Source organism: Impatiens glandulifera, unplaced genomic scaffold (genome assembly GCF_907164915.1).
Source record: "Impatiens glandulifera unplaced genomic scaffold, dImpGla2.1, whole genome shotgun sequence".
Classification (NCBI taxonomy): domain Eukaryota; kingdom Viridiplantae; phylum Streptophyta; class Magnoliopsida; order Ericales; family Balsaminaceae; genus Impatiens; species Impatiens glandulifera.
In genome coordinates, this window is record NW_025919685.1 from 4,037 (window position 1) to 76,125 (window position 72,089).

At 31.2% G+C, this 72,089-nt stretch overlaps 1 protein-coding gene and 2 long non-coding RNA genes across 3 annotated transcripts; 2 read left to right on the forward strand and 1 right to left on the reverse strand.

The window, feature by feature from the left end:
- Positions 1-2,621: 2,621 nt before the first annotated feature.
- Positions 2,622-3,604, reverse strand: LOC124918348. The gene is made up of 3 exons (XR_007097375.1): positions 3,586-3,604; positions 3,397-3,466; positions 2,622-2,713 (listed from the first exon to the last, which is right to left on the reverse strand). It is a non-coding gene; the product is annotated as an uncharacterized LOC124918348 (long non-coding RNA).
- Positions 3,605-9,119: 5,515 nt separating this feature from the next.
- On the forward strand, positions 9,120-9,985 carry LOC124918345. The gene is made up of 3 exons (XR_007097374.1): positions 9,120-9,369; positions 9,446-9,665; positions 9,744-9,985. It is a non-coding gene; the product is annotated as an uncharacterized LOC124918345 (long non-coding RNA).
- Positions 9,986-15,625: 5,640 nt separating this feature from the next.
- Positions 15,626-17,197, forward strand: LOC124918347 (allene oxide synthase 3-like). The gene has a single exon (XM_047458524.1). It carries the CDS (start codon positions 15,702-15,704, stop codon positions 17,157-17,159), a length of 1,458 nt encoding a protein of 485 aa, XP_047314480.1. The 5' UTR covers positions 15,626-15,701; the 3' UTR covers positions 17,160-17,197.
- Positions 17,198-72,089: the final 54,892 nt, after the last annotated feature.

Genomic DNA, 72,089 nt, shown 5'->3' on the forward strand with positions numbered 1-72,089 from the left:
CACTTACTTATAATATTCTTCATCTTTGCAACAATTTTTTAAGATATACGAATAAGCATGCCGACGATGTCCCGATTGGTATGTGTAGGTCGTGCCATTAGATAGATCTTCCATAACAAAGAATATGGACAATGTTGTACTAGTTTGTATCAAGGCATCTCGTGACTCTTGATCCTTCAAATATCAGGCACACGTTCATACTCTCATTCACAAGGTAGCCCTCGCTAGTTGAACCTTCTAGAAAGTTCATGGTCCTAAGATATTTCTTTATTGTGCTCATGTATTGTTCAACTGGATAAATCTATCGATACTGGACATGCCCTCCAAGCTAAGACTCAAAAGATAAATGAATTGTCAAGTATATAAGTATTTGTAAATTTCTGTAATGACATTCACATAGAACCGTTATAGATACTCTTTTTCGGGAAAACGAATCGGTAGACGTGGTATATGTAACAGTTCTATGTGAATGTCGTTACATCTACTTATAGACTATCTGTAAATGTATACACATAAAATCGTTACAAATACCCCCTTTTGGAAAGCGAATCGACAGACCTGGGATCTGTAACGACTTTTCAATGACGTTACAGATAGTCTATAAGTGTCTGTAACGACATTCACATAGAACCGTTACAGATAATATTTTTTGAAAAATAAAACGAAAGACATGATATATATAACGATATTTCAAATAACCGTAACAAATAGTCTATACGTATCTGTAACGACTTTCACATAGAGTCGTTACAGATACCCTCATAGACATGATATTTGTAACGATACTATGAAGAACAATTACTGATATAATAAAAAATATTAAATAAATGATATTTCAAATTTAATCTATAATCTGTATTTTGAAAAAATAAATTAAATAAAAAATTATATATATAATTATAAAATCTATTATTTTTATGAAATAAAATAAAAGATTCTAATATAATTTAGTAATAATATATACCTAATTTAATTTATACTAACATTATGAATTGTTTTTTTATAAATTTGTTTTATTATATTACTATTATAAGTTTTTTTTATTTGAATAAAAAAACAATTATATTTTACTAATAATAAACATTAACTACACATCTCTAATTATAAAGAGAAACATTAACTAATTGTTAGACAATACAATTATGCAAGAGTGTTGTCGAATATTATAGATATTTTAATTAGAAATAGAAGAATATTTTTGAACATTTCAAAATCAAGTGTTACTAATACGTATGCACCTCACAATCTTTAATTATTTGTTTTGGAATCATAATTAAACACTTCATGATAGACGACTTGAATAGATAATAGACAATCCGTCACTCTTGGGAATTAATCTCCATCTTCAATTTCATTCTAATTGAAGATAGATATTTCCCAGAAGAGATTGATGATTATTGAGAAAATTCTTTAAGGAGAAGCAAGAAATCAGTAGCTAAGTTACTGCAGGATTTGATTTCTCCTTGTGATCTTCAATTACAATTGTGCTTATAACCAATATGCAATCGAGTTCTTCTTAGATATCTTCAATTTCTTTAATAAATTGAAGATATAAATATCTTAGATAAACCCGGATTGCATATTGATTTGAAGAAATCAGAAGTTTAGGATAATTTATCTCAAATTCCCTATGGAGAGAAAAGAAAGCGTTCTATTTATAGGCCTTGGAAATTATTTGAAAAAAACTATCAATAACGACATTTGTCAGTGGGTCACTGATAGTAAAAATAAAGAAGTATCTGTAACGATATTCAAAAGAATCGTTTCTGATTGTTTCTAGGTATCACTAGTTCCGAACCTGGGTTTTAGGCTGCCCCGGCCTGAAAGTAGAGAAACGTGAAAAATAAATTGGCACTCCTATTTTAATAAAAAAATATTTTTGGTGAGATTTGACACTAGTAAAAAAAAGCTCAATAACGACGGTAAAATTCGTCGGTATTTGCATATAAATCGTCGGTATAAATAATTAGGGAAGGTGAAAAAGTGGTCGTCAGTTGTCGGCATTGCACTTGTCGTTATTGCTCAAAGACACATATAATGACCATTTTAGTACCGTCGCCATGGAGGACTCTATAACGACCACTTTTATTGTCGCCAAAGAAGACTCTATAACGACCACTATCACCGTCGCCATAGAGGATTCTTTAATGACTACTCTTACCGTCGCCATAAAGGACACTATAACGACCACTTTTACTGTCGCCATAAAACACTCTATAACGACCACTCTCACCGTCGCCATAGAAGACTCTATAACGACCATTCTCACCGTCGTCATAGATGACTCTATAACGACCACTCTTACCGTCGCCATAAAATGCTCTATAACGACAACTCTTACTGTCGCCATAGAATGTTATATAGCGACCACTCTTACCCTCAACATTGAGTAACCTCTGTTTGTAATGTCATTTTTTATAAAATATTAAAACTAAATAAATTATATTCTTAAAACATATACCAAACATCAAATATTATAAAATATTTAATTTCAAATTTTTATTAAACTGTTTTCTAACTTACCATTAAACAGTATTTATGTCATAAATATTTCTTTACAACAAAAATAAATTGAAATTGTTTAACAGTTTTAACAAAATGACCAATTTCAGGCAAATAAAGTGAGAAACTTTCAAGAGAAAATTTATCGGTTCCACTTCCCAGTTCAAATGAATTCTCCTTAAAACACACCAACATGATCTACTTCGTCCACCTAAACAAAAAAAAGTGGATTATGCACAAATCTTACACAACTATTGGATCATTCTATTTGCTCGATTCTGAACTACAAAGATCAACTATATACCGAGCAATTAAAATTCGTGATGCAGAAAATAGCTAAAAGCCAAACAATTAAAATTCGCAACTTGTAGCTAACAACATAGATTAGAATGTTAACAACTATAAAATGATATAATGATAGTAGTAATTGTCTAGTGTGCAATTGCTCTTACTTTCCAGTTTATAGCTACAAATTATTGGGATTCCTGAAAATGAAAGATATATGGTATTACATTTGAACCTTTCAACCAAAAATGTGTTTGATAACACTGAAAACTTAGTGTGAATGAATTGTAAGTGTTGAATCTGTTACGTCTCTAAACAATAAATGTTGTCTAAACTCTAAGTACTCGAAAAATACTAAAAGTCTATTTACTCTTTTAATTTGTCTTTTGGACGCTCTAAATAGAGTCCAAACTTAATTTATTTATAACATAAGAAATAAATAAGATTTTTTAGCTTAATTTGAACTAATTCTAAATAATTAGGTGATTTTAAACATTTGTTATCAAATGATCTTCATTAAAACGAATAAAGAAAGAACAAAGATTGTAATCATATATAGCGCTCCTATTAAGAAAAGCAGGGTCAGGGAAAAATGTGTAATAAACATACTTTTATCTTCATCTTTTTAAGCATGTCTTTCAATTCATGTTCATTGGGCACCAAGATTCTCCGATTGCCTCTACAATAAGAAGGGAGAGTAGTCAAAAATGTAAGAAATAGTCAAAATGGAGAATGACTATTCAATACAGGAAAAACAAAAGTAAAATGCCAAATATAATTTTAATTGTTAGCACTCACCAAATAAGAAGGTCGCATTTAACAACTTACAATAAATGAAACTCATATGTTTAATTTGGATAATTGCTACTTGTAAAAATAACAAGATCCCTGAGTCAAATGAATCATAATTGGTTTTATTGCTATATTTGTATAGAAGTAACAAGCTGCAATTATTATGAGTTTCCTAACTTATAAGTTCGGAGGAAGTTAAACTCTAGAACATGAATTCTAAGTTTATGAAGGACGATTCAGCAAAACTACAAGGTTGATAAATTATATTAGGAAACTAGTGATGGTATCAATAGATCTTCATGGCACTTCTCATTTACTCCATCCATCATTACTATCAAATGAATGTCCAAATTAGAAAAATATTAATACTGCATTTTGTGCACTAAAAATATGGAGTAAATTGAACTTACTAAGTTTTACTTTAAGGCCCAATCACAGCATCTTTATTTGCATCTAGTCACATAATGGGTCTCGACAATATAGGAAGGGCAGATTCAATCTGAAAACATCAATTTAAACATGTTAGTATTAAGTTTTAAGACCAACGTTTTTTTTCTTAGAGAAGGCTAGCATAACATCACACTGATGAAATTGAAGAAAGTGAGACTGTAAAATATAAATACTTACTGGATGCTTGTTAAGGTAAATTATCTCTAACTGATCGCTCCATGCAGACATCACTTTCTGAAGCTTGCTTCAAATTTCTAGCAAATCTATTTAGTCTGTCAAGCAAGTTCTTGGTAAGTGTACTTGACTTAGGCCTAGTATTAGTAAAACAAGACAAAAAAAAACACTTTGTAGCATAGGAAATCATACCTTCTCCATCTACATGAATGCTTCCATCTTCAAGAATGATAGAGTGTTAATTTAGGAACTTATTCAACATCCAGAATCTAAAACAAAGAAAATGGATGAAAAATCAACAAAATAATTGAAGAATGAAAGAACATGTAACTGAATTGTATACTTTCACAAGATCAAAACTTCACTGACCTTACTTGCCAAAATATTGTCAAAACTCCAATCTATATATCAACCTTCAGCAACTCTTAATCATCCAAAAAAAATTGAAAATGAAAATATCATAACTAAACAACGAAATATATAATAAACAATATACATATCTTAAACAAGCAATAAGAAGAGCATTAATGACCCAAATAACTTGAAAAAATGAATTTGTGATAAAAACAGATAGCTATAGTGCCTCTCTGATCCAATTAACAGGACAAAACTTATTACTAAATGATGAAGCACCTATTTAACCTTGCCGATTATATTTACTAAATAAGAAACAAATTGATAAACAAAATTCCAGATCACATCTTTCTTATCCTATTCACTAATGTACTACTTACATTTTTAACTAATTATAATTTTTAACATAAGTTCTAACCTCATTCGGAAGATTAGGATCCATCTTTACCTTATTTACTACAACAATACCTGTTACATATGCCGAATAGCTAGGTATTAATGTTCCATAATAGGAGATCTGGATTATTAGAGTTATATATATATATATATATATATATGATAATTTATGGGGAAGTTTGGAATGTGAAGATCCCCTTCAAATATTAAAGCACTTTGCATTGACAATTATTTTATTTTATAAAATTCACCTTCTTAGAAAAATATTAGGCCTATAACTCTAATACGAAGATTCTGATTTTAAAAGACAGACAATAAAAAAGTAAAAATTAAAATAAAATTGACCCATCTTACCTCATAAATGTTGAATTCCCAATCAATCCCAGCAACCTTAGTCTTTGAATCGCTTGTGGATTTGGTTTCTTTAACAACAAGCTAAGATTAAGATAACATCATTTCAGTAGTTCAATGGATGTTTGAAAAAAAAAGTATTCTATAATAAACCCATTAAATGCCTCAAAGAGAAGAGATAAAACATATTGTTGGCCCTGTATCACGAAGCCAAGAATCATTCAAGCTCATTTCAATCAACCTTACATTTTTCCCACTGATTATTTAACAACGGATGAATAAGGATACGAAAATAAATCAAGAATTGGATATGCAAATGCAAATCCATTTTCTCTTTCAACTAACCTGTGCAACACTAGCACAAACAGTCACTAGCTCAAACTTTGATATGGCCGATGCAACTTCCACATATGCACATTGACCATTGATTGCATTGTCTCTCCAGTTATCCAGACGTCCTCCTGTAAAATAAAAATAACATCATAAATTCAAATGATATTTTTGTATTGTCCTGCCCGTTTATACATCAATCATGTTTGGACTTTAGCTTCTCCCATTTAACCAAACTACAAAGTGCAAATCGGATTTAGTGAATAAAATAGAAGTACTTATAGATAGATAGAGTGTGTGGATTGAACTCACAGGCCAACTAATCCAACAATGAGAATGAGGTTTCCATTCTGCAGGCATGCCGTATCCATGAAGAACTGGTGTCCCTTTCAAATCGATCAATCACCGTCTTCAATGACAATTATAGTCTCTTCTTTCAGACAATAGATTGAACAGAGATATACAAGCTTGGACGTGAATACAGAATCTTGAAGCTGTGTAGTTAATAGCTGTTTCTGCATAAATCAATAATTTTGGTAGACCATAGCTCGAGAAGGAGGGAATCGGAATGGAGACTAAGATCACTTTACCCTAATTTCCTCGCAACGTAGACAATCTCACTCTCAAATTTTATGTAAGTTCGCGTTTATTTTGTACTTATATATTTTACACAGTCAAGTATAAATAAAAATTTATATTAATATATATTAAAAGAGGATAATTAATGTTGCCCCAAATTGATAGGCAATAATATATCAATTTCAATCAGTAATTGCTAAAAATATTTAATATATATATATAATTTGAGTGGAATATAATAAAAAATTGTTTTTCTAAATCAATTTTTTTCTAAAATTAACATTAATTATTAACTCAGTTAATTTTCATTAAAAATAAGACGATCAAACAAGCTCAATTATACTTGTAATTTATTTACAAATAAATCTCATTTATATATATTTTTTAAGAATAAATCTAATTTATATATATTTTTTATGAATAAAAATAATGTAAATAAGATACTTAAATTGTGAAATAAGATATTGAGTTAAAAAATATGTAATAAAAATTTAATAAATAATTTTAAATTTGATGATAATTCAGCTAATTGATATAGAATATATTAATTTAAAAATATATGATATATGTAACTATATTACCTTTTATTTAAAACTAAGGAGGTATATCAAGTGCTTAATATTATCGGTATAGTGGTTACAATACCGAGAGCCTTTTAAGTGGTCGTTATTAAGTCGCAAATACTGAGGGTTTTTTAAGTGGTCGTTATTAAACCCCAAATACCTACCACTATTGCTTTGGTCGGCAATGGTGTGCTATATACTGACGATTTTTATTCCCGTCAACATTTGTCGTTGTTATTGATGCTTTTTTTACTAGTGATGTGACCAAATAAAAAATCTCAACTTATATCTTCAACCGCTACACTACACCTTTTTACATTTAAAAAAACAAGTAAATTTAACTGAAATCTATTTTTTTAAAATGGGATACATTGGGAAGTGGGCTGCCCTAGCCCGGGGGCTTACCCTAGGGCCGACTCTGGTATTAGTAACGGTTCTTTGTAAAACTATTACATATACCATGTTTTTCTTTATGTTTTTTTAAATGAGGTATTTGTAACGGTTATACAAAGAATCGTTATTGACTGTTTCTAGGTATCTGTAACGGTTCGTTGTAAAATTGTTACATATACCCTTATTTTGAAAAATGGAAAGAAAAACATGTTATCTGTAACGACTCTTTTTATAGTCGTTAATGATATGTAATAATAGTAACGACACTATAGCCCCGTTACAAATCTCAATATATCAGTAACGGATCTATAGAGTCGTTACTGATAAAAAAAAATTCAGTAATCAGTAACGACTGTATAGACAAGTTACTAACTTTGATTAGAGAAATATGTATTTCAATTTGTGGAGAAACTCAATTGACACCAAATAAACATACTTATATATAAGTTCAAAAGGACAAACTCTAAGATTCAATGTACATTATTTATGCTTCTTCAATAAATTTTATGTTGTCAAACATAAGACTTTTTTCTTAGGCATAAGTTGGGAACTAGGGTGAGTTGAATTTTATGATTGATAGTGTTTACATCTATCATATTATCATGAAGATGTCGTCATAACTATGTCGTATATTAGATCCAGAAAATTGATTTTGCCGATGCCGTCAGCAAAACCTACACCGCACCATTCGCTCGTCTCATTATTCTCTTCCAGGTTTAATTTCACAACTAAAATTATTTCTTTTTGATCGCTGATGACATCCTCTGTTAAAGACTTTATTATGAAATGTTGGAGTTAGGTCATACATGGTTGTTGATATGATAATTAGGAATTGGGAAAGATTTTCTAAATTTAATTCTATAGTGGTGTTAATATTCTTGATTGCTGTTCAAACATTATGCAATTTGTCGCTCCTCCAACACTTGTGTCCAAAACCTATCATAATTATTCATCATCTATTAATTAGATTTCCCATTCTTAATGAGTGTGTATTTGACAGTATTCTAAATTCCCCACAGTTAATAACTGGTGATCAAATGGGGTTAATCTAATATGTATAAACTTAATTTATTGTCTCAAAGAATAATTAGTTGTGTATTAGGAAAATCAGCTGGTTCCCCTAGGGAAAAGGAGAATGTTAGTTCTGATCAAGAATCCTATGTACCTATTATTGACCTGTTGTAGAAAAACATGTTAATCTAATATGTGTTGTTAAGTTATTTCTATTAGAAGGTAAATCCCGAATGGATCTGTCACACATGGTGTACTAGGTTTTTGGTCTGGGCCCTCTATATGTGTATTATATATATTCTTTAAATAAAAGCACCGAATTATTCTGTCGTATGGTTTCGTCCTTATCATGGGTTCAAAATCAAAAGAAATGTCATCCATTAAAATCTGCCTCAGTATAAATGTGGGAATTCACACTAATCCTCGATCATGTGCGTGGCTCATTACAAGTCAGATTTAATTGTGAACAATCCCTTGTGTGTAAACTAATAAGTACATCTTGATTACTATCTAATGATTACTTATTTAAAATTTTAACTTATATTTTTTTAGATATTTTTTTAGATATCATGCCACCTAAACGGGATCCTAAACTATCGAGATTATCGAGAGAGATGAATGCGCTCCGAATGCAAAGACTATCGAGATATTTGAAGAACTTTTGAGCTCGTACATATGATGGAGCTCGTACATATGATGAAGCTCCTACAGATGATGGAGCTCTTACAGATGATGTAGAGTCCGATGATCCTATGTAATTTATGGGACCAGAGCATCATGATATTGCGAGACCGGATGATCTAGATTCCACAATTCTCGAGGAGTCTAACACCCCGAGGGAAGATTCTTCCGTTCCTGAGACTGCATGCAGTTAATAATAACTTATACGTTATATTTTAATCATTATATAAATTTTAACAAATATCGTTTTAATGTTATTTTGCAGTAGCGACTTCATCGAGGAGGGGATGATGGAAGAACAAAAACACAGTTCTTGCAAGAATGAGAACCGGAGAGAAGATGAGGTTGGAGTTCAAGGACTTGGATGGAAGGCCTATATGCGATAACGCTCGCTATTGGTCTATATATTGGCAGCATTGTCCGGAAAGGCGAGTTGGTGCCACATCGTCTAAAATATTGGTCTGATATCTCCCAATTCCAATTGAACCATATATGACAGTCTATCTAAGTGAGTTATATATTTTTTAACGTCTTATCTTATAATTTGAAACTTTTAAATCCTAAAATATGTTGTTATTTTTCAGGTTCCTTTCGAGAGTTCAACAGACACTCCCATTGAAGCCTATAGAGATAAGACGATGCCACAAGAAGGCATGAGATAGGTGGAGATATGCGAACAAGAAGACTTACATCGACCCGTATATTAATGACGAGGACACAATCAGAACAAACCCTCCTCAGAAATTTTATTACGAAGATTGAAATTATTTGCTTGACAATCACTACTTCACGTATGAGTTTAAGGTATAGTACATAGTCATTTATATTTCATTATATGTGTTTTTTGACTATTAACTAACAACTACTGTCTTATAATTGCAGAAAAAAAGTAAGACCAACGCTGACAACAAAAAGAAATTGATGTACCCCCACCACATCGACATCAAACCATTTTCGCAGAAAGAACGAGATATGATAATTTTTAGTATAAGTATTCAATTTACATAATATCTAACATATGATATATGTATGTTATTTGTACAAGAGAGGGAGATGGGACAACCCCCTAGTCAGCAGAGTTCTTCCTACATACACACACTAGGAGAGCGACTGCCGATGATCCGACTCCCACGCCTTCTCCACTTGTTCAATAGGCCGTCGTAAGTTGTTATCATTTCTACCGTATTAGTTTGAATGTCTAAGTTTAAAATTACTAACATTAATATTGTCAATGATTGTACACTGTGATGCACAAGCGGCTAGAAACAAATCATAATATGTCGTCGCTCGAGGTGTTTGAGTCTGCTTTAGGATGATAGAGACACGGGAGGGTGACAAAGATGGGATCAGGAATACGTCCCACTCACTTCAGACTCGATTAGAGGGAAAACTCTTCTTCAAGCGTCAACTCGTGTGTGTCATAACAAACACTGATGGAGGAGAAAAAGATTCTGCGAGAAGAGTTGAATATGATACGCGCACAACAGGAAGCATAAAAGAGGCACACGAGCAAAGGATTAACGATATCCAAGCGCAGGTACGCGCACAACAAGAGGCTTTTGAGGCGTTCATGTCTAGGAATCCCCTTCTTCCCCAATTAGTGATTCACATTACGATATGATTTAAGATTTTTGTATTTCTATTTTAGAATTTTGTCGAATTTGGATTTAATTTGATTTATGAATTGTCTTTTTTTTGTAAAAATATTTGAAACAGGTTTTGTGAAAATAAAAAAATAACAGCGGCTTTTAAAATTGTTTAAAATTATTAACCACGACGTTCTCCCAAAACTGTGGTTAATAATATAGTATTATTAAGCACGACGTTCTCCTAAAGCCGTGATTAATAATAGAGTATTATTAATAATAATATTATTAACCATGGCTTCATCCCCCTAAAGCCGTGGTTAATAATCAAAAAAATTTAACGTCGAGTTTTGTAGTGTCAACGAACAACAACTTTGTTCGTCGACGTTAATAATTATTAACGTCGACATTAAGGCTTTTAACGACGGTTTTCGTCGTCTTTAATAGTCATTTTTCTACTAGTAATCTATGCTTCTTGTGGAGATCTTATTACTCATCTAGAAGATTTTAGAGTCAATTAAATTTGTACTTAAGTTTTTATGTTTTATCATTGTATTCTTAAACGATTTTTTATTAAATTGATCGTTAAAAATAATTTAAAAAACTAGGAAGATCCCCGTGCGATGCACACGAATAAAAATATTTTGTTACAACGTTCGCGAGTTCGAAACATACCTATATAATTTTTTGTTTTATTTTTAACCGTTTTAAGTTTATGGGCGGGTCAACCCAGAATCCGACTCAAATATCTATTTACTCTCACATATATATCCAAATAACCACATCTCTCGACCCGGCAATCCAGACACTTTCAAAATTAAGCATCATTATATATATATAGATTAGTTAGTTAAAAATGTCTCGCGTTCATAAAATTTGGTGTTGAATTTAAAATATAATGTGTTATTAGCCTAGTTAGTTAAAGAGTTGTACTTGTTTTGTTAGGTTGCGAGTTCGAAACATATCTATAGCATTTTTAATTTTATTTTTGACCGTTTTAAGTTGATGGGCGGGTCAACCCAGAATCCGACCCAAATATTCATTTACTCTCACATATATATCCAAATTAACCACAACTCTCGACCCATCAATCCAGATACTTTCAAAATTAAGCATCATTATATATATTTATATATATAGATTAATTACTTAAAAATGTCCCGCGTTCATCAAATTTGGTGTTGATTTTAAAATATAAAGTGTTATTAGCCTAGTTGGTTAAAGAGTTGTACTTGTTTTGTTAGGTTGCGAGTTCAAAACATACTTATAGCATTTTTAATTTTATTTTTAACTGTTTTAAATTTATGCGCGGGTCAACCCAGAATCCGACCCAAGTATCCATTTACTTTCACATATATATTCAAATTAACCACAACTTTTGACCCGGTAATCCGGACACTTTCAAATTTTAGTTAGTTAAAAAGTTGACGTTCCGTGTTCATCTAATTTAGTGTTAAATTAAAAAAAGTGTTATTAGCCTACTTGGTTAAAGGGTTGTACATGTTTTGTTAGGTTACAAGTTCGAAACATACCTATAACATTTTTAATTTTATTTTTAATCATTTTAAGTTTATGGGCGGGTCAACTCACAATCCGACCCAAGTATCCATTACTCTCACAAATATATCCAAATTAACCACAACTCTCAATCCGATAATACAAATATTTTAAAAATTAAGCATCATTATATATATATATATATTTGACTTTACTCAATTTTGTCTTTTGAGCTGTCAGGTATATTAAAAAAATTATTTTATAATTTAATAAATATTTCACGTGCATAAATCTTATTTCCTTAGGTAGATATAAATTAGTTTTTTATTTAAGTAACAAAATTAGAGCAAATGTTGTCTTTGGTGTATGGAGCTTTACTAATTAAGCTGCCCCTGTAGCTAAATGGTGTAAAGATAAATATAAATTTGATTGTTTTTTTCAATAATCAAACTTATTGATATAAAATTAACTGAAAACTATATAATATGAGATTTATTGAAAACTAATTAATAGGAAAAAAAAATAAAATAAAATATATTTAAATTTAATTATTAATATTTCATTTTTTTGGGTTATTTGGATTTTAACGAGTGGTTAATAGGAAAAATTAATAAAATAGATTTTAACTTAATAATTATTGTATCACTCTTTTTTGGGTTTTGTTTGGATCGATTTTGGAACTGATAAAATTGAATGAGTTGTTATCATCCCCTCCAATTGAAATTGTCAAACACAAATTGTGCACTTGCTTATAAAAGGGAAAATTGATGACCACCACATTTGTTAAGGATATCAACTACTTAATGTTCAATAGCAATGTACTAAATGAGTAGGTGTGTATCTTCAATAGAGATGTAATAAATAAGTAGTGTGTATGAATGAGTAACTTCTCTCTCAAATAAAGTGAAAATCAATTTTATTATATTTTGTGAGAGCATTAAATATGGGTTGGTTGATAAAAATGTGACACAAATATTATGGCACCATAAAACTAGAAAAAAGAGAGTGAAACTAAAACTTTATTAATTAGAGATGGTATCCAACAAAGATTAACAACAATTGTATATGCAAGACCAACAAAGATTAACAACAATTGTATATGCAAGATCATGATATTCATATTCGATATTAGAGCGAGAAATAACTTTTCTTAGAGTCCCCTACAAAATTCAAAATTTAGTAGGTGAGCGAAGAGCATCATGACATCCAACCCAACATTAAGTATGCAATAATAGTGAATTGAGAAATTAGACAGAGAAAGATCCCATGACGAGGGATACGAAACTATTGAAGAATACGTTTAATTGTTCTACAATGAAAAGATGTGGAGTTGGCAAGAATTGACAAACTCAGTTGACAACAAAAACTAACTCTAGATAAGTGAGTGTGCATTATTTAGAGCCCCACTTTACTTTGACAGAAAAATAAACCAGGAAAACAATTCGTCATATCATATGATATTTATAAAGAGAGTAGCCAACAAAAACTATTTTTCTTGAGAAATTAGACGGAGAAAGATCCCATGACGAGGGATACGAAACTATTGAAGAATACGTTTAATTGTTCTACAATGAAAAGATGTGGAGTTGGCAAGAATTGACAAACTCAGTTGACAACAAAAACTAACTCTAGATAAGTGAGTGTGCATTATTTAGAGCCCCACTTTACTTTGACAGAAAAATAAACCAGGAAAACAATTCGTCATATCATATGATATTTATAAAGAGAGTAGCCAACAAAAACTATTTTTCTTGAGAAATTAGACGGAGAAAGATCCCATGACGAGGGATACGAAACTATTGAAGAATACATTTAATTGTTCTACAATGAAAAGATGTGGAGTTGGCAAGAATTGACAAACTCAGTTGACAACAAAAACTAACTCTAGATAAGTGAGTGTGCATTATTTAGAGCCCCACTATACTTTGACAGAAAAATAAACCAGGAAAACAATTCGTCATATCATATGATATTTATAAAGAGAGTAGCCAACAAAAACTATTTTTCTTGAGAAATTAGACGGAGAAAGATCCCATGACGAGGGATACGAAACTATTGAAGAATACATTTAATTGTTCTACAATGAAAAGATGTGGAGTTGGCAAGAATTGACAAACTCAGTTGACAACAAAAACTAACTCTAGATAAGTGAGTGTGCATTATTTAGAGCCCCACTATACTTTGACAGAAAAATAAACCAGGAAAACAATTCGTCATATCATATGATATTTATAAAGAGAGTAGCCAACAAAAACTATTTTTCTTGAGAAATTAGACGGAGAAAGATCCCATGACGAGGGATACGAAACTATTGAAGAATACATTTAATTGTTCTACAATGAAAAGATGTGGAGTTGGCAAGAATTGACAAACTCAGTTGACAACAAAAACTAACTCTAGATAAGTGAGTGTGCATTATTTAGAGCCCCACTATACTTTTGACAGAAAAATAAACTAGGAAAAAAATTCGTCATATCATATGATATTTATAAAGAGAGTAGCAAACAAAAACAAAGTGTGTAATGACTTTGTTTGGAGCATATAATATGAGTGAGAATATCATTAAATCTTTGAATGGATAAATAAATAAGTTATCTTTGATGCGAGTGACTTTCATGCTAAGACAGTAGTTTACCTGAAATAATTTATTTAATTGAAGTATATTTTTTTTAGAAATGAAATAGAATTTCTAGTGAAAATAATTTTATCAGAGTTAGACAGACATTTTAGGTATATATAATATGTGAAAAGAGTTGCATCAAAAGTAAAATCAAGAAATTAGCTTATCAAGCCTAATGAGACTATTATAAGACCCTAAATTGTCTCGTAAAGTTTGTATACGTGATTAAGAAAGTCTGCAGCATGGACAAACCAAATGGTTGTGCCATATAGACTTACTCTTGTAGAGACCCATGAAAAAATGCATTGTTGTTATCAAGTTTATGAATAAACTAATGACGAGATATTTCAAGAAAAAATGACATTAATCGTCCCTCCATATATTTTATTGTTGATGAAACCTTTGGCTACAAGACGTGTTTTATGTCGATCAATAAACTCATCAACTTTATACTTTAATTTACTAATTTACATTTGATAAGATTTTAGGATGGTGTACGAGGAATAAAAGATTCTATTTTGTTCTAAATAAAAACATTATATTCAATTGTCATTGTCATGGTAAAATATTTTATAGGTAGATAAGTGTGGTAGCACCGAACGAGTGATTAATTGTTGGTCAAGCCGAAGTCACATAAAAGATAGTTAGCTTAGAAGTAAATGGCGTTAAATTCTTAAAGTAAGAACGATTGCCTCGATTCCTTGGGGCGAAATAATTAAAATGAAGATTTTTTATTTCTAGAATATGAGTTGTTATTCGTGATTTAGAAATATGATTGTCATCTCATTAAATGGTTGATCTTTTTTAGAGGTTAGAAAACATATTCTCAACTCAAATTTATCTTTGAACGAGTTGAGTAGAGTTAGTTGCATTTTTTATAGCAAGAAGCAATAAGTGAATGTTCCTAATATGTTGAAGTTATGAAGAGGGTCAGTATCTCTCTATTAGTTTTGGAGTTAATTTCGTAAAGTAGTGAATCTTTGATTAGGCAACAAAAATCTTATTTAGCCAATGTGAAAGAGAATGATCCTAAAAAACGTTTTGGATGTAAACTTTTAAATTAATTATCCTCTTTCTCTATAAATACCGTTATCGGTTATAGTGTATCCACTCCATCCCCAAATTTCCCATAATAAAATGTCTCCGGCGAATGAAACAGATTTCTCAAACCTCCCTCTCCGACAAATTCCCGGCAACTATGGCCTTCCTTTCATCGGAGCAATCAAAGACCGTCTCGATTACTATTACAATCAAGGACCCAACGAATTCTTCAAAACCAGAGTCGACAAATACAAATCCACCATCTTCCGAACAAACATGCCGCCGGGACCATTCATGGCACCAAACCCAAAAGTCGTCGCCGTTCTCGACGCCGTCAGCTTCCCTATCCTCTTCGATACGTCAAAGGTTGAAAAACGTAACATCCTCGACGGCACTTACATGCCATCCACAAAACTCTTCGGTGGTTACAGAGTATGCGCCTTTCTCGACCCATCAGAACCAACTCACGCCGCCGCAAAGCAATTCGCTTTGTCGTTCGTCGCCTCCCGTCATAACTCAGTCATACCCATCTTCCGTAGTTGCATGTCCGACCTACTTAGAGAACTCGAAGATGACGTCGATTCCGGGAAAGTCCCTGAAAACAATTTCAACACTCATAGTGATAAAATGTCGTTTGATTTCGTCGTCCGTTTCTTCTCCGACGAGGATATCCCGTCCAAACAAACAAATCTTGGATCCGACGGCTCAAAATTGTTTGATAAATGGCTACTCTTTCAACTCTCTCCATTGATGACTCTAGGCAAGAAATTCATACCCAACTTTATCGAAGATTTGCTTCTCCATACTTTCATGCTTCCGCCAATCTTAGTAAAATCAGATTACCAGAAACTCTACGACCAATTCTATTCGTCGGCGAAAAGGGTTTTAGATGACGGGGAGAGGCTAGGGCTATCTCGAGAGGAGGCTTGTCATAACCACATTTTCGTCGCGGGATTCAATTCCTACGGCGGAATGAAAATTCTTTTTCCAAGTTTGATCAAATGGGTTGGGTTAGCCGGAGAGGATTTACACCGTCGATTGGCGGATGAAATCAGGACCATCGTTAAATCGGAAAATGGGGTATCGTTCTCGGCGCTGGAGAAGATGAATCTGACTAAATCGGTTGTCTACGAGGCTTTGAGAATCGAGCCGCCGGTTCCATTTCAGTACGCGACGGCGAAGGAGGATATAATGATTCATAGTCACGATGGGAGATTTGAAATCAAGAAAGGTGAGATAATTTTTGGATATCAGCCGTTTGCGACTAAGGATCCGAAGATATTCGTGAATCCGGAGGAGTTCGTCGGAGATAGATTTATGGGTGACGAAGGAGAGAAGCTTTTGAAGTATGTTTATTGGTCGAATGGGCGGGAGACGGAGGAGCCGACGGCCGGAAATAAGCAATGTGCGGGGAAGAATCTGGTGGTACTCTTGTCTAGGTTAATGTTGGTGGACTTCTTCTTGAGGTATGACACGTTTACAGTTGATGTTAGTACCATACTTTTGGGGCCAGCTGTGAAGCTCAAGACGTTGACCAAGTCCACGTGGCGTTGACGGCAGCTTTGTTCCGTTAATATTTTCTATATATTGCTGTAAAATTTTAAGTTATATATATTTTTAATTATTATTGTAACGATAATCTAACGGTAATTGAAGTCTGAAGATACCTAATTATTAAAGAAAACTATTTTTATTTATATTAATAATATATTTTTAATATTACTTTAAATAACCAAGAAAAAAATATTTATTTAACTTTTCTCTAGGCTCCATGTAATGCGGAATGGAGAGAAGTGGTACGGAGTGAAGCATACATCGCCAGGCGCCCTATTGAACGGAATGAATAAATGCTTTTAGAGCGAAGCATACTTCGCTTCAATCATTTTTAATACCCGTCGTTCATGTAAAACTCCCAATACACCCATGTAAAGACCGTTTACCTATCATGTAAAAACATTTATTCATGCATGTGAAATAAATTAATTAACAAAAATAAAATATTTTGATATAAAAAAAATTAAAAATTTTATTTACGAAGAGACGTTTTTCAGTGAACCATACTTCGCTTCAATTAATTATTTATATATATATATATATATATATAAATAAAAATTGAAAATTTTATTTACGAAGAGACGTTTTTCAGTGAAGCATACTTCGCTTGAATTCATTATATATATATATATATATAAATAAAAAATAAAAATTTTATTTATGAAGAGACGTTTTTCAGTGAAGAATACTTCGCTTAAATTAGTTTATATGTCTAGAGAATCGAGCGAAGCATACTTTGCCTAGGCGCCATGTAAGAATGAATGAATTGACGGTTTTCAAGGGCCATGTAAAGTGGAATGAATATACTATTTTCGAGCGAAGCATCCTTCGCCCATGCGCCATGTAAAACGGAATGAATATACTATTTTCGAGCGAAGCATCCTTTGCCCAAGCGCCATGTAAAACAGAATGAATAGACGCTTTTCGAGCGAAGCGTACTTCGTTTCAATTAGTTTATATGCATAGACGTTCATGTAAAACCAACAACACACCCATGTAAATACCTTTTAACTGTCATGTAAAAACATTTATTCATTCATTATGTGAAATAAATTAATTAAAAAGTAATAAAAAAAATTAAAAATTATGAAGAGACGCTTTTCAGTGAAGCATACTTCGCTTAAATAGTTACTTAGCGATGCTTACTTCACTTTTATTAACAGTTTTAATATATATAAACCCTAATATCATTATTATAAAAAACACTTCCGCCCGATTCATCTCTTTCTTCAAGCTTCTACCTCCTTTCACGGCGATTCGCATCCGGCTCCCCGTCTACCAGACTAGAAGATCTTTACGCCTCGACAATGGTACATACACCAAAATAGTAAACTTTTCTTTTATATTTATGAAACCACTAAACCATAAGATTACGTACGCACAATGGGGTCGTTATTTCGTTCATATTTAGGAAACTCTACTTCGAAAATGTCACATTCAATGAAAATTCTTCGTATTTAGGAAAACGTACATAGAGTTAGGGTTGTGTATATTATTTCCACGAAACCCTAGTGCATGACTGATGTAGTGAAAACTTATTTTTGATATTAACAAAGCATGTTATTTTAATGTGCAGGCAACAAACAACCCAATCGTCCAAAATACTGTAGGCAAAGAATGGATTTTTTGCCCAAATCAATTATCTATTGAAGATATATTACTATTCTTGACCTATATCATTTTGTTCATATTATGTAAGTTTTTATTGTAATGACCATGTTTGTTAGAGATAGTATTATTGTTTTTACACAGCCATTGATGGTGCAATATGCTGACAATTGTGGTGCCACAGTGTTAATGAGGTGGAGAGACGATGTAACTCATGTCATAGCTTCCACTTATGCTAATGGTGGATGTGGTCGAATTATCAAAGTATTGAAGACAATATTGAATGGTAGATGGGTCCTTACAATTGATTATGAGACTCTGTTAGTCTTAACGTAATATTCATTTTCACATACATGAAACTAAATACCAATTGCTTTTGTACAGGGATAAAATCACCAATGAAATCAAAAAGTTACGTTGATGAGGAACCGTACGAGGTTATGCAAGATAATCATGGAGCCGTGGGCGGTCCAAGAGCTGGCAGAATGCGGTATTTGAACAATGTAAGTTTGGTCTGATTCTTCCTCTATATCTTCATTAAGAACAAAATGGTGAACTAAAATTGTTTTGTTTGTTTTTCAACTGCCAAAACTGTTCGACAGTTACACTTTTATCTTTGTAAGGGATTTCATCCCGACTTACAAACAGGATCTGATAGGGTTTGTAATTGTTGAGCGAGGTACCACTAAAGAAATGGAGAATCCATTTGTTAAGCCCGAGGACGACAAAACTATAGTAGTATACGGTGAGACAAGTCACGATGTTAATGATGTCATTTGGATATTTGAGGCAGTGGATCCTTTGTCAGCATATTTGGATGAATATGGTGTTCCTCACCCAAGCTTGCTTGAATCTATTGCTGCTTGTGATTTGTAGCTTTTGTTTACTTAATTTGTAGACTTTTTTTTATTGACAATAATGAATATTTGCATTCCTAATAGAATTTGTTTTCTATATTCGTGATTTCAGATTTCATTTTTTAGTTCTTAGTATTGTAGTTTTAAACATTATTCATTTAATATATAAACAATGAAATGAGTTTTTAATATGAAAATTACCAAATATGAAATCTTTGAACATGAAAGAATCATGTAAAGTAAAGTATATATTTGATTAATAGTAGACATAGCAATATATGCAGCCAGCGCACCTAAAGTATTTACAAATCTCAATTAAATGTGAAGCGCTATACATGTTTTTCAATTGTCAAATATTGTGAAGCAATCTTCGCTATCTATATGATCAAGCGTTTGACATTGATTAATATTAATTTATAATTATGTTATTCATTTTATTATTATAATCCAAAAAATATCAAGTCACCTCACCCCACCTAACACCTATTTTCATTTAATGTTGCCTTGCAGCAATGCCGGCTAGCTTTGTACGATTTTCTCTCTCTCCGATGAAGCAGTATTTCGACTTTTCTTCGCTGGATTTCCATACTACACGATTGATATCTGCAATAATCCATTTTCCTAAATTATAATCTGGGAGTGATAATGGTACGTTTTTCAATGTTATCTTCTTCTCAAGTTTTATTCATAACGTTTTGTTTGTTTTTTGAATACTTGACTAGAAATGTTCTGTTGTTGTTAATTATCAGGAAGGAATCCACATGAACGAGAATAATAATCATGATTTGAGGTATACTTTTGTGTTTCTGTTCTCTAATACTATAAGATGTTTCTATTCATATTGAAGTGAAGCGCTCTTCACTTATAGGATTGCTGTAAATACTAGTGAAGTGAAGCACTCTTCACTTATATTGTGCTGTAAATACAAGTGAAGTGAATCACTTTTCACTTATAGGATTGCTGTAAATACTAGTGAAGTGAAGCGTTCTTCACTTATAAGATTGATGTAAATACTAGTAAAGTGAAGAGCTCTTCACTTTTAGGATTGCTGTAAATACTAGTGAAGTGAAGCGCTCTTCACTTATATTGCGCTGTAAATACAAGTGAAATGAAACGCTCTTCACTTATAGGATTGCTGTAAATACTAGTGAAGTGAAGCGCTCTTCACTTATATTTCATTCATTCCATCTTCATATTTTGTTGAGATCAATATTTATTTTCTCCATGTTCTATAATTGACCAGAAAATGTGCGAGTTGTTGGTGTCAATTGAATTTCGATGAAAATGGCCAACCTTTAGAGGACATCGCAGCCAACTTGATTCCACATTTAGGTCGGGAATTTGAGAGGAAAGAAGATTCATACGAATTCTATTTAGCATACGCTAAAATAATAGGGTTTGGTATAAGGCGTAGTTCAAAACATGCTGACAAAGATGATTTTTTACTGGATCGAGTTTTTTGTTGTAGTGCAAAGGGTGAACAGGGAAAAAACAAACGGGATGTTTATGTGAAACGTAGCCATTCTTTAATGAGGTTCGGTTGTGAAGCGAAATTGAGGATAAAAAGGGCCGAAAATGGAAAGTTTGAAGTGGTAACTTTTATTAGTGAGCATTGTCATCTTCTTGCAAATCCAAAGAAAACTCATCTATATAGATGCCATAAGAATATTTCTGCAGCGGCATGCTTACATATTGAGATGACAACTCATGTGGGAATTCCTCCAAAGGCATCCCATGCTCTAATGGCCAAACAAATCGGTGGCAGAGACAATCTTAGTTTTCTTCCTGATGATTACAAAAATTACTTGCGATCAAAAAGAACCAGAGACTATAATTTTGGGGATATAGGGGGTGTATTAGAGTATTTACAGAAAAAACAATCGGACGATCCAAGTTTTTATAATGATTTTCAACTTGATGTGGACGATTTGATAACGAATATTTTTGGTGTGATTTCAACATGCGATCTGATTATTCATACTTCAGAGACGTTGTTAGTTTCGACACGACCTATAAGAAGAATAAGAAAGGTCATCCAGTTGCGCTTTTTGTAGGTGTGAATCATCACAAACAATCTATTATTTTTGGTGCAACTCTATTATACGATGAAACTGCTATGACTTTTGAATGGCTGTTTGAGACTTTCACCACAGCTATGCGTGGGAAAAAACCTAAAACCATTCTTACAGATCAATACGCGGTCATGACTAAGGCCTTAACGTCTACATGGCCTAAAACAAATCATCGTCTCTGTATTTGGCACATATTTCAAAATATAGCCATACATCTAAGCTCTGTGTTTCATAATTTTAGAGAGTTTTCGAATGATTTTTCTTCATGTATATATAATTTTGATGAAGAGGTAGAGTTTCTTGAAACCTGGAATCAAATGTTGACAAACTATGGGCTTGAAAATAACGACTGGTTGAAGCGTATGTTTTGCATTAGGATAAAGTGGGCATTAGTGTATGGACGACATACGTTTTGTACTGCTATGACGACAACACAGAGAAGTGAGAGCATGAACAATGTGTTAAAAAAGTATTACTCCTACAAACACAAGTTCTTAAAATTTTTCAAACACTTTAAAAGACTGATTGACGAAAGAAGATATGACGTGTTAAAAGCTGATTTCAAATCAATTAGCAGCAAAAACCAAGTCTGAACTATCCAGTTTTGATCTTAAAGGATGCATGCAATGTTTACACTCCAAAGGTATTTAAGTGCTTTGAACAACAATGGTTTATGTCGCATGATTGTGGTGTAGAAATGTTAGAGGATGTCGACACACACAGAAAATATAAATTAACCCCCCACACTAGGAGATACCCTCATACAATTACAGTTCATAAGAATGATGATATTATTGAGTGTTGCTGCTGTAAATTTGAATTTGGAAGGATTTTGTGTGCTCACATTCTAAAGATTTTTACGACGATTGACGTGTTGAAGATTCCTTTTGCGTTGATATTAAAGAGGTGGACAAGAACAACAAAATATGGATATTTTGGAACTGATCTAGTGGGGGACAACAATAATGTTGATCCGAGTGAGCTTCAAAACATAAGATATAGAGATTTGTGTGGCTTGTCTATGCATTTATTTACAAAGGCAGCAGAAAGAGATGACACGTATAGGCATGTGAAAGAAATTATGCTTAGCTAGTGTAAGTATGTGGATAAAAAATTACAAGAGGATATAAATACGCAAACTCCACCAGTTGTATCAGGTTCTGCTAAGGGTGCCCCCGTTCGAGCGAAAGGAATGAAAACTAAGAAGACAACAAAGTCTGGTAAAAGAAGGAAATGTGGACTAGAGAGGAATTCAAGAAAAATAAAATCAACAAAAAACAAGCGAATCACCAATAAATCCGGTATGTAATTGCTCGCTTAACTACATTAATAATAATTGGGTTATTACTCTTTATTTATTAATAACTTTTAAATTGTTATATCATTCCAGCCATCAAATGCAATGCCAACAACAACAACTGCTCAATTCTCAACTCCTCAACAACGAGACGAAAGTTTCAGCATTGACGCCGATACTCCATTCACTATTCTTTTGTCATCTCAACTATTGAATTCCAGTTTCATGTGAAAGCTGAAATATATTTGTATGTAAATTTGATTTCAAACCATGAACAAGCTAGAATGTATGCATGGGGATCGATATAAAACAATGACCAAAGTAATGAAAACCTATTAATCACTTAATGTCAACCGAAAATGAAGCATTCATTCGTCCTCTACGTTTTTCTAAGTAAAACCATAAACACTATTAACAGAATGTAGAGAAAACGTATTTAACGAAGCTTACATCGCTCCATGCTCTATGTAAAACGGAATATAGAGAGGTATAGAGCGAAGATTCCTTCGCTTCAATTAGTTTTTATGCCTAGAGGTTCATGTAAAACCTCAAACTCTTCCATATAAAGACAATTTAACTTTTATGAAATAACATTTATTCTACTATGTGAAAAAATGAATTAACAAAAATAAAATTTATATTTAATAAAAAAATATTACAAAACTAATTAATATTAATGAAGAGGCGCTTTTCAGTGAAGCATACTTTGCTTCAGTGAAGCATACGCTTCAGTGAAGCATACGCTTCAGTGAAGCATACGCTTCAGTGAAGCATACTTCAGTTCAATTTGTTTTTATGCGAAGTATCTAAGGTATCAAATGTAAAACCATGAGAAAATAAATTTAAAATAATACACACATTCATGTAAACAATCAACTATATTAATTTAAATATATAATAATTACCAAGCGAAGCAAGCTTCGTTCACTATAAGTATTTACATTAACTTTGAAAAGTTTTATATTATTAAATATTGCTAAAATAAAAGAACCTCGATTAAGTGAAGCATTTTTCGCTCATAGAAAGTTTTATATAATTAAATATTGCTATAATGAAATTATATATATAATGAATTCATTATTGCAGATTGACCGTTGATGAGATGATAGATGGATTGAATAGATGAGTCATAAGACTGCAGATTTATCCTCTGATGTGATATTTCATCACGCTAGTGGTGTGAATATATTCAATATGTCGTTACTCTTTTCTATTATAAAGGAGGGGATTCATCTCCTTGGAAAGCAACACAAATGAAATTTTTTAGCATGAGCATTGTGTGTGTTGTTTAAGATCTTTTGTTCGAATCTACTCTGTGGGAGATTCTATATGGTGGAAAACTTCTTCAATGAAGATGAAGAGTGTCCAGTTGTGGTGGAAAACATCTTCAGTTACTATGAAGAATTCATACATGAAGTTGAAACTACCGACCAAATGAAGATGATACATGTCCACCACTAGTGGGAAAAGACAATTGTAGGAGATTCCCTAGGGTGGAAAACATTTGAAATATGAAATATCTCAACATGTGGGATTCATTAGCTGTGGGAGATCTGTTATAGTTGCTTCAATGGAGATGTAGATGAATATTGTTATAATGTACAACTGTGTTTATCAAACGTTGTAATGTAGATGAATATTGTTATAATGTAGAATTGTTTATCAAACGTTGTAATGGAATGTAGTTCATCCAATCTGATAATAATAATAATAATTATGCTTTTACAATAATTTATGAAGGATTGTGTGTTAATTTGAAAATATTCATCTATGTTTTACATTAACGTTATAACGAATCGTCATATAAATAAAAAAATTATTGTTATATATATTTTAATTCAGATTTAACTATGTCAATTATAAAATAATGAATAAAAAGGAAGGAATATATATATTTATTTATTTAATGAATAAAAAGGAAGAAAGTATTAATGTGACCTTTCACATTCTCATCATTATATTCTTCATATTCTTCATAATGATTATAAATTATTTGATCTTATCTTCACAATTCACCACACTTGTTGCACGTCTACCTATACTCTTCTTAATCACATTCCACTATTTCCCACATTTTTATTTATAATATAAAAATGTTTTTCTCTTTAATATCCGTATACAGAGACTGCCGTACACATGACAACTGAAATGATAAGACAAATTTTGGCGCTTCACAATGCATTGATGACATCATTTATCAAAATGAACATTTTGAAGAAATTTAATTTGAATATAGCTTGCTTCATTAATGCGGATTGACCATTGATGGGATATATTTAACAAGTGAAGCAAGCTTCGTTCCCCATGAGCATTATAAACTGTATTTAAAAAGTGAAGCAAGTTTCGTTCCATATGAGCATTGGTTTTACATGAATCTATGACACGCTAATCGTGAACCCTTTATTATTTTTGCATGAATGAATTAGGTATTTTACATGATCATTTTAATAATTAACAAGTGAAGTGAAGAAAGCTTTGTTCCCTATAAGCATTATAAACTCTTAGTAACAAGCGAATCAAGCTTTGTTCTTTAGAGATTGTTCTATTTATTAAACTAACTAACAAGCGAAGCAATCTTTGTTCCCTAGAATCATGGTAAACCGTAACTAACAAGTTAAGCAACCTTCGTTCTTTGTAAGCATTGTTCTTACATGAACTCTTTATTGTTTTTACATGAAATCATTAGGGGTTTGACATGAGTGTATTTAGGGTTTTACATGAGTGCATTTAGGGTTTTACATGAACGTTTTATGAATAAAAATTAATTTAAATAAACTCTAATTAACAAGCGAAGCATACTTCGTTCTCTAGCGCTTTCTCACTATAATAAACTAACTAACAAGCAAAACAAGCTTCGTTCACTAGAATCATACCAAACAGTAACTATCAAGCGAAGCAAGCTTCGTTCTTTATTTTTACATGAATGCATAATTGTTTTTACATTATAGTTTTAAATGAAAATGACATCTATATTGCAATAATTTATAATGATAATGATTCAAATTTTAACTTCACAACAATTGATTTGCATTTGGGTACAAAAAACACAAAAATATTTCATAATCTGTATAGATAAATTATACAGATTAAGAAACCAAACAGCAATTCATAAGCTAGAAGTTATACATAAATAAATTAAGCCCTAATCTGTATTAGAGCTTGACTCGTCATTCGATCCTATCATCGCTACGACTTCTTGTTTGACCACGGGTGGAATGTATAACTGAACTACTTCGTTCATAGCATTGATCCATCGATTGGGGAATTGAACTATAATAACAAGCTCCATTATTGATGCGTACTCGAGGTAAAGATCAGTAGAAATATGCATCAAGTCTGTAGGAGGATTGAGTGCATTTCAAGGTAGGGGATTCCGTAGGCCAAATTATCGATATATGATAGTTGTATAGTAGGAGGTAGATCCCTCTAGGCCCAACACAATGATGAATGGAGCACCTCTCATCTTGTACATCATGTGACTAAAGAGATACCACAGAACAATGAACCGAATTGGGTGAATATCAGAAATATAATTTGCGAATGAAGGGTAAGGAATTGAAGGAAGGTGAAACAAATGCAATTTTTTTAACAACCAGAGGTATAGAACCAAAGGTGATCCTCGGCGGGAATAATTATTTGGGTCTGGAACAAAGTCGTTGATACCAAGGAGTGTCTCGGCGAGTACAAGGCTAACCAAACATCGGACATTTCCCATCAGTGCAGGAACTACCTCCAGGAGCCTATCCGAAGGCCATCCTTCTTCAGCTAGATACAAAAAATGAGAAAGAACCACAAGCATGATTAGTTTGCTTTGTGTGGCTGATGGTCCTTTCAGCTCCCTATACACGCCAAATGTAATCGTCTATGTGTGCCATATTGAGAAATCCATGTTGAAGGGTAAACAATATAGCGTCAAACATTGTACAACCATAGAAGTTATAGCAAGTTTCGACAACATATTGAGGTTTAGGATTGATAGACATAACCATGAGTAAATGACTCCCACACTTGAGGATTGAAGCGAAGTCCTCAATCGTCGGGTATATGTGCATGTCCCCAATGACAAAAGAACGAGTATCCGTACTCCATCTGCTTTGCATGTGGGCCATCAGCACCCCGTTAACATTTATTCGGATAAGAGGTAGAATCTCATCTACATGAAAGACACCAAAAGGGATAGGGTCCTCGTTGATTATACTTAAGTATCGCTCCAAATATTACTGTGATAAAACCGGCATCTCTGGCTCCATCTCTGCCTCCTAAGATGAGTATTTCACTAAATGAATGAAGAGAATGAATGTGGTAGTCAAAGAACCTGTTTTCCGATAGAGACTTAGGAGGGAGAGAGTCAAAACAGAAAGAGAGATACTAAATAGATGATGACACTAGCTACTTCAGAGAGTTGAAGAGGCGAAATGAATCAAATTGTAGCGCCTGTTGATGAAGTAATAAATGATTTTTCATTCATGTATTAACATCTTTATATTACTCCGGTAGGGGCGTTACATGAAAGGACTTGTGAAGTTAAAAACAATACTTGTGAAACTAGATTCGTTTATGAATTTAAAAACAGAACTTGTGAACTAGCTTCGTTTATGAAATAAAAAACTCAACCTTGTGAAGCTAGATTCATTAATGTTATAATTTATGTGAAGTTAAAATCGCTTCATAACTTGTGAAACTAACTTCGTTTATGAATTTAAAAACAGAAACCGTGAAGCTAGCTTCGTTTATGAAATTAAATATCCAAACTTGTGAAGCTAGCTTCGTTAATGTTATAATTTCTGTGAAGTTAAAATTGCTTCATAACATGTGAAGCTAGCTTCGTTTATGAATTTAAAAACAGAACTTGTGAAGCTAATTTTGTTTATGAAATTATAAACTCAACCTTGTGAAGCTAGCTTCGTTAATGTTATAATTTCTGTGAATTTAAAATCGCTTCATGAAGGAATATATTTTTTTCAAATTCATGAAGAGATGTTTGAAATACCTTTGTCCGTTAGCGAATAAAAATATGGGTACAAGAAGTGCAAAATGTGAAATATAATCATTGAAAGTTTTATATTATAAACATAAATAGATTATAAGTGCATAAAGTGAAAGTACACTAATTAAAATTCATTTATACATACAACTCTAAAATCTTCATCTAATTGACTTCTTTAAGTTAATCTTATTGACATTGTGGTATGACATAAGAACTTTGTATAAATATTTGATCCTCAGTGTACTCAAAGCTTCTTCGACCTTCAAAACAAAAAGAGAAAGTATAAGAAAATGTATAAAAAATTGTCATAGACTAACTTATGTTTAACACTTACATTGTCACTAGTGATGTTAATATCCCACTTCTTCATATCTCCTCTATATGTTTCCATATGCCTCATTAAATATATACCATAGTCAATTTTGTTTGTTATATCTTGCCACTTCAGCTTTGGAGCCATTTTCTTCATTTTTTAATTTTTTCCGATATTTTTACTAGGCATAGTTCTTCCAAGAAAGCCCCAAAATTATTAATGTGGCTAGTCAAATTGGTATACTTCTCCAGAATTTTAACATTACACGGACGTCCCATGTTGTCTATTACTTGGATTTTGGAAATAGACATATTGGCACATACAAGAAAGTAATGCTCGACATGGAGGACCGGTAGGAATATTTGTAAAAAGAATACAAACATGAATTATTTGATATCATTGCATATAAGCATAAACGAAATTCGTTAGTTGGAATGGTTATGCACATACCAGGTCAACATTTTTTTATGTGTTCTTATGTTATTTTGAAGTTCGTCATGTCTTCTTGAAGGCAACCGGAAAATGAGTTGTAATCAAATCACATATTAATCTGCATAAACTCTAAACTATCAAAGTCATGAACATTGAGAAATACATAGTACAAAACCAAGCGAAGCATTTACATATTATATTGTTGAAAAAATAATTATTCGTTTTTCATGCCTTGCTAACCTACTAAATTTGAAGTGAAAATGTATGTCCCAAGCGTCCACCACTTCGCTCGCAACTTCTTCTTTATCTTTCATTGTTTGCAATACTTTACGAGTTATATTACTGGAAGACCCTTGGTACAATACCTTCCTGCAAAATAGATTCATGTAGAACATAACTACTTTAATATTTAAAATTTAGAAAAGCATGCTTCACTTATTTTTCATCAAGGTCTTCACAAAATACTAAATCGGCCAATCTCTGTTCCTTGTTGGTTATTTTTTGGTCCAACTTCTTCGTAATGACTTTCATGTAAGGGGATTGAAGGTATACCGAAATTTTTGTGATCTTCCTCTTCGGATAGTCTCTAATGTTGACGCGTCTCCCCTCATCTTCATATTCATCTTCAGAAGATTCATAAGATTTAGAAGCTTTGCAAGCTTTGGTTTCCTCACCCTCATCATTCCATTCAACAGAGGGTGATGGACTATCTTCATTGTGCTCAGTTGCATCCTCATATGGGTATTCAACTAGGGGACTATTTATTTTCAAGCCGACACTCTCTAAAGTGTCCCCAAGTGCCTCCTTTGGAGGATCTTCCCTACTTACACAACCCTCATCATTATTCACTTTAAAGTGTTTCATGAACCCTTTTGATCTTGTTACCCGGCCTCAAAAATAGGCTTGAGATCGATGTTGCATTTCTCCAACTCGCCTGATAGGTAATTGAACTGTTGTGTTGTATCTTTAAAAGTTTGCAAGACTTTAGATTTTAATATTTGTAGATTATAAAAAACATACTTTATTAGTCTCAAAAACAATAAAGTATAGACAATTGTGAGTCAATTTCTTCTTTCAACATACCTGTTCATCGTCTTCAGGTAATTCTAATAAATTAACTGGAATCTTAGGTTCTATATCTGTTAGGCGTGCCCTTTCCCTGCCCAGCCCAAAATCACCTGTGTGAGCTTCTAACGTGGTAATCTATGACAATGTGGTGTCATCCTAGCAAAATATGATTAGAAAAGACCTTTCATAAGGATGACGTATACCATTGACAAAAACACCATCTAGGTAGCAAATCTGAAGTAAAGGAATGGGAAACATGTAAGTGAATATTTCATATCTATAAATCATATGTAAGAGAGTAATTATTTAACAATAAAAAGGTTATAGGTCCATCAAAATATGAATTTTTATCTTTTTTTTTATCTTTTTCTTTCCAAATTTTGACACTTTCAACCAATTCTTGTAGTGTGAAGATGCACCAGTTCAGGTTCTTTATGTTATCAACATCCATTAAGGATTTAGGAATTTTGAACCTGAATTAATATAATACATGTGTAAGTATTCACAAATACAATAAGATATATAATATGTTTGAATAAATGTTTACCTGCCTCGTAAATTTTGAACTGGACATAAAAAACATGAGACAACAAAGACAACAAAGTCGATTTTGAAATCGTTGTCTACACTTATGTTACTTAATATCTTGGGTATCATAGAAAGTGTTTCAGGAGCTGAAGTTAATTCTTCTCCGCTCCATTTGACCTTCCAATCCCTCAAGAAATTAAAATACTCAGGGTAATTATTCTTGTTCGCCCTAGCGGACTCAACTATGTTCATTGGCCCTCTCGGGAGGTTCAACACGGACTGGACTAGGTCTTCATCGATAAGAATCTCATCACCGTTGGCCAATACCAGAGACTTCTTCTCCAGTTCGAAACATCTGAATACGTGTCTCAAAAAATGACCAGGGAAATTGGAGATACCCAATGTAAGAAGAGAACCAAACCCGATTTCCTTCACAGCTTCCTTCTGTTCTACGCTCAATTTAGGAATTATGTGAAAAAGGCCATGAGGGGATGATCTTGTTAGAAATGCTGCTTTTTTTTAATGGTTTTGGTTTTTGGGGGAGGTGGTGGTAAATCTTCATCAACAAGTGTAGCTGTAGCAATATCAGTAGCTTCGACATCAATAGTTGAAACTGATTCATCAATCGATGACTTTGTATTCGTCTTCGTCTTCGTATTTCTCTTCCTCTTCCTTACATATATATTAATGTAAAACCTCCAACGCATTATTTTTAGTGAGAGAACATAAATCAGTATTTTACAAAAGAAATGGAATGAACGGGTGTAATATTAATAAAAAAACTATAAACACAATATGAATCAAAATAACCTACTTCACCGATTTATCACTAGCGTTGTCGTTGGATACAAGATTGGGGGCGGTTTCATTTATGCTCTTGCAAACTGCCAAAACGATCTCTCGGGAGTCAGAATTATCCACTAGCATGTTGTTGCCTTCGTTTTGTGACATTTTCACAAGAAGTCCTTGTACAATAGAAGAAAACTCTAAGGATTCAAAGTTTAAAGAAAGATGACCGCTCAGAGAGAGAGAGAGAATGTGAACAGTTTCTTATGAAAATGAAGAGTGAGATTTGTGGCGGGAAAAATATGTTTTAATACTACATAAAGCGTTTTTAACTTCACAGAAATTATAACATTAACGAAGCTTGTTTCACAAGGTTGAGTTTTTAAATTCATTAACGAAGCTAGCTTCACAATCATTCCGCTTTACATGGCGCCTGGTTGAAGGACGCTTCGCTCGAAAAACGTCAACTCATTCCATTTTACATGACGCCCAGGCGAAGGACGCTTCTCTCAAAAAGCGTCATTTCATTCTGTTTTACATGGCGCCTGGGCGAAGGATGCTTCGATTGAAAATAGTATATTCATTCCACTTTACATGGCCCTTGAAAATCGTCAATTCATTCATTCTTACATGGCGCCTAGGCAAAGTATGCTTCGCTCGATTCTCTAGACATATAAACTAATTTAAGCGAAGTATTCTTCACTGAAAAACGTCTCTTCATAAATAAATTTTTTTATTTTTTATTTATATATATATATATATAATGAATTCAAGCGAAGTATGCTTCACTGAAAAACGTCTCTTCATAAATAAAATTTTCAATTTTCAATTTTTATTTATATATATATATAAATAATTAATTGAAGCGAAGTATGGTTCACTGAAAAGCGTCTCTTCGTAAATAAATTTTTTAATTTTTTTTATATCAAAATATTTTATTTTTGTTAATTAATTTATTTCACATGGATGAATACATGTTTTTACATGATAGGTAAACGGTCTTTACATGAGTGTGTTGGGGGGTTTTACATGAACGTTAGAGCATTAAAAATGATTGAAGCGAAGTATGCTTCGCTCTAAAAGCATCTATTCATTCCGTTCAACAGGGCGCCTGGGCGAAGTATGCTTCTCTCCTTACCGCTTCTCTCCATTCCGCATTACATGGCGCCTGGAGAGAAGCGAGCTTCGCTCAAAACAATATATCTTCATTCCTTTTGACATGGAACCTGGGGGAAGGAAGCTTCGCTCCATACGTTATCTCTACATTCCGTTAACGGCGTTTGGTGTGAACCAGGAATGAAATCTGGGTTCCGGATTCTTTCTCCCTTCCTTCAACCCAACATTCATTTATTAATATAATAATGCTTCTGTATTTTGATTGGTCAGCAACAGGGGAACATGGGAATTGGTAGCAGAAGATCTGGATTGCTAGTCGCCCACCTTATTTTTAAGACTCTTGACATATTTTTTTTATCTCTCTTTCTTATTTATTAAGACTTTGAGTTCTTTGAGTGTGGACCTATCTCTACTTCTTTTTGTTGAAACAACTCACCACCATTATCAACACTTCTCTACCGCCATATATAGTCGTTGCCTACACCGTTTTACTTCCACCGTTCAATCGTCGAGCATTGAAGGTCAAAGGGCAGTCACTAAAAATAATATGGGTGATTTTTACTCATTTTTTTAGTTTTGTAATTTTAGTAGATACAACATCTCTAGCAACTTATTTATTATATTAATCCTTTAATTCTGTTTAGTTATAATTTATTTGAATGAATTGACTAAAATTAGAATTTGAAAAACCTATACCGAGAAAATCTAATAACCCAAAAACCGAACTGATGAACTGATGAACATACCTAATTCTAATCACTTTTTTTTGGGGGAAAAACTACTTAGCGTCATTTCATTAAAAATTTCAAAAACGGGAAAAAAAATCACGAGTTTAAGAGATCATTCTAGACAGGCCTAGAATGATTTTGAAGTCGTAACATTCTGAATAAAAGCTAAAAAGCTAAAAACGTAAATGAATTATCTGTTTTCAATGCTTTCAATTCTAGTGAGTCTAAAAAACGGTAAATTCCAGTTCCTACAGATATTCTAGTTTTGCTCCGTGCTTGGAATTCTTCTCCACGTTCCCGCGAGGGCGCTGCAATCTGATACAATATCTTTCCATAACTCGTCAATGCTCCTACGGGTTCTGTCATATACCCTTACATTCCGTTCTTGCCAAATGTTATACACCACTACTCCAAAGCCGCACTTGAACACGCTTGTTGCAAATCTATTTCCCTTGGCTTTGAGTAGTGTTGCTTCTTTGATTTCATTCCATTCGCTTGGGAAACTGATCAGCTCCAGGCTTTTATAGAATCTTTCCCAAAGCTCCGAAGCAATACAGCAACTCCCGAATAGGTGATCTATGGTTTCTTCATTTCCTATGCATAGAAGACAGCTCACGTCGGGATGCTCATATACTTACTGATACGATCACGAGTGCTGAGTCTTTCCTAGAAGGCGAGCCATAGGATGAACTGGTGTCGAGGGATAATCTTCGTTGACCATACAAGAGGAGCCCATTCTACTTTCTACTCTTTTCCCGGATTACCTCCCATATTTTCTTCAATACCAGCTTCCCATTGTCCTCAACTTTCCATTCATGAATATCTGGTCTGTCGTGTTGTTGTATGTTACTTATATGATCAAGTATCCTCTTTCCTTCTGGAATTCTTCTCAAGAGCAAGTTCCAATTCCCGTCTTTGATGTCTCTAATTTTCTCTTTTGCGCAGTCCCTTCTAATACGAGTATTTTGAAACTCCTCCTTGTCGATGATAGACTGGTTTTAAAACCAAGGGTCGTGTCAGAATAGAGTGCCTTTCCCGTCCCCTAGTCGGATGTCATAAAGATCTGCAATATCGCTTCTTAGTTTAAGAATCTTTTCAGAGACCAACTCATACATTCGTGAATTTTGTAGGTCCAGATGTTGGTTTTGTGTTTCATAAACCTCGTATGCACCCATTTGATCCATATTGACTCCTGATTGCGCTCCAAAGCCCACAGATGCTTGAAGGTTAAAGCCTTGTTCCACTCGATACAGTTCTTTAAGTCGATGCCTCCCTCGTCCTTCGGTTTGCAGAGAGCGGTCCATTTGACTTTCTTTCCTCCTCTTCCACTACTACCCCAAATAAAGTTTCTCATCATCTTGTCGAGTTCCTTCATTACCTTCTTCGGAATGACCATTTGCTACGCCCAATAGCCAACTATGCCCATAACCACGGTTTTGATAAGTTCGATCCTCCCTGCATAAGAAAGTTTTTTCGCTGCCCATCTAGATATCGTATTTTTTACCTTTTCAATCAGCGATTTGCAGTGTGAGATCTCGATCTGCTTTGCGGTTAATGGAATTCCTAAGTACCTTACATGAAAGCCTTCATTGATGCCCATGATGTTGAAGATATTCTGCTTTGTTTCGTCATTAACACCTCCATAAAATGCCACACTTTTTTTTTTCATTAATAGTTAAACTCCGTTTTCACAAATACATTTGTTCTTAGCTTAACAAATGTAGTTCTTTAATAATGTTAGATATACTAAGATTTAATTAGTTTATGTTTGGTAGATATTCATTTTTTTATCTTCTTGAAAGTTATAATATAAATATATTTATTCATATAATAATGAGCCTATTTGAAATAATTTGAAGTTAGAGTGCAATTGAGTTTCAATGGACAAATGTTATTAAAATTTTTAATATATACATAATTAAAAATAATTAGTGAGTGTTTCAGCATTCTCACTCCCTAACCTCAACTTTCGTGCTTCTGTAATGTAATTTCTACATCTTCTCTCTTCGAAAAATATGTTATCATACCCTCTGGTTTTCACTACAAGGGATTGCTATGTTTTGGCCACAATTATTATAACTTCATCGTTTGTATCCAATCTCCTCTTTGCATTTTCGTCAATTACTTTGTAGGATCTAATATGTCGCATCTTCTCAGAACTTAATGTATGGTTGTTCTCAAGACATACATTTGTTATCACATATTTCCCTTCATTCTGAACAACTATATTAATCTTAGCTTAACTGTTTGTCTTAGTTATAGGTCATGTAGGTTAAAACTTAGTTTTGGCTATCGATTCTTTCATACAACTCTTGACACAATCAATGTTGAAGTATTTCTTCGTACCACCTACATTTTTGGTCCCTAACTTGTTAACGTCAAATATAGTTGATTGGGCATATAATGTGTAGATATCGCGAACTTTTTCTTTGGAGGAAAATGTCATTCAAACATTGAGAATTTGTCTGCGAAAAGGTCATTCTAAATTGGTCATTTTGAACTGAACATAAGTGTAACTTAAAAAATATGTCAATTTGAACAATTGTTCGGAACATAATTAAACGTCTAGAAAATGTTCATGTTTAGGAGAAAAATGTTTCATCCTGAACATGAACATTTTTGGAACGTTTTCTCCCCAAAATGTGCATGTTTAGGATGTCTATGTCCCGAACATGAACATTTTCGGGACGTTTTCTCTCAAAAATGTGCATATTCGGGAAATTTCGGGATGTTTTCTCCCGAATATACACATTTTCACTAACTCCAACCAAAAACTCCTAAACAGGTTTCCGACAAAGAAATCGATACTTTTTAGGCTCAACGGACGATTTGATCAATGCTTCATCATTTACTGCGATGTTGTCTTTCCTGGTTTCCTAAACATTAAATATGAATAAGCTCGTTATAATACAAATAAAAAATAAAATAAATATTTTTTATAACCAAAAATTTAGTTAAATGATACATTATAATGTTGGATTATTATAACTTAAGTGTCTTTTATTGATATATACAATAATTTGGAAAATAAAATGACTAATGTTGTTCTCTTCTAGGGATATATTGAAAGATTTGAAGTAAATTAATTACAAATTTTATTTTGTTTTAGGTTGAAAGCTAATTTGACCTACTGACATTCCACTTATTGCAATTAATTTTATATATTAAGAGCTAAAATGCAATTTGTTAGGCAATTTTTAAATAAATCAGTTTCAAAGACTAAAAAATATTTAATTTATTATGTTTTAAACTATTATTGTTTATTACCAAATTATATTACTTACTCCAAATTAAATTTTATTTTAATCTCTTTTGCAACTACTATCACTAGTAAAAAACACCCTATATCGATTGGTACACCGATTGATACTAACCTCCTTACCAATCGGTATAAGCCAATACTGATTGGGCATAGACCAATCACTCTCAATCGGTAGAAGCCTTCTTGTTGTTACCTTAACAACGATTTGTAGATGACCAATCGCTATAAACTTATAACAATTGGTTATTTAACCATTCGCTACTACCCAACATCGCATTTTTTGCACTTCGTTCAAATAATAGTCGTGTAGCGATTGGTTTATTAACCAATCACAATTTCCCTATCATCCTTTAGCGATTGATTAATAAATCAATAACCAATTCCATAGCAGGCTATATCGACTGGTTAACAAACCAATCACTATAGTCTCATGGATAAGTAGCGATTGACTTTTTTAACCAATTGCTATAGGATGTTTAAGTAGTAGCGATTGATTATTAAACCAATCGTTACATGCTAATATAATTAAAATATTTAATTTTATAATATTACAATACCTAATATAAAAGCGAACATTAAACCATAACCATAATAAACAATAAACGCCAAACCCTCAATTGAACCAAAATCATAAAATGTTATTAAATAAACACACAATCAAAGTATTACATCAACATTAACCAAAATCATAACAAAAGAAGTTCTTAACACAAACACATAATCAAAGTACTACACCAACATTTGAAATCTAACCAAAATAATAACAAAAGTTCTTACTTAATTCGTGTCTTCCCTAGAATTATCGTCGTCTTGTTGTTGTTGCTGCACGAGTGGAATTGTTGTTGATGATCCTTGACCCGATGATTGACGACCAATATTAGTAATTGGGAAAAGAATGTAGGATCTATTGATCCACCGCCAAATATAAATTATGACATAAGACACATAATCTCAGCTCTCTCCATCCTCATCCTCTCTTCCATTTCAGCCTTCTCCTTCATCATCTTCTCTTCCATTTCAGCCTTCAACCTGTTTTCCATCTTGGACCTCTCGGTCTTCTTTACGTTCCTTTGAGCCATCATTGTCTCTTCTATATCATCGAGTTTTCTTTGTATTGTCACGGTGTCTCGACGTAGTTGTTATTTGAAAGGTGCTGGACCTCGAACTTGGGAAGTTAAAACTGATCCCATCCCTATAATCTTTCCCTTATCTTGAGGGCTAAAAACTCTTTCAACCAAATCGACATAAGAAATCCCGGGACATTCAGCTCGAAATGTCATAATTCATCCCACAACAAAATATATTAATACCAATAATAAATAAAATGTAAAGTAAACATATTTTATACTTACCCCTTTCTCCAGTATGTGCGGATCAACAGTTTTACCTTTTTTGCTCTTAGTCGCCAAAAAGAATTCTTCATAGGTTGTAATTAATCCTTCTTGTACTTCCTAAGATTGTAAGTTAAATTTTAATTCATTTTAAAACAAAGTTCAAAAAATAACTCTTACCATTTCTCGCTGCAGCTGTGTAAATGATTTACTACCTGACCGATGTGCATATTTTGATTTTTTTTTTTGTTTTCCAAGTTGGTAGCGCTTCGTTTATGTAATTAATATATATAATGTTAGATTAAAAATTTTATTAAGTACAAAATTTTAACGAAGAAATCTGAAATTTATCGGTAAAGTAATGGTTTTCAAGTAGCCACTCCCAATCTTGTTGGGTCATTTCATCAGGTTTATCCGCCCTAATTGCTTCAAGTAATGTTATATTTTTACTAGTGTATGTTGACTATCAATGACACATAGAAAAAAAAGTTTACATTCTAAAGTCATGACTATCCCAAAGTCACAACTATTGTGCTTACCCTAAAAATGGGATAACTTAAATAAAAATTTTGTGGCCATAAAATTATAAATCTTATACTAATTATAAACTTTTACAAAAATAATATATATAATTATAATATTTATTATATACAAACTTTCTTAATATATATCAATAATATTAATATAATTGATAGAAAAAATTATAATTAATTTATTAATTAATTAATTAAATTATTAATAGTCAAATTTGAGGAGAGTTGGGTACTATGTAGATGCATTAATTGTAAGTTAAATTTTAATTCATTTTAAAACAAAGTTCAAAAAATAACTCTTACCATTTCTCGCTGCAGCTGTGTAAATGATTTACTATCTGACCGATGTGCATATTTTGATTTTTTTTTTTGTTTTCCATGTTGGTAGCGCTTCGTTTATGTAATTAATATATATAATGTTAGATTAAAAATGTTATATTAAGTAAAAAATTTTAACGAAGAAATCTGAAATTTATCGGTAAAGTAATGGTTTTTAAGTAGCCACTCCCAATCTTGTTGGGTCATTTCATCAGGCTTATCCGCCCTAATTGCTTCAAGTAATGTTATATTTTTACTAGTGTAGACTATCAATGACACATAGAAAAAAAAAGCTTACATCCTAAAGTCATGACTATCCCAAAGTCACAACTATCGTGCTTACCCTAAAAATGGGATAACTTAAATAAAAATTTTGTGGCCATAAAATTATAAATCTTATACTAATTATAAACTTTTACAAAAATAATATATATAATTATAATATTTATTATATACAAACTTTCTTAATATATATCAATAATATTAATATAATTGATAGAAAAAAATTATAATTAATTTATTAATTAATTAATTAAATTATTAATAGTCAAATTTGAGGAGAGTTGGGTACTATGTAAATGCATAAATTGACTACCTTCTGTCGGGCACATGACTATTCAATAGAGTTTTCAATTTCAAAAGTCTAACCTATTGATAGAGATTTTTCGACATAAAAAGCCGATAGAGTTAGGACTTAATACTATTTTTGATAGTTAGGTTGTAGCTGTGAAAGAGGTATGAATATTATTGTACAACTTTGTAGGACACCTTATCGTCTTCAGAATTCATATTATTAAATATTTTGCTCTACTACAAATTATTGTACAACTCTTGTAAGTACACTTACCGTGTGGACCTAATCTGAGATGGATAAGAATTTTTTTGTAAGTGTGGACCTAATCTGAGATGGATAAGAATTTTTTTTTAACGTTTAAAATTTGATTAAACCTTCTCATTTCTTTAAAAAAATTAATATTTATTGATTTAATTAGTAAAAACATAATTAAACTTACATTTATCCACTCGTTTTATTAAAAAATTTATCGTTATTTTTTTAAGATATCCTAAATCTTTTTCAAATTCACCCCTAAATTCTAGATTCGTTCCTTTTCTGGACCTAACATATACAGATTCTCTACTCCAAAGCACAAATTATTATTGAAATTTCTGTTTTGTTTTGGACAAAATTATGATGGAAAAAGATGAACAAAATTCGTTTAATATTAATTGATGCTTGCAATTTGTCATTACAAAAATATATATGAATTCTACTTAACTAATTTTAAAGATAAGTAATGTAGTGACCATGTATAAAGAACTGATCGATTTTAGTATTGTAGATAAAAGGTAGTAAAATAATAATTTCAATTAACTAATTTGTCTTATATATTATAATTATTTATATGTTGTAAATCTTATGGAATTTGAATAAATAATGATATTGACTTTTACTCTCTTTTTGTTTGTTTTTTTTGCTCAATGAGTAAATTGGTTATTAATAATGCATTTGTTTGGTTATCTTCTCCCGGTTTATTTTTAAATTTAAGTTTACAATCTAGCTATATGATATATGGTTTTTAATTTTTTATTTGAAAAATTATTAATATATCAGATTCAGTACTACTAAAAAGGAAATAGTTGAGAATTTAAAAATATTCTTGTTATTATTATTTAAAAAAAAATCAATATATATATTAAAAAATAAGTCTTACAATTTCTCGCCGCAGCTGTGTAAATGATTTACTACATGACCGATTTGCATATTTTGATTTTTTTTTGTTTTCTATGTTGGTAGCGCTTCGTTTATGTAATTAATATATATAATGTTAGATTAAAAATATTATATTAAGTACAAAATTTTAACGATGAAATTTGAAATTTATCGGTAAAGTAATGGTTTTCAAGTAGGCACTCCCAATCTTGTTGGGTCATTTCATCAGGCTTATCCGCCCTAATTGCTTCCACATTTCCTTCGTGCTTCCTTATCTTATTGACATTTATGTCGTACCTCCAATCCTCCCACCTCATCTTTATGTGTCTCAAGGTGTCGACTCGATAATTCTCAATTTTACCTGAATCAAATTTTTCCTAAAATAAAACGATTTATAAGAAATAAATGATTAATTTCAAACGGGAATGTATTAAAACGATTAACTTACGATAATGGATTGCCTAAACATATCTAAGGCGGTGGGGGTGAGGTGGCGCCAATGGATTGTGCAATGTGGAATAACATTATTCTCTCGAACAATAACCCCCAAATGCGGACTCCACATGCCCCTATTTTTGCAGCACGACTTTCTATCAATGGGTTTAATGTGACCCACACCTTATCTCCATTAACCGTTAATTGACCAATTCAAAGATCTTATTGCTATCTTGCCTTCTCTGGGAGCTGGAAGACTCTGTATTTTTTCCTTTATTAGTTGATGGTGTGGGCTCATCTAGATTTTGTACATCCTCATTAGTGGATGGTCGTGTGGACTCAACAAGATTTTTCTCCTCATGGAGATCCTCCACTGGAGTATGCGATGAAGAGTCACCCAAAACTTTTTCTTTCTTTTTATGGAAATTGAGTTGTGACTGCAAAAATCTTGACTGAAAGGTCTTTGGAGGTATAATTTATACCTGAAAGAAATATTTAAACAACAACATCTAAACAATAGTGAACAATAGTGAAGAATAGTAATATCATACCTTTGACTATTCGGGATTTGTCTTTGTTACAATATCCCAACCCAGTTTATTACCAATGTCTTTGGCATATAATATTTGTTTTTTTTGGGTTGCCAATATAAACAACTCATTTTGATATTGAGACTTCCGTTGACGATTTAGGCTAACAAATCTGTATTTATCAGTTTGAAGTCTTGTAGCTCCGAAATGCATATAATACCAATTGCATTTAAATACGAAAATTCGTTTACCACTCACTAAGGTATTGCATTTCAATTATATTTGTAAGCACACCATTATAATTTCGTGTTTCTTTGTCATGACAACCAATCATGAGTATTCCACTATTCCGAGTCTTCAATCTAAGGTCATGTCTTCTAGTGGTGAATTTATATCCATTTACTTTATACCAAATAAAAGTTGACGCAAATTGTGTGGGACCGTTCCTAACATTTGTAGCTCAGTACTTCTTTTGCTTTTGCTAGAAAGTTGCTAAACCTTTAAAATTTACCGATAACGATATTTAGAATTGTCTTAAGAAATTTGTCAAAAAAATTTCACAATACTTAACTCACTCTATTTTTGAACCATTTGTTATATTCTTCATCGCATCGACCACTTAAGGATTCTTGGATATACTCGCTACATATTAAAATTGAACAAACATTCAATTTTTTGATAATATTAATACATATAATAAAACTTGAGAACATTCATACCGATACAATGACTCTGCTTCTTCACAATTTTTAGCACATATGAATTAGCCAATATTTGATAATCTGATTTGTAAATATATGTTCTCCCTTATGATAATTCCTCAACAAATAAAAATATAGCAAGAGAACTCGGTGGTTGGAGTGACATGTGCACAGAGGAATCTTGAAAATACGTAACACACAAGCTGCTACTTTCATTTATTAGATAGCTCTCACTAATTGATTCTTCAGGATGATATTTATTTTGAACATATCATTTCAAAGTTCCCATATATTGTTCTATCGGATAAATCCACCTATACTGAACCGACCCTCCACTCAAAGACTCCATTGCTAAATGAACATGCAAATGTATCATAATGTCAAAAAATGCAGACATAAATATTTTTTCTAACTTGCACAGTGTTACAACAATATCATTCGGAAGTTGTTCTAAGTCGGCTTTTAATAGTGATATTGATCATAACATATGAAAGAACTTTGAAAGGTCCACAATAGCTTCATATACCTCATCCTCATGTAAACCACGTGTCGCAAGCTGAATAAGATACTCTAGTAAAATATGGCAATCATGACTTTTTAATCTGGAAATTTGAAAATCTTTGACATTTATACATCCACCAAAGTTTGAGAAAAACCCTTTTGACATTTTTATGTCTATTAAAATTTGACACAACATCAATTATTTTTCATTAGGCAATGTATAAGGACCGACTGTATACTGAAGAACACTCCTCACATCAACTGCTGCATGTAATTGGTGACGTATATTCACGAGCTCCAAAGCTTGACGTGGTTTTAAATTAACTTTGGTATTTCCTTTTAGATCCATGATTGTTCCAAGAACACTATCACATATATTTTTTTTCAATATGCATCACATCTAAATTATGTCTCAACAACAAATCTTTCCAATAAGGTAATTCAAAGACACATCTTATTCCAATTGTCACCCCATTTTTGATGATTCACAATATATTTTCTAGTGGGAACTCGGGTGAGAACTCTACCTTTCAAATTGCATACTTGTCTAAGAGTTTAACGTCCCGATAATAATTGAGGCACACTTCTCAATTCGATAGTGTCATCGAACAATTCATTTTGTCTACGAAATTTTTGATTTGATGGAAGAAATCGTCGACGACACATGTAAAACTCTTTATTACCATTTTTCAATATCATGGAGCAAGTATTCTTATTACAAGATGGGAATGCTAATTTTCCCTTTGTACTCTATCTAGACAAGTTTGCATATGCAAGAACGTTGTTTATTGTCCACATTAAGCTCACACACAATTTAAAGATCTAAGAAGTTGAGACGTCATAAGTTTCTATGCCGATACTCTACAACTCACTTAATTCTTCAATTAACGGTTGTAAAAATACAACAATTACATCGCTTGGACTCTCTAGACCCAGAATTAACATGGACAGTATAAAATTAGAAGAGTTCATGCAAAGTGTCTGAGGACGTTATAAGGAATGAGGATCACAAACTAAATGATATACGATGTCTTTCCATTTGCAAATGATTGAAATCCATCACTTGCAAGATCAAGTATTACATTACGAGGCTCAATTGCAAAATCATGATAATCTTCATCGAATGATTTCATACCAAAGAATCAGTGGGATGTCGTAAAACTTCATCATCAACCCTTTTTATCTTTGTGTCACATCATTAAAGGAGCAATTTTAGAACCCATATATAATCTTTGCAATCTCAGTATTAGTGGAAAGTAACGTAGCACCTTATTGGAGATAATTTTTCCATTCGCTTTCTTCTTAGGTTTTCCACTCGATTATTCAATTTTCTACTAAGAAACTCCACACACTTTACAAGAATTCAAAATTTTATCATCTTTTCGATATATCATACAACTATTTTTACAAATATATATCTTTTAATAAGAAAGACCAACATCTATAAGAAACTTCTTACAATGATAATATGAATCGGGAAGATTAAAATTCACTGATAATATTTTTCCTTTAATAATTTTAACATGTTAAATGAATAATTTGTCCATTATCCAACATTCTTGAGATGGAGTAATTTTAGTAATGTTGATGTCTTTGAAATTTGGGAGCCTTCATACAATGCTTCATTTGATTTGTTTAAAGTCTATAGAATTTTTTAGCATCCTCATTTGCCCCATCCTCATTTTCCCTTTCCTCATTTGATGCATCAACACCACGTGGATATAAATCGTTTATGATATTTCTCATACAAACATCCTCATCAAAATCATTGCACTCCGAGTTTAAATCTACTGTAGCATCAGTATAAAGTTGTCCCAAATTATCTTCTTCAGTTTGTACATTTGAACTACTATCAATCTGTACATCAATCCTATTATTGCATCATCATTTTTTCTCATGACTATTCCAAAATGTACAATTATTCATTATTACATACAAAGTCAAATGTTTATTTACGCCTTATTTGTCTAAATATTCTCTATTACAACATTTAATGCATGGACATGCAATGGTGGTAATTTAGCTAGAACTCACAACAAAACTAAGAAAAGAACGACTCCTTGAATGTATTTCGGAAGATGTCGATCTTTTTCCGTATACATCGTCCATTTTTTTTATCAGGGATATCTATATATAAACTTAAACGCCATATCAAAAAGGTTGATATAGAGGAATCTAAAGTTGTTAAGGATTCTAAAGCTGAAACTAAAGAAAATAAAGACAATGATCTTGAAATTTAAGTTGAGAACAACAAGGTGAAGAACTCGGAATTCTTGAAGAATAATTCTTTTTATCAAATTAGAACGGGTTCATATAAAGGAAAAAATTAAAATGAGAATAGGATGTACTCATTATCATCTTCAGTTCACCCCTCTTTCATTACAACAGGAAGGGGAAGGGAAGAGGAAGACAATCTGTTGAAACATCAAGTTGGTATGGAAATAAAAATCCTAATTGGGATAATTAGGATTTGATACAATTTGTAATCTTTGTTTGTAATCTCTATTTTTCGTATGTTTGATGGCTAATAATATGTTTCTTTAGGGTCATTTGATTGTCATCTTTTAATCATAGATAGGGTTTGTATAGCTTTGATTCTTGACCCTCTCACTTTTGGGATTTTAATGAAATGGTTTTTAACCGTCCCCCCCCTCAAAAAAAAATATCTATCAAATATGCATATCTATCAAAAAGTCATATCATAACCTAAATTAATATCTATCAAAAATCCATATCTATCAAACCCTAAATCAATGTTAAAACCTAAATTCATATCTATAAAAAACCTATATAAATGAAATAAGAATATATTACTTGGAGGAAAATGATGCTTGCGGTGAAAAGATAGCCTTGAAGACAATGAATGCAAATCTTGTAGTATTTGCTCTCCTTAAATTTCCTAGAAGCATCAATATAAAAATTGAGAGACTAACTTTTAAATGAAGCAAATAAGAATAAGTTTCAATTAATCAAGTATGAGAGGTCACATTTAATGGAAGCAACTTGTGAAATTAAGACAATGGAAGAAAATGTGATAGTCATAACATGGTAATCAAGAAAATGTGATAGTCTATGACTATATTATTCATTCCTTAACAAGAACAAAAACTAAAATTCCTTAAATTTGCATTCCATATAAACCAAGCTTATTGCACATTTAGTGGAGTTATCCATTTGAAGACAAAAACATAACTAAGTAAACGATTCATCTACTAATAAAATTGAAACTAAAATCATTAAACTACTTCAATTGTACTCAAAATTTATCATACCTAAACCATTAAAGCACACATTTAAATCATGTTTAAAGCTATATACATTCAACAAAATGCATTTAACTAAACACCTTGTGAGCATAATTTAATTTAGAGTAATGTATTTAATAAAACACCTTGTAAGCATGATTTCAAATGACACTAAATTCAACCATTGAAGCGAGAAGAAGACTTATTTGAAGACTTGAGGAGAATACGTGCAGGAGATGGCGAAGGGTGTTCAAAATAAAAAACCTAAACGAAGATCAATGTGCAAAATAAGAATCTTTGACGGATCTTTCTATATATCTAGTTAATCTAGATGTGCAGGGAAGGAGGAAGATCTTAGCGGAAGCTTGAACGGATCTTGGACGGAAGCTTGGACGGATTTGGAGACGGAAGCTTGGACGTCGGCACAAAGGAGGAATAAAGAGTTTGATAGATTGGGAGCAGGGGAGGCTCTCGGGTTAATTAGTATTTTTTAGGTAATAACGATTAGTATAAGTACAAATTGGTAATATGACTTAAGGTATCACTGATTGGTCACTTATCCAATCGCTATTATGGAGGTATCACCGATTGGTTGCTATACCAATCAATACTAATGCTTTCAAAACGCGGCAAAACTTGACACCTTTATTTTGTGATCTTTTAACGAGGGGTATAACGATTGATTTTGTAACTGATCGACGTTATATGTAGTATAATAGTGATTTGTGTAAGGACCAATCACTATTAGCAAGGTAGTTGCGATTAGAATTAAAACCAATCGCTATTAATTTGATAATAGCGATTGGTCTTTACAACAATCGGTGGTAATGCTCGATATTACCCCTATTTTTACTAGTGTATGTTGACTATCAATGACATAGAAAAAAATGTTTACATCCCAAAGTCACGACTATCATGTTTACCCTAAAAATGGGATAATTTAAATAAAAATTTTGTGGCCATAAAATTATAAAACTTATACTAATTATAAACTTTTACAAAAATAATATATATAATTATAATATTTATTATATACAAACTTTCTTAATATATATCAATAATATTAATATAATTGATAGAAAAAAATTATAATTAATTAATTAATTAATTAATTAATTAATTAAATTATTAATAGTCAAATTTGAGGAGAGTTGGGTACTATGTAGATGCATTAATTGTAAGTTAAATTTTAATTCATTTTAAAACAAAGTTCAAAAAATAACTCTTATCATTTCTCGCTGCAGCTGTGTAAATGATTTACTATCTGACCGATGTGCATATTTTGATTTTTTTGTTTTCCATGTTGGTAGCGCTTCGTTTATGTAATTAATATATATAATGTTAGATTAAAAATGTTATATTAAGTAAAAAATTTTAACGAAGAAATCTGAAATTTATCGGTAAAGTAATGGTTTTTAAGTAGCCACTCCCAATCTTGTTGGGTCATTTCATCAGGCTTATCCGCCCTAATTGCTTCAAGTAATGTTATATTTTTACTAGTGTAGACTATCAATGACACATAGAAAAAAAAAGCTTACATCCTAAAGTCATGACTATCCCAAAGTCACAACTATCGTGCTTACCCTAAAAATGGGATAACTTAAATAAAAATTTTGTGGCCATAAAATTATAAATCTTATACTAATTATAAACTTTTACAAAAATAATATATATAATTATAATATTTATTATATACAAACTTTCTTAATATATATCAATAATATTAATATAATTGATAGAAAAAAATTATAATTAATTTATTAATTAATTAATTAAATTATTAATAGTCAAATTTGAGGAGAGTTGGGTACTATGTAAATGCATAAATTGACTACCTTCTGTCGGGCACATGACTATTCAATAGAGTTTTCAATTTCAAAAGTCTAACCTATTGATAGAGATTTTTCGACATAAAAAGCCGATAGAGTTAGGACTTAATACTATTTTTGATAGTTAGGTTGTAGCTGTGAAAGAGGTATGAATATTATTGTACAACTTTGTAGGACACCTTATCGTCTTCAGAATTCATATTATTAAATATTTTGCTCTACTACAAATTATTGTACAACTCTTGTAAGTACACTTACCGTGTGGACCTAATCTGAGATGGATAAGAATTTTTTTGTAAGTGTGGACCTAATCTGAGATGGATAAGAATTTTTTTTAACGTTTAAAATTTGATTAAACCTTCTCATTTCTTTAAAAAAATTAATATTTATTGATTTAATTAGTAAAAACATAATTAAACTTACATTTATCCACTCGTTTTATTAAAAAATTTATCGTTATTTTTTTAAGATATCCTAAATCTTTTTCAAATTCACCCCTAAATTCTAGATTCGTTCCTTTTCTGGACTTAACATATACAGATTCTCTACTCCAAAGCACAAATTATTATTGGAATTTCTGTTTTGTTTTGGACAAAATTATGATGGAAAAAGATGAACAAAATTCGTTTAATATTAATTGATGCTTGCAATTTGTCATTACAAAAATATATATGAATTCTACTTAACTAATTTTAAAGATAAGTAATGTAGTGACCATGTATAAAGAACTGATCGATTTTAGTATTGTAGATAAAAGGTAGTAAAATAATAATTTCAATTAACTAATTTGTCTTATATATTATAATTATTTATATGTTGTAAATCTTATGGAATTTGAATAAATAATGATATTGACTTTTACTCTCTTTTTGTTTGTTTTTTTTTGCTCAATGAGTAAATTGGTTATTAATAATGCATTTGTTTGGTTATCTTCTCCCGGTTTATTTTTAAATTTAATTTTACAATCTAGCTATATGATATATTGGTTTTTAATTTTTTATTTGAAAAATTAATAAAATTATTAATATATCAGATTCAGTCATACTAAAAAGGAAATAGTTGAGAATTTAAAAATATTCTTGTTATTATTATTTAAAAAAAAAATCAATATATATATTAAAAATAAAAAAAAATCGTTTAAATACAACGAAAAAGCATGACATGAAAATAACAAATAAAAAAAGAAGAAAAAACAGTACTTAATAAGTTATCAAGTTCGTAAATTTTCGAGAATAACGATTAACTCTCCGACATACTCTATTGACTTTCCTAAACGAATCTCAGAAAATATCATAATAATAAATAATAATATTATGAATGATACGCATTAGACGACTACGATAATTGAAAGTTCGACGATTTCTCTCTAATCAGATAGTCCACCTAAAAATAATTTAGTTTAGGAATGCAAACGAGTTAAGCCGCTCGTGAGTAGCTCGGTCAAAGTTCGGCTCGAACTCGGTTTGACCGAGCTCGAGTCGAGTTCGAGTAGCTCGAGCTTTATATTTGTTGTTCGAGTTGCCCGCGAGTAACTCGTATATATATATATATATATATATATATATATATATAAAAACTAAAAAATCCTAATTTTATTCTTAGCGCCGTTTACTTTCATTCACAAACTCTTTCTCTATTCTCTTCTCCTTCCATTCATCCCTAAATGCTGCATACCCGATTCTTCCTCCATCAATTTCTCCATCAAAGATACTTGGAATCAATTATTTCCCAGATTCTTTTTTTAACAGCAATGTCTTCCGTCTTCACCAAACTTTGAGTTCAATGAACAATTTTGTTCCTTAAAATCACTCAGATACTCCATATTATAGTATATATTTTTAAGAAAATCTGCAAATGGAAAAAACATTATTAGTAATAATAGTTCTAATATTATTGAATGAAGAAAAGTGGTAGTACCTCGATTGATTTGTGTTTGTGTGCTGGAATAAATTGGTATATATAAGCCAAAATAATGTTTTTTTTCCTCCCTATTTGATCTATTAAACTTACAATAGGCAAAAAAACATGTTCTTTTATTCATGAAATTGCAATAAACTTTGTTTTTATTCTTCCCTGTTTGATCTATTAAACTTTGTTCATAATCTTCTCCACAATAGTCCAACCTTTCACCATTACTACTCATTTTAAAAATCCCAAATCCCAAATCACAAAGTTGGAGAAATTCTAAGAACTAAAGAAGATCAGATACCACACAAGTATCGACAAAAACGATGGCTCACATAAATTTGTTTGTCATCAAGAAACAAGTGTTGGAAAAGACAGAGAATTTTACCTGCAAGAAATTGAGATGAATCACCGGAATTATGGGCAAATGGCGGTCGACAACCCAATTTATCGGTGTTATGATTAATGACTTCATTTTTCATTTTGTAATTTCTTAATGACATTTGTGATGATGTATTTTAAATACTCAACAACTTTTATTTTGTAACTTTTAGTATTTGTGATGAACATTTTCTAAATATTTAATTTCGTTTATAGTTTTTAAATGGTGTTTGTGTTTGAATAAACATTTGTTATGTTTAAATTATTTAATGGTATTTATATTTATTATTTTAAAATGAGTAATAATAGGAGAGCAAAATGAGGCAACAAATAATGAGTCATTATTCATGTCACTTAAAAAAAAAAAAAAAAAAAAAAAAAAGTGTAGCATTTTCTATTTCTTTATTATAAACTGTACATGCCACCTTAATAACATTTAATATTTTTTTCCAATTCAATTGTTTAATATTTAAAAACATTATTTAGTAATTTTATCTCTTTAATCTCTTATTATTAAACTATTATAAATAACATTTTAAAATATTAATATATATATTATATAATTTTAAATTTATTCTAAAATCATTTTTGTTATTATTTATTTTATTTGAAATTGGACTACTACTAGACAAATTTTAAATTATTAAGATAATTCAACTCAAATTATAAAATAGGGATATTCAAGATAAATGTAACTAAAATTATAAACTATTAACTTTCAACATAGATAAAATGAAAAAAACATTTAGAGATAAATATAATTATTGAGTTTATAATACATCTTATAAGAAAATGAAATATGAAAAAAAAACTTTTAAAGAGAGAAACAAGAGTTTCACTATATTATATAATATATATATATATATATATATATATAAATTAATTTTTTATTATTATTACTCATTTTAAAAATAAATAAATAAATAAATAAATTATTAACCAAAAATATAATTAATTAAAAAACAATTAAATGTTTTATATTTAATTTTATATTCTCTAAAATATACAATAAATATATTTTAATATATATATATATATATATATATATATATATTGTTATTTGATTTATTATTATCCTATTATTACTCTTTAAATTATATATATAAATAAGTTAAAGTAATAATATATAAACATATATTTACAAATTAAGAAGTAAAGAAAGATAAATTATTAAATTAAAGGTAAAAATTAAATTATTAATATTAAAAAGAGAGATAAATTATTAAGAGAGAAGAAATAAATAAACATTTTAATTTATGTTTAGTCATTAAATTAGTCATCTTTCCACATATTTTGCTTCAAAATTTTGCTCCCTTATTATTACTTTAAAAAAAATAAATAATGTTGTGATTATATATATATATATATATATATATATTGAGATATTATTAGTGGTAATAAAATATATTTTTAATTAAAAATTTTAATTTTCGAGTTCGAGTAGCTCGACTTGACATCGAGCCAAGTTCGAATATAAATTTTGATACTCAATTAAGTTCGAGTATTTATAATGTAATTCGAATCAAGTCGATGATACTTGGCTCGAATCGACTCGTTTACACTATAATTGGGATGATAACCCAAATATATAGGCCTGTCATATCAATCACATCAATTCAAACTTTTTAGTAACTACCTAAAGATCCGGGCATCACCCAATGAATCTCATTAATACTCCACAAAAGATTCCAAATACTAATCACCCATTGACAATGCAAAGTAAGTGAGTTGCCGATTTAACCTCTTCTTGACACATACGACTAGCCATAATACAACATTTTTTCATGCACATATTATTAGTTAGAATTCTAACATGAATAATATTTCATTCAAAGAACGAGATCTTAGATGGAATCATTGACTCTCAAAGTTTTTCACAATAAAAATTATATGAAATCATTATAGCGAATAACTTGTAGAAATGCCCCACATGGAAACTATCAATATCTTGCCAACACATAATATTTTGTTCAGACGGTGACACTTATTTACGTCCTACCAAAAGTAAAACTCTATTATAGGATAAAGTCTCCATAATGTTTAATCTCCTTCTATATCTAATTTGGCTAGCGAAACTACTAGATCGATGATCAATCATGTCCTTAACTATGTCATTCATTCATATAGCAATGAAAGCAAGCCCATGATACGTCGTAGCTAGACTTTTGACACTATACTAAATATCGTCCCAAAATCTAATCGAAGAACGATCCCCACAATGAATCTAAACTGCTCACGAAAACTTCTCCACATAGAATAAATTCCCCTCCAAATGATACTCTCCACTGAATAATTATACATTTTGGTGAACAAACTAGACTAATCATTACCATACTTACATCTGATTATCGATGTCCAAAACTATTTGGCTCCAATGCAAATGTACTACACTATTTGGACTCATATGATATTAACACCCTGAATCCATCACCCATGTATCAATAGGGTGTAGAGAAGCATTAGCTACAAGGTCAATGTCCTCCTCCGAGTCGGTGTCTCTGTATTTATGTGTTATAGCAGCCGTAGAATATTTGCTCCGTTTCTTAGGAAAATTATTCTTCCAATGACCAGGTTCTTTATAGTAATTGTAGATGTCTTTAGTACTAGGGCCCTTAGCTTTTTATTTTTTATCCTTCTTCTTTCCAGACCCTTTGTAGTTGACTGTGCTGACAATCAACCAAGATGCTTGACTATCTACAATTTCACTGCTTGCCTTATGGCGCAACTCTCTAGTATGAAGTGCTGACTGAACTTCCTCTAAAGTCACGACGTCTTTACCCACAATTAACGATTGAACACAATTTTCAAACGAGTTGGGTAAAGATACCAACAGAATTAATGCAGCATCTTCATTTTCGATCTTAACATCTATATTTCTCAATTCAAGTAATATTATGTTTAACTTATCAAGATGTTTACGAAGAGAGTTACCTTCAAGCATATGAAGACTGAACAAATGTTGCTTTAATAACAACTTGTTAGTTAGTGACTTTGTAATGTACAAAGTCTCTAACTTCGACCATAGACCGATTGCAGTATCTTCATTTGATACCTCAGTAATCACTTCATCAGTCAGACAGAGTAAAATCGTTGAGTGTGGCTTCTCTTCCAAGACCTCAAGCTCATCAATGATTTTACCAGAGGTATACTCCTTTGCAGGACCAACAACTATCTTCGCATTTTCCTTCGAAAATGGTGCCCAAACGCCTTGTTGTTTAAGCAAGGCTCGCATTTTGATCTGCCATAGACCAAAACTGTTTCGCCCTGTAAATTTTTCGATTTTCAAATTCATTGAAGACATTTTCTCGCCAGAAAATAAATAATGATAAACTGATCGGATCTAACCCGTTTTGATACCAATTGTTGTGCGGAATGCAAGAAAGTGATGAACAATGATGTATGGAAAAAATAGATGAAGAGAGATTTCTTATTGTCAAAGATAAAAAGATTCAAGCAAAAAAACGAAAAGACTACAACTATAAAAAAATGTAGAAAACAAGAAAACGTAAATCATAACTTAATTAAACATAACTGATAAATAAATGTGATGTAACAGAATTAATATAAACCACGAACAATCAATTGTTGATATTAGTTCTTATACTAAAGACAAATTATTACACTAACAATATCTGTATTATCCTTAAAAGTCTAAAACATAATCATCAATACAACTAACAATATATGTACTACCCTGAACTTGTTTGATCAAATTAGACTGTGTATGTTTAAGTATTTAAGAAAGATTGACCCTTTTCTCTACCATAATGAATTCTCTCATTTCCATAAAGGAAAATAATAAGGCAGACTCTATGAAACTTCTAATTAAGAAAAAAGTACAGAGAAAAGTAGAACTTTCGACGAATAGAACAAAGAGCTGCAAAATTATGAGTAGAGGTATGTATGATGCATTACTGCTTTATATATTTTGAAAATTATATAGTTCGAAAATACTTGACAATAATATTTTTCAAAAACTTAAAGTTTCATGTTTCCCAGTATGTGATATAGAGCCATGATTTAAAAACTTAAGATTTTCCAATTAAAGTTATTCGGACTGATTTCTGAAATAAGGAAAGAAATTAAAGTTGATATTTATTAAAAAATTTTGTACGGAGCTGAGTAAGAAAGATGGAGTTTTGATAATTGAATAATAAATTATTATTATTAAACAAATGAATGAGTCAAAATTATCAGATTACAATAATAAAATTGACTCTATCTTTCTTAATGATGGCTTCGGCCTTATTTCAATCAAGAGTTTTGAGTGACTGAATAATTAACATAACATACGAGTGAGTACTGTATAGAGTGATAGGAGAGAATGTGGAAAGGAAATGAAAAAAAAAAAATAACGTAACGTGACATCATCTTAATGATTGAAAAAAATGAAAAAGTATGAAAAAAAAGCAACAGATAGTTTTTCAGCTAATCAATCTCTACTAAATTTCATCCTGAATTACTTTTTTTTTTAATATTAACCTAATATTATATATAATATATTAATATAAATATTTTGCTTCATCCTTGCGTTAAAGACAGAAATATAGACAAAATTTTGACAGGTTATTAAAATAATTATTTTATTTATTTTATTTACTGCCTAATTAAGATTAAACATATCAAACAGTATAGTTTGTTTGATTATGAAAGATAGAAGATAATATTTTTTATATTATTTATGAAGGGTCTATTTCAAAAATAAAAGATTTATAACGTTAAATTTTATTGAATATAATTAAGTTGTTTTTTAATCACCAAAGTGGTATGAACTGAAAATTTATATTAATTATAAATTATATTTTTGGTTAATACCATATCCATATTATGAATAATTTGTTAGTCACCAAATGACATGATTAAAAAGTATTATGATATCAAGTTAACAATAAAAGGAAGAAGATTATGTCTCTTCTTTATTTTTGAATAGAAGACCCTTATTTAAGATTTATAAAGTTTTAAATATTTTAATGAAAATAATTAAAAAAATATGATAAGAAAATTGTTTTTGTCTTATGATTGATCCAAATATCAATTCTATAATTAATGTGGTTGGTCAGTTACCAAAGTATATATTCATTGTAAATTATGGTGTTATTTTAATTATATTTGTAATATAAACTTAAAGCGCTTTCAAATAGAATTGAATCTGTGACCTTTTTTTTTATCTCTTAAGTCGACTCCTACCACTAGGCTACATTGACGGGGTTACTCATGTTTATGTGATGTCAATAATGAAATGACATTAAAATTTGTCATGAGTAAATTGACGTTCATATATAAAATATTATGGATCGACTAAGGATGATAATTTATTTTATAATTAGGAACATTATATAAAAGTATGTTAGACATTAATTAAATTATGATGGTATATTAGTGTATCACCCAAAAGAGAACATAAATATATACGCCAATTTCTCATAATAGTGCGAACAAGTTCAATTTCATCTTAGGGTTTTGGATCTTGATTTGACACTCTTAAGTGAGAAACCAATTGCCTTTACTGGTATAAGAAGTTCTAAAGATATATTTTTCATAAGGATTGGGAGAGATCTAATCGACTCGGCCTAATGTTTATGCGAATGTGTGTGGAGATAGTGCTAAGAAATAAATGAAGTTCGTGGAAGAGTGTTCCCAGTCTGTTATAAGCAGTTCTAAAGATATATGTTTCCATAAGGCTTGGGAGAGATCTAATCGTCTCGGCCTAATGTTTATGCAAATGTGTGTGGAGATAGTGTTAAGAAATAAATGAAGTTCGTGGAAGAGTGTTTCCAGTCTGATTCGGTCGATAAATCACTTGCTGGGACATTAATGAGTACTTTAACCACAACTAAGTTTGACAGTTATCGTCCTATGCATGAGCATATTATTGAAATGACGAATATAATAACAAGGTTAAAGATCAAGTGAATGAAAGTTAATGAGAATTTCTTGGTAACGTTCGCTCTTAATTCCTTACCCTCATAGTACAGTCTATGAATTATAATATTCTGAAGGATAAATGAAATTTCCATAAATTAAAAAATATGATCATTCAAGAGGAAGCGAGACATAAGAAACCATGAATTCATTTTGAAATTTCATGAGTAAGAAATGAGCTGAAAATAAACCAATTACGAAAGTTTGGAAGGGAAAGAAGATATTAACGATAAATGAATCTTCTGTCCAAATCCACAAGAAGGAACCATGTATGGAAAAATGTCATTTTTGCAGAAAGCAAGGGTCTTATTAGAAAGATTGTCTAAAACGTAATGCATGGTTCTAAAAGAAATGATAAGCCTAAAGCTTATGTATGTTTCGAATCAAATTTAATTAAAATTCCTAATAATACTTGGTGGATTGATTATGGTTGTACCACACGTGTATCAATACGATACATGAATTTCTTAGAACTCAACCCATAAACAAAAATGAGAAACACATCTTTATGGGGAACCATGTAAAAGCTCTAGTTAAGGCTATTGGGACTTATCGTTTCATTTTGAACATTGTTTAATATTTAGATTTTTTGCAAGCCTTTTATGTACTTAGTGTTTCTCAAAATTTTATTTTTTTATCAAAACTTGATGGGACTGGTTACTTTTTTTTGAGGGTAAGAATGAATTTTTAGTTTGTATCAGAATAACCTTTGTGTAGGATCGAATATTCTTCAGAATAATTTATACAAAGTAAAGTTAGATACCCTATTTGTTAAAATAATATTAACCGTGCATCATGATGTTAATGTTGGAATAAAACATGGTTTCATTAATAAATTGTTTGCTTCTTTATGGCATAGATGATTGGGTCATATATCTAAAGAAAGAATTCAAAGATTAATAAAGAATAGAATCCTGAATGATTTGGATTTTAATGATCTTTGAAATTGTGAAAATTATATGAAGGGAAAACAAACAAGACACACACTTAAGAAAACAAGCAAAAGAAGCACACAACTCTTTGAAATAATACAAATCTATATTTGTGGGCCTTTTGATGTTCCATCTTTTTTCGAAGAAAAATATGTTATTATATTCATTGATAACTTAACTTTTCACATTATGTATATGTCTATTTGTTACATGATAAGTCTCAATCGGTTGATACCCTTGAGATTTTTATTACTGAAGTTGCAAGCAATTAGACAGAATGGTGAAAATTGTGAGATTTAATATAGGTGGTGAATATTATGATAAGTATGATGAAAGTGGACAGTTCCCTAGTCCATTTGCTAAATTACTTGAAAGTTATGGAATATGTGCTTAATACACATTACTAGGAATACCAGAACATAATGGTGTTGCAGAAAGGTATAATCGTACATTAATGGATATGGTTAGGAGTATGTTAAGTAATTCATCTTCACTAATGTCGTTATGGATGAATGCTTTAATGACCGTTGTATATTTGTTAAATAGGGTTCCTAGTAAGTTATTTCGAAAGACATCTTTTGAATTGTGGATAAGAAGGAAACCTAGTTTAACACACCTGCACGTTTGGGGTTGCGCAGCGGAAGTTAGAATTTACAATCCATATGAAAAGAAACTGGATTTAAGAACAACAATGGCTTTTTCATTGATTATCTAGAAAATTCTAAAGGGTATAAATTTTACTATTCTAATCATAGTACGAGAATTTTTGAAACTAAGAATTTTAGGTTTATTGAGAATGTTGAAACTAATAGGAGTTCGGAATCACATAAAGTGGGAATTCAAGTTGTTGTTCCTGTTCATGTTGAACATGTTAATGATTCTGTAGAACAACATATTAATTATCAAACTCCACATAATGAAGTAATTATGAATAAACCTATGATTGATAAACCACAAATAATTACATTAAAACGATCTATATGAGAAAGAAGATCTGCAATATCTGATGATTATGAGGTTTATTTTTAAGAGTCAGAATTCGATTTAGGCATCACTAATGATCCATTTTCATTCTCATAGGCCATGAAAAGTGAAAATTTTGATAAATGGTTAGACTATGAAAGAAGAGTTAAAATCATTAAATCACAATGAAGTCTGTGATCTTGTTGAATTTCTAAAAGGTTGTAAAAGAGTCAGGTGTAAATGGGTCTTTAAGTCCAACCACGACTCAATTGGAAATATTAAACGACATAAAGCCAAACCAGTTTCCAAAGGTCTTTACTAAGAAAGATAGTGTTAACTTTAAAGAGACATTCTCACCTCTCTCTAAAAAGGATTCTTTGGCGATGGTAGTTCATTATGATATGGAGCTCCATCAAATTGATGTGAAATCTTCATTTCTAAATGAGAATTTAGATGAAGATGTGTTCATGGATCAACCAAAAGGTTTTGTGGTTGTAGTATTGGAATACATGGTGTGTAAATTAAAGAAGTCAATATAAAGACTTAAACAAGTGTCCCTACAATGGTATCTTAAGTTTAATAATACCAATACATGTTTTGGGTTTAAGAAAAACAACGTTTATCGATGTATACACCAAAAGATCAACGTGAGAAAGTTTATAATATTGATTATATATGTTAATGACATCTTGCTTGTTACTAATGATTTTGTCTTGTTGCATCAAACCAAAGATTTTTCACTCTAAGAACTTTGAAATGAAAGATATGAATGAGGAATCTTATGTGATTGAATACAAATATTTTGTGATAGATCACATGGATTGTTGGGATTGTCCCAGAAAACATATATTAGTTTTAGAGAGATTTAAGATGAAAAATATGTAATGCATTTGTTGTTCCTATTCCGAAAGGAGATAAATTTAATCTCAATCAATGTTCTAAAAATGATTTAGAACATAAAGAAATTGAACGTATTCCTTGTGAAACTATGGTTGGAAGCTTGATGTGATGAAAAATGTATTATTAAAAAAAACTTTCCTAATTAGTTGAGTATAAGAGATGAGCAAAAATGAATGAAATTGAAATGACAATACAAGACAAGTTTTAGCGTAGAAAAAACCTCTATTCAAATCGAGAGTAAGAAACCATGGGACCGAATAGGCCACTTAAAAATCCATTATCATCAACAAGGTTACAAGTAAGGGTTCACTCTAGATATAATAAAATTAGAGTTTAATCAATTACATCAAGATCATACAATAATCTTGGAAAATAACAACAAAGATAAGAAATAACAAAATCAATTAACCTTACCAATTTTACAATTCTAGTTTCTCTTGAATTGACTAAGAAGTCTTAGAAAACATACCTTTTAGAAAAAAAATATTTTCACCGTTCATAACCCATCCCCAGAAATAACCACAAGCTGTCAGCATTTGAAGTCAATCAAACAGTGCAAACTTCGACAAACAGAAATCTTCTCCAACTGCTACCTCAAACCTCAAATCTATTTTCGCTATACTCTCTCTCTCTTGTTGTTATATAAAACCCACTGAAAATCTAGATTAAAAATAACGTCCTTTCACATTATATATTGTGGGCCTAAATAAAGCCCACACAATATTGGGTATCCCAAACTAGGAGGACAAAACTCAATAAATTCCCCATAATCTACTAGTTGGAGGGAAATGTTAACCTGCCAATCAAGTGACATAACTCAAATTTATTTCGTTACAAAACTGATAGGATCGGTGTAACCAATAAAGACTAGGGTCTAGCTATTGATAACAACTTATGACAAACAATTCGATTTTAACTCTGTTAGAAGTTAAAATTTGTTTCTATTCTTCACAAATCATTCGAACTCTTGAAACGATTTCAAATGCAGAAGTGTTCGTCGGATTTGAAACTTTGAACTAATGAAAGAAAAATAATAGAAAGTAAAGAACACATGGAGTTGTTTATGGATGTTCGGAGAAAACCCTCCTACGTAAACTCTTCTTCCATAACTGAAAGTATTTCACTAAATTCATTAAATCAAATACAACTTACTAAACTAGATAACACTCTGTTGAACAGAACAACCTCTGTTCAACTTACAATATTATCAACAATATTCTCACAACTAGACAGTAGTTTGATTCTTTCTCTCTTGAGCTTGAATGATGTAAGAAATTAGTAAGTGCAAGAGTAAGCTTGGTAATCGGTTGGATAACTGATGATTCGTCTGTTGTCCTTGGGCATCTATTTGTAGTAGAAGAACACCAATGGTCGAATTTTCTTCATGGACACATGGAAAACGTCCATTGGAAGGCCTCCCATAATATCAGAAATCTGCAGACTCTAAGAAAATGGATCGTGGTCGTACCAAACATGTAGTGCACCGAATATCCTCTCTAATACTGTCTTGTACTAGACAAACCATTAGAAGGACATTTGCGTACGTGACGTTCGTTCATTGGATACAATTAGTTGGCTTGTCAGACTACATAGGTGTGAGTGGAGCAGAGTAGCAGACAACTTGTTGATCGTGGGTAGACGTATGCTAACTTTAGACGACTACTGAAGCGAGACATTAGACGTGCTCCATTAGACTGCCAAGTCTAAGGGAGTTAGACGCCAACGTCTAACTAAGTGTTCCATTAGACTACCACGTCTAATGGAGTTAGACTGCGACGTCTAATTACGTATCTATTAGATGTGAATGTCTAACTGCGTATCTGTTAGACTTCAACGTCTAACTACGTATCACTTCAGACTTGTCTAAAGGAGTTAGATACCAAAGTCTAACTAGGTTTCCCATTAGACTATCGCGTCTAATGGAGTTAGACTTCAACGTCTAACTACGTATCATTTAGACTTCAACGCCTAACTACGTAACTGTTAGACTTCAACGTCTAACTACGTATCACTTCAGACTTGTGTGAAGGAGTTAGACGCCAACGTCTAACTACGTTTCCCATTAGACCGACAAGTCTAATGGAGTTAGACTTCAACGTCTAGCTACGTATCTGTTAGACTTCAACGTCTAACTACGTATCTGTTAGACTTCAATGTCTAACCACACAACACGTCTATTTAGTCTGCTTAGACCACGTCTAAGTTAGCATAGTCAGATGTACCTGCACAGAAACAATTTGACAACTTATATTCCTTAATATTTAAACATCATCAAAATTCAGTTGTTTAATATTTCATAATTTCCGTTTATTTTTAAGTTAATTAATTCTCATTTAATTAACTTTTTACTTAATTTTTCCCAACAAACACTATTGTCATCATATCTGATCCATTATCATCTATATGATTTTTTTTGAGTTCTAATATCTTCTCATCCAAAGCATCATGAATCCAGTGATAACAAACTTCAACGTGTTTCAATTTGACTAAAATAAAGAATTCTTGGCAAGATGAATTTCACTTTGATTATCACAAAATAAGATGTACCTTTCTTGTTTCAACTCAAGTTCCATTCTAATTTTTTTCAACCACAATAACTCTTTTGTTGCCCCCATAACAACAATAAGCTCTACTTCGGTAGTATAAAGAGAAATACACTTTTGTAATTTAGATTTCCAAGCCACTAGTTCACCAACAAAAGTCACCATATATCCTGAAGTAGATTTTCGATTATCCAAGTTTTGGGCCATATCTAAATCATCATATCCAATTAACATAGACTTCTCAAATCCCAAGTTGAAGATTCGTCATTCCTTGGAGATATCTGATAATCTAATTTACAACTTCCTAATGATGTCTTCCTGGATTAGATAAATATCTACTAACCAAACTAATAATGTGCGCCTATATCAGGTATAGTACAAACCATAACGTACATAAGAATACCAACTACTAAAGAATATGAAATATTGTTTATAAAAAATTCTCATCATCAGTAAAAGGACAACCAATATGACTAAGCTTAAAGTGAAAAGCTAAATGTACCTTTGTCCATATTGAAACGTCGAAGAACTTTCTCAATGTACATCTCTTGTGATAAATGCAACTTTCCGTTATCTCGATCACGGATAATTCGAGTTCCAAGAATTTGACATGCTAGTCCCAAATCTTTCATGGAAAATGACTTACTCAAAATCTCTTTTAACTCACTAATTTTAGAAATATTTCTTCCAACAATCGACATATCATCTACATAGAGCATAAGAATAATAAAATCATCGTTAGAGAATTTTCGCACAAAAACACAATGATTGGTCTTTTTCATCTTGTACTCATGTTCAGTTATAAAGGAAATGAACGTCTTATACCATTGTCGTGACACTTGTTTCAAACCGTAAGGAGTCTTCACTAATTTGAAAACATAGTCATCTTTCAGTTTGTCTTGAAAACACTATAATTGTTCCATATATATATCCTCTTCTAAATTTCCATGAAGAAATGTTGTTTTACATCCATTTATTCAACCTCAAGATTAAGTCTAGCAACCAAACCAAGAACCGCACGCATATATTATATTTTCTCCAAATGAGCAAAGATCTCTCCAAAGTCAATACATTTTCTTTGAGAGAAGTATTTTATAACCAACTGAGCCTTATATATAGGCTATGAAGTATGTTCATCTTGTTTCAACCGATAAAGCCATCGATTTTTCAAAGCCTTCTTTCCTTTAAGCAACTTTGTTAGCTCAAAAATTTCATTCACACAAAGAGATTTCATCTCATCCTCCATGGAATCCATCCATTCATTTTTTATTTTCACTTTCCAATGATTCTTGAAAACTTTCAGGTTCTCTAGAATTAGTGAAAATATATACTCATTTGTTGAGTATCTAACTAAAGGACGTCTCTATCGAGTAGACCGTCTTGGTTCATTAGAAGGCATGTACTCCTCAACATTCTCATTCCTTTGCTCATTTTCATTTTCAGCATTAAGTTCATTGCTAGAGTCAATATGAACAAAACCATTAGTATGTAAAGGATTACTATAATGTAAATGCATTCCTTGATTTTCAGTTTGATCGTTGTTGGTGCTTATCAAGTTAGAAATTAGAATTGAATTCATTTCAACCATCTCCTTATTTACTTTAGTGGGAACAACCTCGACTATCTTTTTGATATCTTGAACGATATAATCCTTCATAAATACAACATCGCGACTACAAATAAGTCTTACTAATCGAATAAAAAAACCGATATTCAAACTCATCTAGTCCATAGCCGACAAACATGCACTCCTTGGTCTTGTGTTCCAACTTTGACCTCTCATCTTTGAGAACATGCACGTAATTAATACACCTAAATTCTCGAAGATGATCATAAGAGACATTTTTCTCACTCAAAACATGGTTCGACAGATCAAAGTTCAAAGGAATGCATGGTGTGATATTTAACACATGTACCACTATACTTAATGCTTCACCCCAAAAGTATTTTTGTAACTTTTCTTGTGAAAGCATGCATCTCATCATTTCATTAAGTTTCCTATTAATTCTTTCAACCAACCCATTTAACTATGGTATTTTCGGAGACGAATTTTGGTGACGAGTACCTTGTTGTCGACAATACTCATTATAAGGCCCAATGTACTCTCCCTTGTTATCCATTCGAATACACTTCGCCTTTTTTCCAATTTCTCTCTCAAGTGAGGCTTGAAATACTTTGAATCTATCTAGAACTTGATCTTTCGTCTTCAATATATAGGTCTAAACCTTTTAGGAATAGTAATAAATGAAGGTTATAAAATAGTATGCACCACCAATTGATCTTGACTTTATTGGCCCACATAAATCAGAATGTACCAAGTCTAGTAGTTCTGACTTTCTTTTTGATTTATATGATCTAAATGACACTCGTTTTTGTTATCTGGCAAAATAGTTTGGACATCTCTTCAAGTGCACATTTGAAACCTCATATAACACATTTCTCGCTAATATTATCCAAACGTTTGTGCCATAAATCAGAAGAAAAATTAGTTTTATAAGTGTTGATGTAACATTTAGATATTCTAAAACAAACAATATACAAATTCTAAAGACTCTTACCTTAAAAAACAACCATTGATCCCCTTTTAAGCTTCTATTCACCGCCATAAAAAGAATTACAGAAGACTTGATCATCCAATCTTTCAACCGATAAAAGATTGAAGCAAATATCTGGAATATGCTTAACCCTTTTAGAACAAGAGTAGTACCATAGGTTATCTCAACACAAACATTACCAATTCTAACCACTTTATATTGACTAGTATTTCCCATACGAGCAATACCAAAATCATCTGCCTCATATGCTGAGAAAAATCTCGTCGTGATGTAGCATGAGTAGAAGCACCACTATCTACAATCCACTACATCTCATCACAAGATACATTAATATTTTAGACATCATTATAAAAACAATAAGGAAATCATCAACAATAGCAACAACATCATGTTTTTTTACCTTCTTTGTGGTTAGAAGTAGTGGGTGTTTTGAGTTTTCTTCTTGTTCTCTTTCTTTAATTAAAAACAAATTTTCTTGATATGTCTCTTTAAACCATAATGATGACACTCAATATTTGCACACTTATTGGAAGCCCACGAGATTTGCTACGATTCTCACCATTTACTTCTCCCCTAGATTATATAACTAATACCTCAGATTATAAAAAACATTCTTGTATCTTTCGTCTCATCTCTTTATTCAACACACTGCATTTTACTAAATTTATTGAGAGAACACCATCTGAAGCAAAATTGGACAAAGTTGTTCTAAAAATCTCCCATGTGTTAAGTAGAATACCAAGTAAACATAAACCATCTCTCTCATCATCAAAGCTAAGTTTTATCGCCTCTAATTGATTAATAATTCCCACAAAGTATTCAAGTGATCAGTCATTGGAGAACCATCTTGATACCTTAAGAACATCAATTGTTTTATAAAAAAAAACTTATTATTACATGTATTTATCTCATACAATTCTTCAAATTTAACCCAAATAGTACGAGAATGAGTAATAGAGATCACATGGTTTAGAACATTTTCATCAACTCATTGACAAATATAACCACATATTTGTCTATACAAAGATTTCCAATCATTCACATTTTTTCTACAGGATTAGCTGAAGAGAACATTAGTAAATGAAAACTTTCGCATACAATAAATTTTCCATTATAGCCTTTCAAATATTATAATTAGAACCATTCAAGTTCACCATTCTAGATGTGTTAGTTTCCATCCTTATACTCAAATAAAAAACTAGGCTTTGATACCATTTTAATGGGAAACTATATTCTTCAAAACCTAACACTTTCCCAACTAATTGAGTATAAGGGATGATCAAAATAAAAAGAAATTGAAATGACAATGCAAGACAAATTTTGGTGTAGAAAAACATATCTTCAAATCGAGTGTATAAAACCATGAGACCTAAACATGTCACTTAATAATCCACTATCATCAATAAAGTTACAAGTAAGGGTTCACTCTAGATATAACCAAACTAAAGTCTAATCAATTACATCAAGATCACACAACAATCTTGACAAATAATAACAAAGACCAGAAGGATCAAGATAAACCAACCTTATAAATTCTACAATTCTAGTTTCTCTTGATGACTTAGAAGCTTTAGAAAATAAATATTCACCATCCAGAATGTAGCCCCATAAATAACCAACAAACTGTCAAAATGTTTGAAGTCGTTCAAATGATATAAACTCTGACAAACATAAATCTTCTCCAACTGCTACCTCAAACCGTTAAATCTGTTTTTTCTCTACTCTCTCTTGTTGTTCTATAAAACCCACTAAAACCTAAATGAAAATAATATCTCTTCACATTATATACTCCAGGCCTAAATAAAGTCCACACCAAATTAGGTCTCTCAAACTAAGAGGACAAAACCTAACAAAAACCACTATTTATTTGGCAAAAAATCAGGTGTACTATACTAGAATCAAACATATTGATATGAGATATTACAAGATCAGATTGTTGATCACATCTGGTGAGATACTGTTACATAAGGTTTATATTAGTGAAAATGCAGCTCATATATTGATGGCTAGTTACTACCGACAAGTTTAGACATTGTTTAGGCTTGTTGAATGTCTCAAGTTGCTATGGAATGGTGGTTGGCCAGTCCACTTAGAGTGTCTAAAACTCAATACTATTATCTTCGAAGAAGTTTTGAATTTCTCAAAAGTGAAGGTATGTGATTTATCTCCTATGAGATAATATACTCGTCAAGGTGGTGATTATTGTGTATGTGTCTTATATACACATCTTAATTAATTTTAAAGTTAATGGGTTGGGACTAGTGTAGTTTAGTCTTTGTGACCTAATGTACTACTCTATAAATATCATGTAATATAGAGTTTTAACATTAAGTGTGAAATAATACAAGTGACAACATTCTCGAAGATGTAGGTAGTTATGTTGAATCTCGTTATATCTTATGTTTTTTCTTTTATTTTCTCTATTGTTATTAGTTTACATGTTTACTTGAATCAATATAAAAACAATTAAATATTTTCATTATAATACCTAATTATGAAAGAAATACTAGAAAACAATCTCCCTTGACCGGTGAAAGAATTCTTAGACAATCCTTCATCTTCGACTATCGGAGTAGAGTAAGATAGTAGTTAGGAAGAGATTACGCAAGAAACATTCGTTTTTTTGGCTTGAGAAGATGAATCAACTAGAATTTTTATTTTTTAAATATAGGGTAGAGAATTTTGATGTGTTTAATTATGAAAAAAAGTCATGTAGAGAGAAAGAGGGAAGACGAAGAAAATGAAAGATTTATGCTAAAATTAAAAAAAAAAAATTGTTTTTAATTAAGAGAGAGATGTAATGCCACATAAGCACATCGTTTGTCTATGTGTAAAAATTGTTGATAGTGTAAATAGTAAATGAGAAAAATCAAATAACATTAAATGTATAAAGAATTTTATCAAATAAATTAGTGTATAAGGAGTTATTTAAAACTAAGTGAAATGTATGGTTAGCAAATACCTATTACACTACAAAATCTGTCGAGCAACATATGTGTGCAACGTAAATTTTTTAATGCAAGTTTTTAAGAACCACAATCCACATTTTTTTTTGAATAAATGAGAACTAGTATTATGACACCCCACAACCATGGCCTCCCGCTTAAACTCAAAACGCTTCTAGATGAAATCAAACCTGTGACCTTTTGGTCTCTTAAGCCGACTCTTACCACTGGGCTACCTTGGTGAGAAAAAAATTACAATTCAAATTACAATAAAAAACTGAAATATTGTAAATTTTCGAATTATATTTAATCCAAAACATATTTTTACGAAAAATATAATCAGGAAAAAATATTTTGCAAAATATATCACTAAAAATAAAAAAATGTAATATTTTTTTTATTATTATATATAAATATATTGTTACAACCAATCTAATAATGAAGAATAATACTAATAATATCACTAATATATATTGACGGTAATGTTTGCAAATTCTTTTGCAATAAAATATATTTCTATTAACTATTGAAACATATAAATATAAATAAGGGTGTGATTGTTGTAAATAAATTCTAAAGTAACTAGACTAATTTTGATAATAAAATTTATAATATATATTACAATAACAATAATAAATAATCTATTCACAACTGGTTCTACAATTATATTATAATGTATTACAACAAACTGAATTACAATTATATTTAACAGTTTTGAAAATATTTTTCAAAATATTCGTAATATAATATTATTACGTTATGCATTAACTCTTATAGATAATCTCTTCATAACTAATTCTGCGATTATATGATATTATTACAAACTAAATTGTATTAATAATTAATAGTTTTGAAAACATTTTCGAAATATTTGTAATATACTAACATTACGTTTTGCATTAAATATTATATATAATCTCTTCATAAAAAGTATTGCAATCATATCATATCATATTATTATAATATATACACTATCAAATATTTAATAGTTTTGAAAACATCTATTAGTAATCTATTAGCAATACGTTTCGCATTAACAATTATAAATAATCTTTTATCATTATAATGTGCATTAAACTATATAAATTTGTACAAAAATAATCATAGTTTTTAAAATATTAATAAATATTTAATGCAAAATTAGTTACGATTCATATTAAATTTTATCGCCTCGATTTTGTTTCACCATAATTTTGGCCAAACATCTTTAACTTTTCGTCTCCCACATGTCATTGATATCTTTCAATCATTAAATTCATATTTCATATAAAAGTTTTCTTCAAACCATTGTTTCTTATCCAATCTTCCTAATGGTTTCTACTCATTCTATACTTAATCGTTCATTAAATCGGTTGATTTTAACTAACGAGGAAACTCCATGCTATGACTTAACCTCCGATAGCGAGGACCAATATGAAAAGAATGAAATAGCATCGGAAGTTGACATATCTTCTAAAAGCACTAAGTTGAAAACGATGAAGGTGAAACTTGCAACAACTATATCCAAAATAACTAGTCTACAAGCTCAAATGGAGGTTGTGAGCACTGATGCCATAAAAAATTAACCTCCTATAATAAAATGCATATTCTTCTAGAGGATATGTGAACAATAAATCATACAACTATCTAAGTTGTCCAAGAGATGACCACGAAGGTATTTCATTTCAGTTGTAGAACTTTTGATTCTTTTTGCATAATATGAACTACTATACATTTATATATATGTTACCTTGTTTGAGTTTTGTTGGATATTTTGTTATTTTTACTAATTTCATAGATAAAATATGTGTTTTTGGTGAGAATAGCTTGATAGACTATGTGATGAGTTCCTTAGATACGAAAACGATTGAAAAGAGCATGGATAAACCAGAAAGCTCATATGGAAGCAAGAAAAGGAAGAACTAGGACTGAAGTTTAATGTCTTTTGAATGATGTTTTTAAAGTTGTTGAATATTTATCTTGTTATTATGCTGGTTATTTTTTAACACTATGGTTATTTCTTATTGAACAATTTATGGTTATGGTTATTTATATTTTTGGTCCACAACTTTTTCTTTTAATCTTTATTCAAAGTTGTATTTAAAAAAAATAAATTATACCTTCAGTTTTATAATATTTGCACTTTTTTAGCCATTTTTTTTAAGGAATTTATTACGTGTAATATTGTTGATCGAATGACTTGTTTAGTATATAATTTCAACTCTCAGCTACAAATTCACTATATTAATGTGCATTAACTTTTGCATTAATCCATGTTCTTTGTCAAATTGCTATAATTTTGCATTATCGATAATTCATATTATTGCAAAACCTATTGGGAATTGAATGACATATTTTGTGAATATGTTTTTCAACTCTCAGGTAGAAATCCCCTATATGAGAGTGTAATAACTTTTGCATGAATACATGTTCATCGCCATATTACTGTAATCTTTACAATATTGATAATATGTATTAATGAAAAACCTATTTCGGATCGAATGATATATTTTGTAAATATTTTTCAACTCTCAGGTAGAAATACCTTATTTGCAATAAGATTGCATTAAGTTTTGCACACATTAATATTCATCACCAAATTGTTGTAATATTTGCAATATCGATAATACGTATTATTGCAAAACCTTTTAGAGATCGAATGACATATTTTGTAAATATTTTCAACTCTATGATAGAAATCTCCAATATGAGAGTATATTAACTTTTGCACTAATCCATGTTCAACGCCAAATTATTGTAATCTTTGTAATATCGATAATACGTATTAGTACAAAACCTATTGTGGATCGAATAACATATTTTGTAAATATTTTTCATTTATTGTGTAGAAATCCTATGTTTTATAGTGCAATAACTTTTGCACTAATCCATATGCATCGTTAGATTGCTGTAATCTTTGCAATATTGAAAATATGTATTATTACAAACCTATTGTGGATTGAATGTCATATTTTGTAAATATTTTTTAAATATCGAGTAGAAATTCCCTATATGAGAGTGCAATAACTTTTGCACTAATCCATGTTCATTGTCAAATTGCTGTAAACATTGCAATATCGATAATACGTATTATTGCAAAACCTATTGCAGATCTAATGACATATTTTGTAAATATTTTTTAATTCTCAGGAAGAAATCATCTTTTTTATAGTGCAATATTTTTTGCATTATTTAATCTTCATTGCCAAACTATAGTAATCTTTGCAATTGTGTAAATCCTAATGTGTGAAGTCTAATGCAGATCTTTATTTCACGTTAAAACTTATTAAACTAGTAACAATTTTAGTGTTAACAAAGTATTTAATATTTCTAACTACCACCAACTACCAATGTAATTGTGTACTTACTTCCTTCACTTCATGTTCTATATTTTCTATATTTTGTTATATCAATCTCTCAATCACTCAATCTTTTAATCTTATATCTTCATCCTTTGATCAATAATATCAAGTTCTTCAATATATTTCGTTTAACATCAATGTAAATATATGTCTTTCACTAGTAAAAAAATGGTCAAAACCGAGAGTTAAAACTCTCGGTTTTGAGCCCATAACTTTCGGTATAGACTAAAATCCGAGAGTTAAGGTGACTGTCGCCATCCCTCGGTATTGACTCCGTCGTTAAAAATAATTGTGTATTTACCGAAAGATGTCCTCTAGTTCTCGGGTTTTCTTCAATGAGAAAAACCGAGAGTTATTAGCATAACCTTCGGTTTTTCCCTCAAAAGAAAAACCGAGAGTTATTAGCATAACCTTCGGTTTTTCCTTTGAAGAAAACCGAGAGTTATTAGCATAACCTTCGGTTTTTCCTTTGACGAAAAACCGAGAGTTATTAGCATAACCTTCGGTTTTTCCTTTGACGAAAAACCGAGAGTTATTAGCATAACCTTCGGTTTTTCCTTTGAAGAAAAACCGAGAGTTATTAGCATAACCTTCGGTTTTTCCTTTGACGAAAAACCGAGAGTTATTAGCATAACCTTCGGTTTTTCCTTTGAAGAAAAACCGAGAGTTATTAGCATAACCTTCGGTTTTTCCTTTGACGAAAAACCGAGAGTTATTAGCATAACCTTCGGTTTTTCCTTTGAAGAAAAACCGAGAGTAATGAGCTTAACCTTCGGTTTTTTCCTTTGAAGAAAAACCGAGAGTTATTATCTTAACCTTCGGTTTTTCCCTTTAAAGAAAAACCGAGAGTTATTAGCTTAACCTTCGCTTTTTCCCTTTAAAGAAAAACCGAAAGCTTCCATTTAACTTTCGGTTTTTCTCTTAAAAAATTACAAAATAGCCGTACTGATTTGTGCTAAACCGAAACCGCATACCGAAACCGAAACCTGTTCAGCCAGCCAAACCAATCAATTCATAAAACAAAATCATCATTCCAAAATTCTCCAATCAATCATCCCAACAACAAGTTTTACATTAAACCATTAAACATATTCAATCAATTCATATAGTCGAAACGTCTTAGAACTAGCTGGTGGGGGGAGGGGGCGGTTGATATTGCCACATAAACATTTCAAAATTCTCTAATCTTGCATTCAATTCTAACCTTTCCTTCTCCTGTTTTGCACTTTCTCTATCCATTCTTGAAATCAATTCTACCTTTTCTGCTTGGATTTTATTAATCTTTTGTGTTTTTTCTTCATCCCTTTTCTTCAATTCCTCAAGTTCCATCGCCATTCTTTGATTCTCCTCAAACAATCGATCAGTGGCTCGTTGAGAATTGTTAGAACTCCGTCGATCTTGACGAAAGTGTGTGGGTCGGACGCCTGATCCCATACCGAATACTCCCCCGTGTTTTTGGGGTCCGAATACTCTCTCCGTCAACTCAAAGTCTGATATTTCCGGTTCGTTACTTAGAACTTCCTCCATCTCAACCTGCAAATTTGAAATAATTTGTCAATTATATAATAATTTATAAACTAGTTATAAGTAATTTAATTAAATTCAATTCACTTACAATTTTCTCTTGAACGCGGTCGTCCGGGACGGGAGTTGGGTTTTCTGTTGTAGGTTTTGGGGTACGGGTCCTCTTGAACACTTCAACGACAGATGGAGCCCGTCCCATTTCAATCGCCTGTTGAAAAAAAAAATTATATAACTCGTAACAATCTTTATATTAAGTTATTATATAACTCATAACAATCTTACCAACTCTTCTTCAATTTGAGCAAACGGTCTACTTCCCGTATGATGCGGGAATTTCAGCTGCTTTCTGTTAGCTATATTTGTGTTGCTATTTTTCTGAAATTCAAATAAAAAAATTGAAGTTAGAATAACTAATATCATATTTTATTTGAATTATGAAACCGTACCTTAAATTTCTCCGTAAAGAAATGGTTGCGACACACAAACTCCCAATCATCTCGATCGTAGTCTGGTGGAGGATTGGCAAGTACCGCGGCCTCGTCTCCTTTATGGATGCGGATATATTCCGTGTGCAAATCTGAGCGCCATCTATCCCATATTTGTCTGACGTGTCCCATTGCGGTCTTTCGAAAAGAATCAATAGGACCATTAGTAGCCTCGAACGGATCCTGAAAATAAAAACATTCAAATGTTTTAAAATAATTATTGAATGATCAATGTAGAATTAATTAATCTTTACCTTCGCAGCATTCCAAATGTAATCCAATTGGTCAGCACTTAATGCCTTCCACTTCAAAAGACGGTGCGAGACGGCTGAGGGATCCCGCACAA

What these genes read in the sequence shown, in the direction of transcription:
- LOC124918347 (XM_047458524.1), top strand. Translation starts at nt 15,702, where the DNA reads ATGTCTCCGGCGAATGAAACAGATTTCTCAAACCTCCCTCTCCGACAA.